The following is a 72,089-nucleotide window of genomic DNA, read 5'->3' as shown; positions in this document are numbered from 1 at the left end:
TTTAAAAGGGTTATTATTATAAATTCTTAAATAGTTACATTTTAAACCTTGAACTTTAATTGATTAGTTTTTGCAACAATTATTTTATTTAAAGATCTTCAAGACAACCTTTCTAAATCTAAGACTTTCTTTTATTTAGGCTTCATACGTTAAACTCGTCGTTCCGGCAAATATCCAAATAATCAATCTTTCAAGTTTATTACTTGAACGTGAGTAACTTCATACCTCGTTTTCTATCTTTTATTTTGGTGGTGACATTTCAACTTATCTAAACTAAATGTTTTATACTTTGGTCTTAAACCATAAACGTTGTTGTATACCTTACTTGAATAATTGCTCGATTTGGTGTTCTATGCTTATTTGACTATGTGTTTATCGCTTTTGGATGGTGGAACTATAAATCCTAGACCATTTGGCAACCCCTCATGGCAAGGTGTCGTTAACGTAATGCAATTAACGATAACTATAAAATCCTAAACTATTTGGCAACCCCTTATAGTTGGGTGTCGCTAACTTGTTAGCGATAACTATTTATCCAAGTTTATAGCTTTTATTTATGGTTTTTGTATACTAGTTTTGTGGCTTTTCATACTATATATCTATTTTTCAAACTTATGAATTGCTCACCAACCTTTGTGTTGATAAACTATATTTTATGAAATGTTACAGGTTTGCATCTAGGTTAATTATGGAGTTCGGTGAAGAAAACGTCACAAATACCGTTAAGATATTAGCAAAAATGAACAATATTTGATTTGCTATATTTTGTTATATTTTGTTGTATTTGAGTTATGAATATTTGGTTATGTGACATTTTTGATGTTGTAAAATGAAATGAGTTTGTTAAATATTGTCGCTTTAAATAGTGTCATGCGCTTATGAGCAATCGCTGCACCCCGGCATGTTCCGCCGCCTTTGGTCAGGGTGTGACATCATCTCTTCTGTATGATATAATATCAAAGTTACACCATGGCCCCCTCCTACTTAAAGAATATGGCATTTGAGAGGAAAGTTAAATAATTTAACGGACCGGGATAACGGGAAGGAAATTAAAGGGTGTTACATGAAACCAATAATAATACGTATAACAAAAAATATTATGATGAAAAAACAATATTAAATTTTCTTATTGTAATATTTTTAAAATAATCCAAACATTTTTTTACATATTTCAAACCTAATTGAATCCTTGTATACAAGTTACTCAATTGGGTAGGCGTTTTATCGAAGTAAAGGTTATTTCGGGTACAAACATCGGTCATCGCACTTACTTAACTCGTAGTACACTAACTCCTTCAGATAAGAAATTGCCAATCAAGTTGAAACGAACACAATTTCCTGTTGCGGTTTGTTTTGCAATGACAATTAACAAAAGTCAAGGCCAGTCACTAGCAAGATTTGGAATATATCTTCGACATCCGGTGTTTACACATGGTCAGTTATATGTGGCTTTATCTCGAGTGAAGAGTAGAGCCGGAGTTAAAATGTTTATCTAGATAAGGAGGGTAAAGTTACAAATAAAACTACAAATGTGGTTTATAAAGAACTGTTTAGTAATATATGAAGTTGTTATTTTTAATCTATTGAATGATTGTAAAATTCCTTTTATTTTCCTTTGAAAGTTATGTTTAATAAAGTTTTAATTTTATTACCGACGTTCTTAACAATTGTATATTCTACTATCGTCGCCATATGTATGTATGAATTGTGTTTTTCACTTTCATATTATCGATTGATGTTACAAATTTAATTGTTTCCACCCGTGGCGCCCACGGGTCAATAACCTAGTACATCAATATAAAAAATACATCTTATGAAATTAGATAATATCAGTGGGACTATAACCTGAAATAATAAAATCAAATATTAATATTGATATTATGGATTATTTTAATTATAATTAATAACCGAAAAATTTTAAAAGTGTTACCGGAAAAACGAAATTCTGAGAATGACCATGGTTTCTCGGATTTTTTCGTAGAATTTAAATTGAAATTAGGCTGTATGACTTGTGACATTCACCTGAAATTATAAAGTAGAATATCAATGTTTCTGTTATGGAACATTTGATATTTAATTTATAACCGAAAAATTTAAATGTCTTACCGGAAAATATGAAATAATGATAATAACCATGACATCTTCGTTTTTTATTAAGATACTAAAATCAAATTTTCCATAAATCAATCGGGTAAATTACCTGAAATAATAAAGTTTTGTTATAACATTGATATTATGGAATATTAGAATTATAATTAATAACCGGATAATTTAAATGTGTCTTACCGGAAAAACGAAATAATGATACTGAATATGGATTGAAGCTGATATATATTTAGAACTTAGAAGAAAAAAATGTATAACAAAAAAACAGGAAAAATATTAAACTTCAAATAAATATAAAACACCCGTTGTTATAGGTATAACACATAAACGGAAAACTTACCGGAATAACGTAAATACGTAGAAATATTAGCTTCATCGCCGTTTTTGATTTACAACCTAAACCGATTTTAAAAAAACCAGTTAACAATGAAAATAAAGATAAAAATGTTAGATCTACAATAACCAGAAGAAAATATGATGTTGCCGGAAAAAGATATAACCTTACTGGAAAATCATATAACATTGTTGGTGTGACATTCGTGACAAAACGAGGTATACTATATTCATTACATAACAAGTAAACGATAAATCGGTTAATTCGTAGTGCTTAAACGAGTAACCGACCGATACTAATTATGACCCGTATACATACTGAGGGGTCATATACGAGTTATATATATGTTATAGAGGCTAACATATTGATATTTAGGCTCCAGTACGTTTAAAACTCTTTAAACGAAAAAGGTTTCGTTTATCGATACGCTATAAGCTTAAACACAATCGTTAATATCAAAACGAGCATTGTAGCATCCGTTAAGCCGAAAAAGATTTATAAAACACTTATATGACATGTTCTAAGCAATCCGTGAAAATATTTTGGACTTTTACAACGAGTCAGTACGTTTTTCTTATTTTACAAAACTAGGCTGAAAAACACTCGTTTTCGCGCTGGTTTTCGCACTCGAACTAGTTTTCTTGCGAAAAACAGAACCCGAACTAAATTTTGGACCGACTTTTACGTGTGGCACGAAAACCGAGGCACCATTGGGCCAAAAAGAGGCCCAATGGGCCCTTGTTAATTGCGGCCGCTAGAAGGGGAAATTGGCCCCCTTTGTATAACTTGTTATATAAGCTAGAAATTAAAGTTATAAACTATACCAAACACATCCAAGAACCCTCTTACCTGTGTTCTTCAAGTTCCAGCCAAGGTTTGAGGTAAATCATTCAATTTTCATTGATTTCATTCTTGATTAACATAGTTTAAACATGAAAAATTAATCCTTGATTAGTTTTAAACATGTTTAACCATCCAAAAACCCTAAAAATCAAGTAAAACCATGTTTTGATGTTAAACATGTTTACAAACCAGGAACATATACTTTTTTGGTCAAAAACGCGGATTAGAACATGAATACAACGTTTTTACGGTTAAAAAGTTCGGTTTGAACCCAAAACCGAAACCCTAATTATCAAGCCTGTCACATGGATGATTTATGCATGGTTTGATGTTATATGATATGTTAATACACTGAGTTTGCAACCCGAGACCCGGAGAGTCGTTTAAGCTAGCAAAACTCATCGAAAACCGACAAGGTAAACCCATAACACTCGTTTAGGGGCTGTTTAGTATTATGTTGTGACGTGCTTGGTGTTAGCTTGTGAAAACTTTCAGGGACATTAAGTATCATATAAATGAGTCCCTGTTCAAATTTGGTAATTTCTCGATAAACAGAGTATATTTGGTGAATTTATTTCTGTTTATGAGCGTTTATTTGGGAAAATAGCTAAACATATTGAAAAATTATGAAACTTGGTTTTGGAGTTTAATATGTTATGGTAAGATCACTGGTAAATTTTGGGGATCATTGAAAATTCCTAAGTATGGTTTGTGCAATTATGGTTTAACCGAATTTTAACAGCCGAAAAACGCACAAAAAGGCATTTTTTCAAAAGAGTTAGGTTCTGGAGATTTTTCAGGGGCTATTTAATAACATTGAGGCCATTTGTAAAAATTATCGGATTTTTCGGAGGTCGTTTGATATAAACAGGCCATTTATTACACGATTTTAACCTATTAAATGAATTTTTATAAATAAATAATTAATCATAAAATTTCTGAAAATATTTTTAAAATATTCTCCATGTCTTAATGTATTTATACAAAAAATTACATAATTTATATATAAGTACATATGTAGTTATGATTAATCAAAGATTTAAATTATAATTGTTTTAACGAAACCGGCAGTTTTGTGTTTAACGGACTGACTGGTATGTCAAAATGTCAAAAGTGGTCAAATATCATATTTTTGAAGGATATTGATAAAAACGAACTTTTTACGAGAATTCCGGACAATTCGGGTGGATTGTGCGCGTTTTGTATAATCAAACCCGTGTGAAAACGGAAACGAACCCTGCGATCAAACCAGATACCGAAACCTTAAAATTCTTTCATAAATCAAATCATTTTATCAATCAATATATATACTTAAGTTTATGTGATCTTACCTAATCCCGAAACGTATAAACAATCAACTTGGCTAGGCTCGGGAAACGGTGAAACTGAGCCAAATCCAGTTTTTAACATTTCATAGTATACAACGTCACAATCTAAGACTATGGTCATGTTCTGGGCCTAACAGCTATACCCAGATTATCTATACAGCCCGAATTAGCTTGAACACTGTACTAGTATTAACGATACGATACCGTTTATAGGAATCAGGCTATAAGCGAGGCACCTGACTAGTGATACATAATTTCTGTGCGAACTACGATAAGGTGAGTTTCACGACCCCCACTTTCTAAACTGTTTTACGAACTTTTGGGGGTGAAAATCATGTTTACATATACTTATATACTTGAAAACGTTTGATGATGTGGATTATCTAAGTACTAACACTTGACAAGTCCCCACAAACACAAGTGATTAACTTCGTGCCGGTGACGTGTGGATAGTACTATCGGTTTGACAAACCCAACTGACAGAGCAGGTGGGGTATGCCCGAACATATGTAAACCCAGTTGCACATTGTCATTATCTTTTTACATACTACTATGTGGTGTTAGACATAGTACATACTTGGGGCAAAGTGGCTGTTAAATGCCAACGGAAGTGCATGGGCAGTGGAGGCCATGCGTTATAGCTCGTTGCGGTTTCACTTGTGGCTTAGTATAATACATCATACACATACATATATACATACACATTGTAAACTTTACGAACTCGTGTACTGATTTCGTTGATACTCGTGAAACTTGAAACTCACCAACTAGACGTAGTTGACCCGTTTTAACATGCTTTTCAGGTAAAGCAGAAAGTGGAATGATTTGCTTACGTGCTTGGTGTTAGAAGAAGAGTTGAATAGCTGTGAATAGACGCAGATATATAATATTAAATAAAAAGCTCGTAAACCGGTTATGTGATTCTCATCTAGTTTGTAAACATGGTACCAACCCATGTAATATGATGTAAATTAGTTGTTGAATTTCTTTATAAACAATGTTGTTGATACCAGTGTTATCTGTTACATTCCCGTATTATGCTCTTCCGCAACTACCTAGCGGGGTGTGACAGTTGGCCATTAAAGTATAATATATAACCTTACCGGAAAATGATTAATCTCGATCAACATTACTGGAATATAGAAGATGGTGGAGCTAGTAAGTCAAGAGAGAGAGAGAGAGAGAGAGAGAGAGAGATTAAAATGATTAAAATGATTATGGTGAAAAATTGTAAGGTTTAAATAGTGTGCGAGATGACACGTGGCAGAATATTAGAGCTCATGAGAATGGAAACATGCTGACTGGATTGCATATGTGGACAACCTAGAAGAAGGCCATGTGTCCACATTGTATTGCTTTAATAGTATTTAAAGATAGTTTGTCTCATTTTGATCTTTATTTTCAAAGTTTGAGCTCAACTTGTGAGTTGTTTTTCAAGCTTGGTTCGGCTCGGTTACTATTTATTAATTACTTCTTATGTGTTGCTAGTTATTTTTATATTAAACTTTCAGTTATAAATTATATATATGCAATATATAATACATAACTAAAGGGCAAATTAAGACGCTAAATATCACGTGTTATTCAGTTTTTCTTAATATATTCACAATTTTTACCCTTTAACTTTGACTACCTTATGAGAATTTTAAATATTTATACAAATCCCCCCCCTCCCCCAAAATATCTTTAACCCTCAACTTGAAAATTCTATTTATGTTTCATTTTTTTTTTATATTTTTAATATATAAAAAAAGCAATGAGCTCATTTTTGTCGACGTTTTGATATAAAAAACTTTCAAAACCGAAGTGTTTTTTAAAGCGTACAAAGTCAACGAATCATTGTAAAAATTATAACTCTTGATGCATGCTTTAAAGTAGTTTATAGGGGCATAGTGGTCTTTTGTGTCACACCCCAACCTACGACGGAAATGTCAGGGCGTGAACTGATTGCCCACAACTCTCAAGGTACTATTATGCAATATTGAAAATTTCAATATCTATTTATTAAATTCAAATAAAACAAATATTCCATACAATATCCAAACAAAAACAAATAGTGCAAAAACCATAAATGATTGTCTCATTTAATTTCTCTAACATTATTCCTTAAGTGATCTTCCAAGCTTGAACTAACTTCACACCATACGATAAACTGCATATGCGTTGAAAATAAATTAGATTTGTCAACACGAGGTTGAGTGAGCAACACGCAGTTTAATGTACATATAATATATAAAATATAAGTATTGTAACAAGTCAAATGAGATAAGCAATTTAACCAATGAACAAAGATAAATGAGATGTCGAAAAGTACGAAGTTATTACGACTGCCGTATGATCATACTATTCTGAGATTATGTTGGACCTCTCCGAATGCGATTCACATTAAGCATGTAAGCACGTAACAAGTATGGCACAAAATTGTTAACACAAATTACAATAGTTGCAGTTTGAGTATATATATAAATAAGAAATAATATGTTGACGCATATGTCCCCAAAACATTGAAAGCGATAAAATAGGGGAATGTGGTACTCACCTCAATAGACGAACAATGGTGAATTAGAATATTAAGAATAACAATCGAGGATCACGCGCTGACGATAAAGCCTATAAAGGAAAAGGGAAATACGGACACGCTAAGTTAATGTACAAGATAGATTATGAGAGCTCGATAATTATATTAATTATTAAGTTAATATTATACCCTTTTTAATCATAATTAATATAATTATATATAAAGATATTATATGTAAAATTATTATATATAAAGTACATTATAATATTTTTTTCATATATAAAAGTAAAATACATCTTAAAACATTGATAGGTTTATAAATTATATAAATATACTTATATAAAATTTGCTTGTTATATATATTTATATATGTTTACGAATACATACGGACTAAGGACGCGAGAAAACAAGTTGTATTGTCGGTTTTCTATAAAATAATTTATTTAATAATAATTATTATTATTAATATTAATGTTATATTTAATAAAATACATTTAAAAAATAATGTTATCAAATTTTAACAAAAAAAAATGGGGTGGCACGGGATCAAACCCGCGACCTGCCATCTCTAACCCAAAGTCTTAACCAGCCGGGCTAACCAGTACATGCAACATAAACCAGAACCCAAAAATTATAACACAGAAACAGATTAAACAAGGTTTGATCATGAATCCTAATAGATTCAACTGATATAATCCGTTGATGTTAAACGAATTAACCATAGGGCTTTTGTTTAGTACGTGATCGCGAACCGAATACACTATCAATTTACCTCTTTAACGATCTGTAATAGGTTAATTAATGAAGAACAAAGCCGGCGATGAGGAGGTCAAGAACAGGGATCAAATGAACATCAAACCGAGTCGGGTAAAATATGAATTCAAAAACCCGAGTTGCTACATTTTGACACAATCAAATACACAGTTATGTGGTCATATATATTAGTAAATAGTTATAATCAATCCCTCTAAATCTCATAGTTTTATCAGTTTTACAAATTGCATATTAATAAACTGTTTTTACCTATTTTAAATATTAATTTAAAAGATACTAAGTCAATTAAATTAATAAACCCTTCTTACTAAAATTTTATAATCCAAGTTTTAAATAAATAACTACCGTGTGAAGGGTACAAACTATGTTACATTTAACTTTTATTTGAAAACTATGTTTAAGTTAAAGAATACATTATAGAAACCAATATTTTGGGCCAAGTAACTTAATAAATTTATAAGTTTTAATAATAAAAATAAATATTAACTGTTAATTGTTATTTGACCATCTAAATCAACGTGGGGTATATTGTTTTTAGGTGGAAGCAATGTTGCAAAAGTCGCTATGCGCTTCCAGGACGGTCGACTAGGGAGTTGCGAGTACTCGGTCTAGGTGGGGTGTACTCCCCGAGTACTCAGACATGGTATTTTATAAATAAATTCATTTTTCAGAGATTATATATACGTCAAATATCAATAGTTTACTAAATATTCTACAAAATACAAACGAAAAATACAAAAAACAATCGATAACACGTACATATTAGTTCAAGAACATGTCTTAGTTGATGAAAGACGTACCTAAATCGAACTTAAATAAGAGGTTTGCGAGTTTAGAACTTCGAATTGGATGATAACAATTATGGTTGCGAGTTTAGAACAGAAATTAGGTTGCGTCTTAGCGTGATAAGAAAAGAAACAGTGGTGGGCTTTTAGAGAAATTGAGGTTTTTTAATAAAAGTCAAAATTTTGTTAAGACCGAGTTAGACCGCCTAGGCTGAGTAGAGTCGCCTAGGTCGGAGTTGGACCGCCTAAAACCGAGTTTAACCGCCTAGGGCCGATTCATAGTTTTTTGACCTTGGGGATGAAAAGCGTTGCAGTGCCAAGGAGCGCCTAGGCATCGAGTACTCGGCCAATATTGGGTGGGAGTGATGCTTCAATGCAGGGATGATGTCCGTACCATACATGTACCCGTACTTGTACCCATACCTAAAATTAGTAAATCTGGGTACCGGTACAGTACATATACCCAGTTTATGGTGCGGGTACGGGTACATGTACTTTCGGTTACGGCACTCGTTTTAGTACCACTTTATTATTTTTTTAAGAAATCTACACTAAACTTGGTATCGGTGTCGTACAATACTAACAAAAACTACAAATGAAATAAACCATAATATAAAATCCATTTATAATCAAGTAATGAATTCCAAAACATACAAAGTCCTCTCAAAATTTTTTTATCAAAATGTTTAAAACAAAATGATCTTATGTAAAAAAAATTAACTTGTGACAACCCTAATTTAACTAGATTAATTAATAAAAGTAATTAAAAATAATAATACTATTGTTACCATATATGCCGAAAATTAATAAATTATTCTATATATGTTTCTTTTAAAAGTAAACCATATTTAAACCTAAATCTCATTTAACTCATTTTATTATTCAAAACTATAGTAGCTAAAGATTTATTAAACAAACTTATCTCAAATTTCTAAATTCAAATATCAATTCCTAACACCTACAAATCCGTTGACAATTAATTTTGAATTGTTAATAAACACAAAATCCTACAACTTGTTATACAAGTTTATAACAAGTTTATCTAAGTCTTGTTATTCCTATCTTAATATGTTTGGCCCTGAAGAGGTAGGTCCCAGCAGAGCCCAGTTTGACCCGCAAGACTCACCTCAAGGAGGGACGTCTGCGCAGTTGAACCCGCAAGACTCACCTTCAACAGGGACGTCTGCGCAAAGGCTAAACTCGCAAGACTCACCTTGAAGAGAGACGTCTGCGCAGAAACCAACTGGATCCGCAGGACCCACCATGCTCAGAGACGTGACGTCCTTACGCGCAGTACGCAAGCTGTTCCCGCAGGAAAAGCCTCCCAATGGTCGACGTACTCCGCCTGTTCCCGCAGCAACGGATACTAGCCATCAGGGAAGGCTACCCGCGCAGCAAGGCTACACGCACAAGGCACTTAACTCTTAAATAATTCAGTAATGTCACCTGAAGAAGGAGTGAGCAAGCCGGGAATACTCCCGCCCAAAGCCGGGAAAACTCCCGCCCAAATGAGCCAGTCCGTACGCTACTGGAGGATCTTTTGTACTGTACCTGACGAGGTATGGACAAAAGATCTGACCAAAGCTGCGACAGCTCACTGACAACAGTACAACGAGCAGCATGCTCTATTACTTAATGTCACTATCAGCCGCTGCCTACTCACCAACCTGTCGTAGCACGTGCATAGCCTGCAGTTGGTGGAAAAGGAATAGTACACAGCCGGCCTGGTCACTATCAGCCGCTGCCTACCCACCAACCACTAGCATGGCATGTGCGTAGCCCACAGTTGGCAGAACAAGAATACTATTCAGCCGGCGGTACCTTCTTGGAAACCTACCTTCGGCTATAAATACTCCAACACCTTGGAATGGTATGGACATTATCTGATATCTCCATATATTATTTTATCTTCTCTAGCAATCTCTTAATATACACTTATATTCAAGAGCAATCTAGTCTGATTCTCACGCCGGAGGGTGGTCACAAATAGGTACCCCCCCCCTTCTCAGTGACGAGCTCACGGTGTCTGTTTTGCAGGTCATCAGAAGAACCATCTTTGCCGGACCTAACCCCTCGTGGGAAACATCTATTTAACCCCCAGATTATCCGTAATCTGCCCGAGGTCAATTAGTGTTTATTCATTGGCGCCATCCGTGCATAAAAGCTAGAACTAATTTTCAGTTTTTTCAAACTTCTGGAAAGATGGTTAAGGTTACTTCGTTGCCAAAGCCAGCGAGTGACGAAGAAATCCCGGTAACCACAACCCCAGCCACTGGGGGGAACACCGGCGAATACACAATATTTACGAACACTACCCCGGTTACCCAAGCCGGGGCAAGTGCAGTAAATTTTACGAACACTACCCCGGTTACCCAAGCCGGGGCAAGTACAGTAAACAATCATCCCCTGGGATTCATTGATGCCCAGTTGGAGAGACAACAGACGAAGCTCCCCTGCCTCAATCAAGTCAAAGCGTGGGCCGAAGCACGTCAGAAGGAATTCCAAGCTGAGTTGGATGAACGCTTACGTTCACTCCAACAGGCTGACGAATTCGGAAGCACTCGACAACAGCTCAACATGAGCAATGAGTGCGAGTACTTGGACGATGATTCGGAGGAATCCGACACCGACGCAAACCCTCGCCATAGGGCGAAAGGGAAGCGTAAGGAAACGGACTTCCAACCGAGAAGGAATTTTGGAGAAACCTTCAAACCAAAAAACGCGGGTGGAAACCCACGTGACTTCTCAAAAACCTTCAGACCAACCGCTGCAAATGCGGGAACCTCCAAGTTTGCAAGGGACATTGCGGAAGCAATCGCCCCAAGAAGTGCCAAACAGATGTCCAACATCGGCACTTATGATGGTATATCCGACCCAGACGATCATTTGAACAGATTCATAGCGGGGGCAACCGTCAGCAACTGGATGGAACCCACGTGGTGTTATATGTTCCAGATGACGCTGGTTGGAGCAGCCAGAGCGTGGTTCGACCGTCTACCGGTCCACCACATCTACGATTGGGCAGACTTCCAACAGAAGTTCAGCCAACACTTCAGTCAACAAAGAAAGTACACTGAAGAGCAATGGACAATCCTCAACTGCATCCGAGAGGAAGATGAGTCTTTACTAGACTTCATCACGCGCTTCAATTCAAAGAAGCTAAGTCTGGGCAGTATTAGCGAAGATCTTGTTCGCGCTGCTTTCATCCAGGGCGCGAAAGACCCAGAGCTCATCCGCACCTTAACGGGTAAAGATGGCATGTCATCCACATGGGATGCCATCATGACAGCAGCTAAACGCTTCGCGGAAACGGAAAAGCAACTGGGTAGAGATCTTCCCCAAAGCACAAACCTCTACACCCAGAAAACAAGAGAAAATAACGTCCTTACCGCCCGACTAAACAAAAAGAGGAAGCTAGGTATTTGGCAGTCAAGGGTAAACTTCGACACCTCATCCGGCTCGCACCCTCGGTTAGGCGGAAAGGACAACAGGCAGTCGTCGAACCGGAACCCCCGGTGGACGCCGCTCACCAAAAGCGTCACCGAGATTTTCGACACCGGGAGGCTCCCATGGCCAAAGGCTCCAATAATCCGAGAGCGTCACAACGCTGATCAGAGCAAATTCTGTGACTTCCACAGGACAAAAGGCCACACCACCGACGAATGCATAGACTTGAAGGACATCATCGAGACATTCGTCAGAAATGGAGAACTCGCACACCTCGTGGCGTAAAGGATGCTGAGCAGGCCAACGCGTGTAGAACCCCAGTTGGGAAAAACACGAAACTGCAGCTTCAATGTTGGAGACTACATACTGCGTAAACAACGAGATTCCGAACCAAGTGCATATCGGCTCGATGGCACTCCCATCCAAACAACATGGAAGGGAGCTCAATTACACAGTCTGCATGTGGATCAATTCCAAACTTGTAAAAGAAAAGGCCCAGAGCCACTTCTAATGGAAATGATTCTCCTTATCACATTGACACTGATAATCTTACATTTATACTTATGAACTTTCCACACTGATATGCCGGTCTTCACCGCATACATAAGTGGGGAAGTAAGTCGTTGCGTGTGGAAGGCGGCAAAACCCGCATAAACACAAAAAACGGCCAGCCTTCACGCAGGTCAGTTATAGGTAAAGTTGGGTCATCCCACTAAATGAAAGTGCCGGTCCTACCCGCACAAATCATGATAGAGGAAACCGAACTAACCTATTGACAACCGCGCCTCGAACGGTTAATTTATTCAAAACACTGATATGCCGGTCTTCACCGCATACATAAGTGGGGAAGGAAGTCGTTGCGTGTGGAAGGCGGCAAAACCCGCATAAACACAAAAAACGGCCAACCTTCACGCAGGTCAGTTATAGGTAAAGTTGGGTCATCCCACTAAATGAAAGTGCCGGTCCTACCCGCACAAATCATGATAGAGGAAACCGAACTAACCTATTGACAACCGCACATCAAACGGTTAACTTATTCAAAACACTGATGTGCCGGTATTCACCGCATAAATAAGTGTGAAGACATCGTTGCGTGTGGACGGCGGCAAAACCCGCATAAACACAAAAAACGGCAAGAATTTCTAAGGAAAAGATGAGGAAACCTTCACGCAGGTCAGTCATAAGTAAAGTTTGGTCATCCTACTAAATGAAAGTGACGGTCCTACCCGCACAATCATGATAGAGGAAACTGAACATTAACCTATTGACAACCGCGCGTCGAAAGGTTAACTTATTCAGAACACTTAGAAATTCTAAAGGAAAAAATGAGGAAAACCTCCACGCAGGTCAGATATAGGTAAAGTTTAGCCATCCTACTAAGTGAAAGTGACGGTCTTACCCGCACAATCACGAAATAGGAAGCAAAACTTTAACCTATTATCTGCCACGTTGAAAGGTTAACTTATCCAAAGTACTTAAGAAATTGCTAAGTCAAACTAAAGTATGCACAAGCGAATCATATATTGTTTATGCGGCAAAACAAGTGCCAAATTAAACTATAATATGCATGAGCAAGTCGTATAACGTTTACAAAGCAAGAGTGACGGTCCTACCCGCACAAAAGATTTATATTCCATAAAATTCAAGTATTACAAGAACGGCCGGGTATCTACCCGCCTACAAGAGTGTAAATCTTTACAAAAACATAAACCTATCCTAACAGTGGGAAGGGATCTAAAAGATCAAGCTTCAGGGCCACTCCCTCCAAACCCACTTGTACCCGCACCATTAGTTGGCTGTGGCGGTTCAAGGAAGGTCTTGAGAATGGTTAGCCCATCATCAGCAGCAGCAACTTCGTTCACCTTCTCCACCACCGGGTGCGGGAAGGCGGCATACTGGTTCACTGCTTGGTCATATACAGCTTCAGTATCCACATCATATAAAGGGAAGTTGGAAGGCGGGATGCCCTTCTCAACGAACCCTAGACCAAGCAGGAAGCCAGCCTTTTCCCCATCCTCATGAGAAGCGTTGAGGGCTGTGCTCATGGCATCGTCGTATGATGTGTCCGTGAAGACCCGATGCACAACCTACAAAACAAAAATACAAGTGTCAAAACCTTTTCTAAGTATCAAGAAAAGCGTAAAGACATTATGAAGCTATGCATACCTGCACAACGCTTCTCGTTGAAGCCATTCCTTGGTAACCAGAGCCTCCTGGAGGGCGGCTTGAGCTTGGTTACGGGCGCGTTCGGCTTCACTTTTGTTAAGGTTAGCAAGCAACACTTCCTTAGCAGCAGCCTCTTCAACGCCCTTTAGCTTACGCTCAGTATGGTCAAGCATACCCTTCTGGTCCAAGATCTCTTGAAGCTTCTTGGCGTCTTCCATGGCCAAGGCATCATGAGCCTGCTAGAGCCTCTCTAGTTTGGCTTTGAGCTCCTCATTCTCGGCACGCAGAGGCTCCGAAACAGCTTCAGCCTTGGTGGCCCTCTCGGTTGCGTTCCGCGCAGTTTCCTTAGCCAACCGAAGCTGTTCGTTAACAGCTTGGGTTGCCTTGGAACGGGCCTCGAGACGGGCCTGAACTTCAACCTCAAGGGCCTTGAAGGCCTTCTCCTTCTCCGCAGCAACGGCGGAGAGTCTCCTGTTCTCCTCCCGGATAGCCCGCGCCTGAGCTACTTCTTGGATACGAGCCGCCTTTAACTTGTCGTTTTCACGACAAAGCAGCTCGACGCGCGGCTGCATCCGGGCAAGGAGAATTCGAAGCTCGTTTGTCAGCCTACCCTCCTGGTAGCTCGACATAGCTTCCCCCAGCGCCCCACTTGGAGCGGCGTGGCGCGTTCACTCGACGCAGTCCACAGCCGTCCGAAGGGTTGTTCCTCGGCTGATGTTCCAACGTTGAACATACACTTCATTGGAATCCGACACTGTAAAAACAAAAAGCAGTAAGGAAAAGATGATAAAAAAAAGAGAGAGAATAGGCCAAAATAACCCTACGCACCTGTAGGGTCGACAACAGGACGGTAGCCGCCGAACCCATCACCCGATGTTGGTGCAAGATGTCAGTAGTTCAGTGTCAAGTGTCTGTAATCGTGTTAGTTAGATTTATATTTTGTATGTAAGCGAAGTTGCTAACAAGTTCGCTGATATGGGCGAACTTGTTAGACAAGCGAAGTTAGGGACAACTTCGCCTGAACATGCCAGGCGAAGTTGTCGTGTCTATATAAGCTGTTAAGGTTATGGATTAAAAAAAAACTAACGAATTCAGTTCATTATTCAGAGAACGAGTTAGAGAGAGTCTGTATTTGGTGATCTTTGTGTCACGTGTTTACGGTTGCAATATAACGTGTTTGTGTTTATTGTAACGTGTTTAATCGTTTTGTCTTCTACACTCGTAACGTCTTACGTAGGGATTCCGAACCTACGTAGAACGCGATATCTCGTGTAGATCCGGCTGGGAACCTACAATTGGTATCAGAGCTTTTTGCTCGTGATTGTGGTTAGGGATTATCACGCGGGTGTAGAAATCGTTCCGTTCGACTATTCGCGGGACGAGTTTACTGTGTTTTTGTGTCCTACTCACCTCCTGAAATCATAAACAACCCTTTACACCGTTACAAACCTCGCAAAATCCAGAAATCAAACCTGCAAAAACCATCGTGTTCATCAGGCGAAGTTGCCGTCACTGTTAGTAGGGTTTCAGCGAAGATATAAGGTTAAGCGAAGTTATCCACAACTTCGCCTACCTTCTCAAGTTCGCTTATCACAAACGAAGTTACCCACAACTTCGCCTATCTCACAAGTTCGCTTACCTTAAGCGAAGTTATTCACAACTTCGCCAAATCAGGCGAATTTAAGAAAGTGAGCGAAGTTCAGAATCAGCGAAGTTCAGACTTAAGCGAAGTTATCCACAACTTCGCCTACAGTACTGTTAAGAAGAAAATTTTTATTTTTCGGGATTCTTTGTGTTTCGTAAAAGATGACTTCAATAAACATTACGGAACTGGTAAAGATGGAAGTGGAAGCGGGTTCGGCTACTAAGGCCCCAAAGATGCTGAAAGGAACCGACTTCGTGGCATGGAAGGATCGGTTTGAACAATATGCCAAGTACCAAGATGCTAAAATGTGGGTGTGTATACAAGATGGCTACATTCCACCAACTGCTGAATATGAGGGTCGTGATCAGATTAAGAAATACAGCAAGATGGAAGAAGAAGAGAAGAAAATGTATGAGGCCGAAAGCAAAGCTCATGCAGCAATTACAATGGCTCTTCCACAAGAGATTCTGCACACTTTCAGAAAGTACAAAACTGCCAGAGAGCTTTGGGAAGCGCTTGAAAACCGTTTTGAGGGTAATGTGGGAATCCGTGCTTCAAAGATTAAACTACTTAAAACCCAGTTCTCGGTCTTCAAGTATCTGAAGAATGAATCACTTGATGATATCATCACTAGATATTATCATCTGATGACAGAACTTAGCAATTATTCTATTACTTACAAAGAATATGAGATTGTTGAAAAGCTTCTTGATGCTCTCCCACCGAAATGGGAGATGTACACCGTGTTGATGAGAGAAGACAAAGACTTTGCCGACTATGATTTGGAAACGGCAGTAAACAAGCTACGAACTTTTGAACTAAACATGGTTCGAAAAGAGACATCTACTGATCAGATTCAAGATCCAGGAATGTATGGTGCAAAGGTCAACTCAAGTTCAAGTTCGAAGTCTGATTCGTCTGCTTACTACTCAAAGGGAGAGTCGGGCGCTAACTCAACACATGACGGTCATGTATCTCTCAACATGAATGGTGATGTGTGCTTTGTAGCTGGTGGATCTATTGCTTCTAGCCCTCAAACAACCAAGAGTAGTTTTTCCCCAGGTGTTTCAAACAACAACTACTCGAAGATGCACATGAGTGTTAAATCTGCTGAACAGCAGTTTGCTCTCTACGCATCTTTCATTGCTTCGTATGAAAATTACATCAAGGGTAAAATTGTTGATCCAGCAACTTTGGATGAAGATTATGATCAGATCGATGCTGATGATCTGGAAGAGATGGATCTGCAGTGGCAGATGGCGATGATTGTGAGAAGGGTTAAGCGGTTTATGAAGAAGACTGGTAGGAAGTTTGTTGGTGAGAGACCAGGGTTTGACAAGTCGAAGGTTAGGTGTTACAACTGCCAACAGAATGGCCATTTTGCAAAGGAGTGCACAAATGAACGTGTAGAGCGCAGTCAAAATAGGTCTACACAACAGAGTGGGGGTGTCATTGATAATAGAGCCATGATATCCAGACAAAATGGAGAGTACAACTGGAATCTGCATGCTGAAGAAGTGTTCGAACAGGCCAATTTGGCAAACATCGAGACTGCAGATAGTGAGAAAGTGACTGGCGAAAATGAAGCTTACATGGCAGAAGCTCAAAATGAAGCTAACATGGCAGATGTGAAAGACCAGCTCTCCGAGGTAAGTACCAAAATTCATTGTACTAAATGTGAAAATCTGTCTGAACAACTGAAAACTATAAATGATCAGTTTGTTAGTTTGGATGCTGAATTTAAAACGTTAAAAGAAGATCATCATTTCACTAAAGCTAGAGAAAACAGTTATAAAGTAAAAATAAAAGCTAGTGAAAAAGATATTAGAAGTCTGAAAGCAAATTTAGCTGAAAAAATACAAGTTATTGATCTTAGCTATGAAGTCTTAGAAGAGAAAACCAAACTAATAGCTGAAAGGGATAAACAGATAGCTGATCACCAGGTGAAAGTGGTGGAATTGAATAGGAAACTTGAGAAATTTAGAAATTCCTCCGCTATACTTGATCACCTCGTTAGTGATCAAGGTTCCCCAGTTAAAAGGGGAGGAATTGGTTATCATGAAGTTCCACCACCTTACAATCATAATTACACTTATGATCCTAGTAATCAGAAATCTGTCGATGTTGATTTTGGTCAGACAGTTCCGGTTAAGGTTACTATTAAAGAACCAGAAGTTAGTAAAGGCGAAACAAGTAAGCCTGTTTCGAGTGTGAAAATTTTTGTGCCTAGTCCTGTCTCATCTAACTCGGACAAGTCTTCCGAGTCGAGTGAGACAAAACAAGAGGCAGTGTTACCAAAAAGTGGGGAGAAACATAAAACAACTGAAAAGAAATCTCCACTAAACCCGTATGTCCCACCTTATGTGAGACAAACGGGCAGTAATACAGCCTCAACATCTAAAACAACTATGGAAAAGAAAGTTGAACACAGGAGTTGTTTCAGATGTAATCAATTAGGACACCTAATTGCTGATTGCCCTCTGAAGCAGAAATTCAGAGGTGTGAGGCCTTCAAAATCTGAGAAAAGAAACAGTAATCAATATAATAGAAAAAATGAAAACCCATCAAAATTCAGAAATTGGTCTAATTCAGGTTTTCAAAGAAATAGATCTCAGTTTTTTACTGCTAACAACCAAACCATAAGTAATAATTCATTTAATTCACGACGGTTTGGATGGCCTCATAGTCAATCTCCAAGAAGGTATCCGCTCAGGACTTATAGAAATTATTCTGATGCTAACTTTGGACAGCCAAGGTACGGGATGTATCGACCCAAGACCAAGAGGTCTTGGGTCCCCAGATTTTAACCCTCTGCTTTAATCGTGCAGGAACAGTTGAACAGGGCTGCAAACAATCTATGGGTTGTGGATAGCGGCTGTTCCCGGCACATGACGGGTAACAAGAATTTGTTACACGAATGGAAACCTGTTCAAGGAGGAAGAGTGAGTTTCGCAGGAGAGAGCGGTGGAAGGATCACAGGAATTGGGACTGTGACGAATGGAAAGATGACTTTAGAGAAAGTGAACTTTGTTGAAGAATTGAAGCAAAATCTGCTGAGTGTTTCGCAGATCTGTGACAAGGATTACACCATGCATTTTACCAAGAATGAGGCGATTGTGTTGCATCCTGGTTTTAAGATACCCGAGGATTGGATTGTTATGAGGGCTCCAAGAGAGAAGAATACGTATATCATGGACATGAGGTCGACTGAAATGGACACAGAAGAATCGTGTCTTTTGTCAAAAGCGACTGAATCGGAGTCCGAATTATGGCATAGGAGAATGGGGCATATTCATCTTCGGAAGATGAACTACATTGTCAATAATGGGTTGGTGTTGGGTGTTCCCTTGAAGAATTTCAACTTCGAAGACCAATGCTTATCATGCAAGAAGGGAAAACAACACAAGAAATCCCATCACACCAAGAAGATTAATTCTATAGTCAGTTCCCTAGAACTACTTCACATGGATCTCTTCGGTCCAGTGAATGTAAAAAGTCTAGGAGGAACATCTTACTGCTTGGTGATCACTGATGATTTCTCTCGATATTCCTGGGTATATTTCCTGAAGTCAAAGGATGAAACTGTTCAGATGGTAAAGAATTTGATTACCAAGGTTGAGAATATCATGGGAAAAAGGGTTAAGTACATCAGAAGTGACAATGGGACTGAGTTCAAGAACTATGAGATGGAGATCTTCTGCTTACAGAAGGGGATTGAACACCAGTACAGCGCTCCGTATACACCGCAACAAAATGGAGTGGCTGAGAGGAAGAACAGAACTTTAATTGAAGGAGCAGAACCATGCTGGCTGATTCGAAACTTCCCGTTGTGTTCTGGGCTGAAGCAGTTGCAACAGCCTGTTATATCCTTAATAGAGTGTTAACTGTTAAAAGATTAAATTAAACCTGTTATGAACATATGCATGGGAGAAAGCCCAACTTGAGTGGTCTTGAACCATTCGGGTCACCGTGTTCGATATTAAAGACCAATTCTAAATTTGGTGAAGTAGCTGACGAAGGAATCTTAGTCGGATACGTTGTTGGGACTCCCAACAGACGGGTCTTTAATACATCGACCAGCAAGGTTGAGGTGGTGTGTAACACTGATATCACAAGTTACAAATCACCAAAACCAAGCACGGGACCCGCCGCGGTTTTCGACTATGATAGACTTTTTAAATCTTTTAACATGCCTTATTTGGATTTTGCAGAAGTTGAGGAAAGAATTGCTACGAAGATGATATGCGATGAGGAAGACACTTTGGTACAACGACCACAGTATGATGAATGTCAGCCTTCCTCGTCAAATGCTGTCAATACCCCTGCTGCCTCTACTGAAGAGGAATTCATCAATCCGTTTCACTCTCAATATCAATCACCCATTGATGAGCTATCTTCGAACTTGGAAGATAATCTGAATGTCAGTTCGGTTCCGACTACGAGAATTCACAAAAATCATCCTCTGGAAAATGTGATAAGTGATCTGTCCGATGGTGTACAAACAAGACAAAGCTTGAATGAGCACACCTGTGTTTACACAAGCATTAAAGAATCAGGCATAATCAACGAATGCTTGTACACCTGCTTTATCAGCCAGATTGAACCAAAGAACTATCAAATGGCTCTCAAGGACAGCTCGTGGGTTGAAGCCATGCAAGAAGAATTAGCCCAGTTTAAGAAGATGGAGGTATGGAACTTGGTTGCAAAACCAAGAAATGTGCATGCGATTGGCACAAAATGGGTCTTCAAATGCAAGAGAGATGAGAAAGGGATTGTTATCAGGAACAAGGCGAGGCTGGTTGTTAAAGGCTTTAATCAGCAAGAGGGGATTGATTACAATGAGGTGTTTGCTCCTGTGGCAAGATTGGAAGCCATTCGGCTGTTTTTGGCATTTGCTGCTCATAAGGAGATGAAGGTTTTTCAGTTAGATGTGAAGAGTGCGTTCCTAAATGGTAAAGTCGATGAGGTTGTGTACGTTGATCAACCTCCGGGTTTTCCTGACCCTGACTTTCCCGATCACGTGTACAAGCTAAGTAAAGCGCTGTATGGACTACATCGGGCACCTCGAGCCTGGTACTCAACGTTATCCGACTACTTGCTTGAGAATGAGTTTGAAAGAGGTAAGATTGATAGCACATTGTTCTTCAAGAGAAAAGAGAGCGACTTTCTACTGGTGCAAGTCTACGTAACATTATCTTTGTTGCATCAAAGGAAGCCATGTGTCAGGAGTTTGAGGCCGTCATGAAGAAGAGATTTGAAATGAGTGCTATGGGTGAACTAACTTTCTTTTTAGGACTGCAGGTTGATCAGAAGAAAGATGGTATGTTCATTCATCAGACGAAGTATGTCCATGATGTTCTCAAACGTTTCAAGATGGAGGACAGCACTCCATACGATACTCCAGTCTGCGTCAACCACAAATTAGGGGCTGAGTCAGACAACGATGCAGACGTGGACCCAACCCAATATCGGGCTATAATAGGTTCTTTAATGTACTTAACTGCTTCTAGGCCTGATATAATGTTTGCTGTTTGTCTTTGTGCTCGCTTTCAGGCAAACCCAAAGGAATCTCACTTGAAGGGTGCGAAGAGAATATTGAGGTATCTCAAAGGCAAACCTAAGCTGGGGTTGTGGTACACAAAAGGAGGAGACTTGGATTTGGTCGCCTACACAGATTCTGATTATGGAGGGTGCAATCAGAGTCGGAAGTCTACAACTGGTGGATGTATGTTTCTTGGTGGCAGACTAGTGTCCTGGCAATGCAAGAAGCAGACCTCAGTCGCAATTTCAACCTATGAAGCAGAATACATGGCAGCATCCAACTGCTGCTCCCAGGTTCTTTGGATTCAACAACAGTTGCGCGATTATGGTCTGAATTTTACTCTTACTCCTATTTGCATTGATAACACTGCTGCTATCTCAGTAACTAACAATCCCGTTAAGCACAGTAAAACTAAACACATTGACATACGTCATCATTTTATACGGGATTGTGCTGAGAAGAAACTGATTGAGCTTGAAAAGGTTGATACGCTAGATAATTTCGCTGACTTGTTTACGAAAGCGTTTGACAAAACTAGATTTCAAAACCTTGTTGAGCTGAATGGGATGATCAATCCCGAGTAACCATGCTTTATGTTTTTGTTTTTTTTAAAAAGAAAAAAAAAACGTCACTATCGCTTAGAATTATGTCGGCTGCCTCAGTTTGAAGGACATATCTTCGGATATGTTTGGTCCTCATTTCTACTTGTTGAATATAAGGATAGCCATTAACCAGATGACTGAAAGTGACCGGGGCGGTTTATGATGTGTTTTTATTCTTTCGCTGAAAATTAGTCCATCATACTTAGTTAGAAGAACACATACTTGTATGTGGTCGGTCCAGCTGATCCATTGGATCTTCGGGATAGCCGTTTACCTGAAAACTTCAATTTGATCGGGGCGATTGAAGTTAAAAATTTTTCCGGGAGATGAAATTATTTTTCAAGTCTACTACTTCGTAAGAAGTACCTTTGCTATGTTTAACAGAAAATTGATCCAACCTTGGAAAGTGATAGATATACTGATTCTGTGTTCTTAACTAGTGAAGTTATTAGGCCTAAAAGACTTTAGAACATTCATTGTATGTCATGGTAGCTTTTTATGGTGCGTAAAAGTAGAAGTGATACTAACTAAATCTACTCGATGTTACGTGGAAACTCCTTAAGAGTTTTGCATGTCTTCATATATATCTTTCCGTATGATAGGCAGAAAAGCTATTACCCAGTCATACACGAGCCCGTGAGTGTTCTGATTCCCGTGATTATAGCGTGTCAAGACACTTCAGTGATCCAGATTCGGGACTAGCAGTTGTTTACCACTTTGAAGTTTAAAAAAAAATGTGAGTTATTGAGACATTCTAGAGTACTTACTAGTTAATCAAGATGCAACAAAGAGTACGGGAAGAAGAGACTAGAGATCGAAGAGTACTTATTAGTTAATCAGACACTACGGGTCGAGGTCAACTCGGGGTGACTTGGGGAAAGCCAAATACGCTTTGAGAATAGATAGGAGGCATCATAATCTCTGAGTTGTTGCCCACTTAAGTTTTGAGCTTAATTGAACCTAACCCGTATCACAGAAACAATGAAAACCATTCTAAGTCATTTACCTGCTTACAACCTGTTTCTTTATGTCATAATACAGCTAAACACGGATCTGTGTGACAGTCACGTAATAAGTATGATTCCTGTTCGGATATTTTCTAAAACATGGAAGTCCCTGTCGAGACTGAAATTTGATCCCGTGTACTTTAATTTTTCAAATTTTCGTTACTTTTGTAGTTGTTTGATTTTATACCTGGTTACTTGGTCTTGATCGTATCATTTATCTCTTTAAAGGATGTTTTTAAACTTAATTGCAAATTGTTCAAAGTATGGGGTTGTTTTGAAAAATTTTAATATCAGCGAAATTGTGTATAACTTCGCCTGCAATAGGCGAAGTTATCCATAACTTCGCCGGTACATCTGTGATCCTATATAAAGAAGTTTTTAGGTCAAACCTGTTCATTATTTCAAAACCTCAGCGAACTTATTCTTTCCTGTCAACCGGCGAACTTATCGTATTATCGTTCGATTCAATCTGTGTTCATTCTTTCTCGATTTCATTGTCGATTAAAGGTCTGTAGGGTTTATAGTTTCATATAATCATTGTTTTTGAGGTTAATCATCGGTCGTTTCGACTCGATTATCGACCTCGTCTTTCGAACCTTAACACCCGATTTTCAAACTTACTTTCACGTGATAGTAAACATATTAATCGTCCAAATCGACTTAAAAACTTGTGTTAACTGGCCGAAATCTTCAAAATTGTCCAAATCGATTCGATTGAACAGCCTTAACTGTCGCCGTTTCATATTCGGCGAAGTTATAGTTTAGGTGAAGTTATCCGTAACTTCGCCTGAGGTTTAACTTCGCCTGATAATAGTTTTTGAAACAGTTTATGAGGCGATGTTGTGGTTAGGCGAAGTTCTCATTAACTTCGCCTGGACCTTTTAACTTGACAGTTAACAGACGAAGTTCAAGTTGAAGCGAAGTTGTTTCCCAACTTCGCCCCACCTTTAACTTCGCCTGTACAGAATAAATCACAACTTCGCTCATGGTAACAGGCGAACTTGTGATTTGCTTTGACGTTTATATAACTTAGCATGTTTGTTGCAGATATGGCTGCTGTAGCTGGAGCAGGTGGTGCAGGCGGTGATGACGGAGGTGATAACCAAAGACAGTTCTTTCCGGGTCACAACATGTATATAACATTAGACCCGGAGGCGAGCGGAGTTGATGATTTCCGCGAAATCATCACGTTTCTGTTACGCTCGCGTATATTCCACGCGATCACTACAACACTGCCGATATCCTTGCCCAACATTGAGGATTTTTGGCAGACCATGGAATATGACTGTAGAGTCGAGCCCCCGGTGATGCGCGCAACAGTCAACAATCAGATTGTTCAGTTCTCTTCTGAACAAATCCGGGCAGCTTTACGGTTTGGAAATGAGACAAGGGATGACCCAACAGAGTTTGCGGCTCCTTTCCGTGATGGAGCGTTTTTGAGGATGGGATACTCTGGTCCCTTGGGGGATACGCAGAGAAGGAAAGGTTTTTGCTTGACCAGTGGCGCTTTCTCATGCATGTCATGATAGTATGCATGTCAGGGAGAAAGGCTGGAACTGATGGCATGGGCACGACCATGCAGTCGGCGATGACTGCTCTGACTTACAACAAGCGATACAGCTTTAGTCAGATGGTCTTCTATGAGATTGATCGTCAGAGAAGGGCGATGGCGCGTGAGAGATTCATCATGTATCCAAGATTCCTACAAATGATCTTGAATCATGTTGCTCCAACGCTACCTCAGCGCCGTCCGATCAGATACGTTGAAAGTGTGAATAAACGGATCTTCGCCCAATGTAGATCTTCGAGTGCGAGGAGCAAACCTGAGCTCCGTTCTCGCCATACTCCACTGTTTGGGTACTTAATCAACCCAGAGTATGTGCCTGCTCGTGGGGACGAGTTTCGGGAACCGGCACCACAACAGGCAGGAGCACCTCAAGTTATACCTGCTGCACCTGTTGTGTCACCGGAGGAAAACGTGGACCTTGATGCTGAGTTTGGAGGTTAAGGCTACTTTGATATGGAACGGGTGGACCCTGGAGAGTATGTGCAAGTCTCGGTTGAGAGGGTGTCGACTGTGAATGTACTAGGACAGCTGCTACGGTGGTTGGTTCTGATGAGGCAAGAAGAATTATGGTAACTCGAGAAAGACTACATGGGAAGAGAAAGAGAACTGATGATGACAGCGAGTCAGACTATGAGGAAGAGGTACAACAGTTAATACGCAGATCAAGAAGGGAATGGATAGGTGCAGGTTCTGGAGCTGGTGAGGCTCGAGGGTGGTACGTTTCACCCCACCCGCACTATCCAGTATGACAATGGTTCCCTCAACATTACAGGTTACAAAGCCAAGCGCTACGGATGTTCCCGTGGTGGCTACTTCATCTACATTTGGCCTCCCACCCACTACTTTCCAACTATCGGCTCCTGAGATTGTCCCGTTGCCGCCTCCAACTCTTACTCCAACGGAGGTCGTGGCACGCTTTATTGAGTCGACTGTTGTGGCCACTGCAGGGTTATCGGTGACAATACCACCTGCGGTTATGTCTATTTCTACTTCTGAGGTCCCGGTGACATCGGAAATCCCTCCTCAGTACACTCAAGATATATCACATATGAGGTTCGATTTCAATGCAACCTTATCAGACTCTGAACGAATAGCATCACTTGAACGGGTCGTGGCAGAACAATCAAGGATAAATCTTATCCAGACCCAGGCTATTCAACGCCTAGTTGCAGAGAATCAGATGCAGTCGTCCCTGCTGGTAGAACATGGAAAAATCATAGATGCTCTGAAGGAGTTCTTGGCATCTCAGGGGGAGACGAGCTGTAAAGGCGATGAGTTGAGGACCAAGAGACGAAATGATAGAGACGATGATCCCAATGCGTCGAAAGATGCAGGTGGTGAGTTTCCAAGAACTGATTAAGCTCTTGGAACTTCCACAACTCAGGGGGAGTCGACAACTGCAGCTGGTGATGATGATGTGGTGGTAGTGGACGTAGAGGAGATGGATGATGAGTTGGTTGGTGATGATGATGTACTACCGAGTGATGAGATAGAGAAGATTGGTGAAGAGATAGTTATTGATAATGAGATTGAAGAGGGAGAGATAGTAGAGGAGAATGTGGAGCATGAGATACCAGAAGTAGATAAGGCAGATATGAATCAACAGATTGGAAGTGATGAGACGGAATGGGAAGAGCAGCCTAGATGGAAAGAAGGCTACGCTCAGTGGTTCGTCAAAACGAAGAAACCGGCGGTCCCTACTATGTTTAAGAAGACTTACAACATTAGAGGCTATGCTGAATCGAGAAAAGGGATTATTTGCTGGATATACGATGAGCAGTTGAGGCTCTTTGTTATTAAGAGGTATGATGGTGTTCAGTACTTCAAAAGACTTTTAAGATCGTTGAATACAATGCCAGAATGTGAAGTGAAAGACTTAGCCAGATTGGGATTGATAAACCGAAGTGATGATAATATGGCTAGAGTTATTGGGAAGATTGTTTGGAAGGAAAGTATAAAAGAGAAGAAGTTTGAGCTGTTGAAACCACAAAAGGGAAAACTTATCGAAGACAAAGATCGTGGATTGAGAGCAGATGGTAAACCTTGGATGATTATGAAGTATAAGCCGATCTGGTGCCTTAAAGAAGTGCCGATGAAACAGATGCCCAAGGATGTGCTCAAAGATCTAAAGTGGTGGTATGTTGATTGTGAAACAGCTGAAGCAGTGATGGAAGACGAAGATGAACAAGAGCTGCTAAGAGTTTATGATCCGATGCATCTAGTGAACTTGTCGCAAGCTGATCTGCAGGTGCTGAATGAGAAGAAAATCTTTTATATTCCTGCTTGGAAAGACGAAGCGAAGAAATATCAAAGAATTGTATCAGTTTGTGTACGCGAAGGAGTTCATGCTTGAAGATGAAGATGCAAGGTCGTTGAAGATTACAAGACACGTGTTTGAAGATAAAGAGTTGAAGCTACTGCCAAGGGGGAGTCTGTTGGTGCAAGATGTCAGTAGTTCAGTGTCAAGTGTCTGTAATCGTGTTAGTTAGATTTATGTTTTGTATGTAAGCGAAGTTGCTAACAAGTTCGCTGATATGGGCGAACTTGTTAAACAAGCGAAGTTAGGGACAACTTCGCCTGAACATGCCAGGCGAAGTTGTCGTGTCTATATAAGCTGTTTAGGTTACGGATTAAAAAAAACTAACGAATTCAGTTCATTACTCAGAAAACGAGTTAGAGAGAGTCTGTATTTGGTGATCTTTGTGTCACGTGTTTACGGTTACAATATAACGTGTTTGTGTTTATTGTAACGTGTTTAATCGTTTTGTCTTCTACGCTCGTAACGTCTTACGTAGGGATTCCGCACCTACGTAGAACGCGATATCTCGTGTAGATCCGGCTGGGAACCTACACCCGAACCTAACGGATATCCATCCAAGAGGTCAGGCAGATGGGAAGGAGGCAGAGATTGGCTAGAAGCCCCAAACATACCTGCTGAACCGGCCGGGGGCGAGGTAGTCGCCGGCGCCGGAGGCACGGTCGAAGCCGCTGCGGTAGAGACCATCGGGGGTGAACTCACTGGAGGTGAACTCACAACCGTGGCCGCCGCTGCGGAAGAACCCGCAGAAAATATCACCGCCGGCTCAGTGAAGGATTCCGTGAAGATCGCACTGACAGCCGGCGGGGATGATGTTACAGTTGGAACAGTTGCCTCAACGGGATGAGCAACTGAACCAACACTTGAAACAGGCGCAGCCGCCTGGGTCATCGCCTCGGGTAGGTTGACCAAACCTACCGTCATGGGTCCAGAGGTGCTCCTCCCCGCACCACTTTGGAATGCAGTTGCATCCACGCCTGCATGAAGATAAGATAGTTAAATATAATGGCGGAAGGATATGCAGTTAAAGTTAAAGTTTACACTTACGAGTCCTCTTGAGCTTGAAGGTGCGAATAGGCGGGGACGAACCCGATGGAGCCGGCCTCTTCACGCCGGTCACCGTCGTACTAGGCTGCCCGGAGGTGACAGCTGTCTCAACCTCCGGAACAGTGGTCTCATCACCACCAGGGTTCCCCGCCACCTCTTCACTCTCGGTCTCTGACTCTGACCGATTCCCCTGATCGACAGTGGAGGCAACCTTCGCCTTACCCTTCCCGCCAACAGCCTTCTTCTTCCGCGTGAAGAAAGGACCATCTGCAGATTCCTCATCAGAAGATGATAAAATTAGAGGAATTCCAGCAGAGGTTTGAGCATTGACAGGGCGAGGGTTAAATAACTCCTTACCTGGCCGCGTGGCGCTCATGATCGGGTGGCCCGGCGGGTAGACCTCCACAAACCGATCCGCCGTTTGCTCCAAGATGGGAAACTCGTTCTCATCAAGAGCACGGGTACCCATCCGAGCGGGACCACCAGCTTCCCGCGGATGCAGGAGCGATTGTAGGTCGTTTCCCTCTGAAAACAAAAGAAAAACTGTTAGAAGAAAACTTTAAGTCAGCAAAGAAGATGAAGCATACCGTAAGGGATAGAGTTCAAACCGTATTCAAGGACGATGGGAACCTGTGGCGCCTCCGCCCCAGCATCCTTCCACACCCGGCTCGTACCGAGCATCACCAACCCGGACTCCGCAAAGCGGTAAACCGGAGACTGGACCCGGGAAATCTTGGAGAACCATTCCGCCTCCTGGTAGTTGGAGGCGTGAAGGTTCGGGAGAGCTCTCCCGTTCTTGAACGTCATCGCTATGGGGACGACGCGAGCGGAGATGTAAAAGAACTCCCGCTTCCAAGACCGAAGACTGCGCTCGGTAGCGCAGATCTTTAAACCTTTGATCCAAGTGACCAAGGTATACCACCCCTGGATGCACCTCCAGGAATAGAAGGTCATCAGGCGGTCAACATGGGGCTCCACGCCCAGAATGAGGCACACCCATTCAAAATGGCGAATCTTGGCGATCGCCATTGGGTGTACCTCCGTCAGATGTACACCGTGTCTCTCCAAAACACGGTACACAAACTTCGTCAATGGGAACCTGAGATTCCCATAAACGAAGAATGCGGCATACACCCCTATCTTGCCCTTGGGGGTATCGTACACCGTCTGATGAGGCTTAGGAAACTCAGGCTCGAAAGGCTCGAGCATGAACTTCCTAACAATGTACTGGTACAGGTCGACGGTAAGAGCACACTGGCACCCACGCGCCTGAAAAAGCGTCTGGAATGACCATATACTGTCACGTCGCCATAACTTCCTGCACGTCCTGACACTGTCAGAAGAAACCGTCGGACGACGTTTCAACAGTTTGGACTGTTCTTATCCTTTTCACCAACTTTTCGAATTTCAAAAAGATTCAAAAAGATTCAAAAGTAAGCGGGCCTATACCCCTTACCTTGGCAACCAAGTAACTATAAGACAGGTGCGAGTACAGTGTTAAGGCAAAACCCTTCACATACTTAGCACCTGCAGGGAATTGAAGCCAAAAATACCTCGGCAACCAAGTAACTATAAGACGGGTGCGGGTACAGTGTCAAGGCAAAACCCTTCACATACTTAGCACCCGCAGGGAATTGAAGCCAGGAATACCTTGGAAGTAAAGTAACTATAAGACGAGTGCGGGTATAGTGTCAAGGCGAAACCCTTCACATACTTAGCACTCCGCAGGGAATTGAAACCAAGAAGGATCTTCTGGGCCGTGCTTGCGGAAACGGGAATAACATCCCCGCATAGCGGGAACGTCGAGAACTAGATTGTTTGAAGCTCCAAGATGGAATTGGTTGTTTAAACATAATTGATCACTATGTTCAAAACTACCAAAACCTCATGGAGAATCTACACAAGTGGAACTCAACGCTCCTGACTTGCGAGGAGGTTACAGACCTACCCGCATCATACCCAAAGATCAAGCAGAAAAGTCGGGAATTTCTGCACGTGACATTAGGACTTCCGCGGGAAGAATCCCCATGGAAAACCTTAAAACTAAACCCTTTTCAAAACCCTTTGCTTAAGTCCAAAAGTTCACCTCACTTATTAACAATTCATGAGAAGAACATTGGACTGGGGGGACTTGAAGAGGTAGGTCCCAGCAGAGCCCAGTTGGACCCGCAAGACTCACCTCAAGGAGGGACGTCTGCGCAGTTGAACCCGCAAGACTCACCTTCAACAGGGACGTCTGCGCAAAGGCTAAACTCGCAAAACTCACCTTGAAGAGAGACGTATGCGCAGAAACCAACTGGATCCGCAGGACCCACCATGCTCAGAGACGTGACGTCCTTACGCGCAGTACGCAAGCTGTTCCCGCAGGAAAAGCCTCCCAATGGTCGACGTACTCCGCCTGTTCCCGCAGCAACGGATACTAGCCATCAGGGAAGGCTACCCGCGCAGCAAGGCTACACGCACAAGACACTTAACTCTTAAATAATTCAGTAATGTCACCTGAAGAAGGAGTGAGCAAGCCGGGAATACTCCCGCCCAAAGCCGGGAAAACTCCCGCCCAAATGAGCCAGTCCGTACGCTACTGGAGGATCTTTTGTACTGTACCTGACGAGGTATGGACAAAAGATCTGACCAAAGCTGCGACAGCTCACTGACAACAGTACAACGAGCAGCATGCTCTATTACTTAATGTCACTATCAGCCGCTGCCTACTCACCAACCTGTCGTAGCACGTGCATAGCCTGCAGTTGGTGGAAAAGGAATAGTACACAGCCGGCCTGGTCACTATCAGCCGCTGCCTACCCACCAACCACTAGCATGGCATGTGCGTAGCCCACAGTTGGCAGAACAGGAATACTATTCAGCCGGCTGTACCTTCTTGGAAACCTACCTTCGGCTATAAATACTCCAACACCTTGGAATGGTATGGACATTATCTGATATCTCCATATATTATCTTATCTTCTCTAGCAATCTCTTAATATACACTTATATTCAAGAGCAATCTAGTCTGATTCTCACGCCGGAGGGTGGTCACAAGGAGGTACCCCCCCCCCCTTCTCAGTGACGAGCTCACGGTGTCTGTTTTGCAGGTCATCAGAAGAACCATCTTTGCCGGACCTAACCCCTCGTGGGAAACATCTATTTAACCCCCAGATTATCCGTAATCTGCCCGGGGTCAATTAGTGTTTCTTCATGCCCTACCTTATTTCCTGGGATATATTCACGTAAATTCCAACCTTCGTTCTCCCAAATACTAACCTTTCACACACAATCTCCTCCATCGATCTCCAAGCCTAGAGAACAAGAACAATAACTAATTAAGGTATCAACAAAACTCTTTGTTTATTCATTTGATTCTCCAACTCAGATCATTAAACCTAATAACACATGCTATTAAGATTGATCATCAAAAACGTCCAAAAAGGTGTTCAAGGAGTCTAGGGGCAGCAAAGCATCATATCATCACCATCAAAATTTAAAACAACAAAGCTTGTCTTGGTATGAGATCTTAAACTTTGTTTCTCGTTTCCAGATCTTGTACACAAACCTAAAAGCTAAAACCCTTAAATAATAACTATTAGTTTGTTAAAACATGAACCTAAACTGAATTGGTCATGTGCATGATAATAGGAACCGAAAGATCCATTAAAACTCGTTTAAACACGCAAACTGTTGAGAACAATTTGCAAACAGATTCGAAACCTAAGTTTCATGGTAAACTCTCTCTTTTTTGTTTTTCTGATGCACTTAATTAAATGTTTCTAGTTTAGGGTTTAGTCTAAATGGCTTCGGGTCAGTTTTGAGTCACACAACAAGATTCAAGCCGGGTTGACTCGTTTATTTTTATAACTTTTTTTTAAATGTGCTTTATGTCTAAATTCAAAGGAGGAAAGAGCATAAGGCCATAGTTTTAACGTAGTTGTTTTACATATGTATGTATCGATCAATATGCAAAATATCAGGTTAAAAGGTCGTGTTGTGTTTGGTTAATATGTCTACCATGACAGGGTTCATGTCAAATTTTAAAGTTTGTGGGGGGTTCAACCCCAACTGGCCTGCATGCAAACATGCCTTTAACATTTGTCTTCCTAGTTTGTCAATTCGTGTTTACTCTTTGTTTGTGACACATATATATGTGTATGTGTATATGATATGTATGCATATGTGACATGTATGTGTATTATGTTAATTAATGTAACTTGTTATTCCATTTTGTGGTTGTGTTAAATAATTTAGTAATAAATTTGTACAGACACTTGAAATGCTAGAGAAGAAAGAAAATGTACTTAGGAAAAAAGCGACTGCCGAGGTTGAAAAGGCCAAGGAATTCACTAAAGCACATAATAAACGCGGTATATATAATACAATTATTCAGCTACAATACAATGTTTAAATCATTTGAATTTGTTAACTATACTGATATAAAATATGGGTACTCATTTATTCAGCCGCAATACAATGTTTAAAGCGGAAAAGACTTTATGAACAGCAAATTGAACAGCTTGGCAATTTTCAATTGCGCGTATTCATGATCAGGTGTGTTTAAAATAAAAATTGTTAGTTATATGCTTTATTTAGACAAACTTTAATCTTACTAATCTATGTATATGTGTCCAAGATGATAACGCTTGAAGGTGCAAAAGCCACCACAGAGACGGTGGATGCCTTGAGAGCTGGAGCTAAAACAATGAAGGAAATGCAAAAGGCGGTGTAAGTTTTTAGTTTTGTTGTTAACTTGATATTTATATAAGTATTTTACGAGTTTAATATGTCATTGAGATACAGGAATATTGATGATGTGGACAAGACAATGGATGAGATAAATGAGCAAACGGAGAACATAAAACAGATTCAAGAAGCATTATCTGCACCTATTGGCGCAGCGGCTGATTTTGATGAGGCATGAATTTTTTAAATTTATTTTAATTAATAAAATCTGATGAGCTGAGGTGGAATTTATTAATTGTGAAAGTGTGAAAATGCAGGATGAGTTGGAGGCTGAACTTGAAGAGTTAGAAGGAGCTGAGCTGGAAGAACAGCTTCTGCAGCCTGCTACAACTGCACCGGTGCATGTGTCAGCTTTCAAACAACAAAGACGTCCAGATGACGAAGATGATGAAGATGAGCTGGCTGCATTGCAGGCTGACATGGCACTTTAAAGGTCGGTTTCTCGTTTTAAATCAACTTTTTTTCCTTTCATTTCGTGGAAGATGACGAAGATGATGAGATGATCAACTTTTTTTTCCTTTCATTTGTGATGCTATTTTCTTTGTCGACAAATATAGTCAATGTCATAACTTATACATTAATATATAATTTTTTGATACATCATGAGAATAAAAGTAGTTTTTCTTCTTATTGTTTAAAACTGATGATGTTTGTTGTCCACTGCAGCTTCAACTCCCACTTGGAAGAAATTGTAAAGACTGGATTCCAAAAACTGTCGGTGTCATAAATCATTCATATCAACACGTATTGTTTGTGTGATAACATTATTTTCGAAGTTTATCTTATTTGGAACGGAAAATAATACTTTTCCCAGTTTATCGGGTTACTAAATTCTGTCATATTTTTGGTAGTTCTTTATACACTTCTCCCATCTCTTATTACCCTATCAATCCTTCCGTTACCAAGTATTTTAGGTCCATCGATTCTTTATGTTGCATTTCCATATTCGGCATTTATCTTTGTATCTATCTTCAGGTATACCCTTCCTTACAATTAACTTATTCAAAGAAAATTATTATGTAGTCTGGATGTTGTTGTAACATAGGGTTATCATTGAGAATTTTGTTACCACGATGAACGCAGATTAGGAAGATTAATGAATTGTGTAGATTAATTACAAAATGTGCATCGCGTGTTAGTGTAGTCAAGCTATCACATATTGTGATGCCAGTTTTGATAATTAAAAAGCAGATTTAGGTCTCAGTCGAGATCGTCGTTGTTTCTCAATTAACACAACAAATTGAACTGGAGTTGGCTATAAGCATACCCTTGTATGCTGAACATACCCTAGTGAGTAAAGTAGGCAGTGTGACTAATTTAGTATTTGAAGAGGTTAAATCAAGTAACAATAATAGGATGGCATATATGTTTAGCACAACTCATTAGCTCCATACTTAGAATAAGAGCCCACGCTTTGCGATGATGCATTTATTACCTGGTATAGTTGAATAAGTTAAACCAGATTTCAAATCAGGTCGTATAAACTTTATTCGAATTCAGTTGTTAATATCATGTAAATGATAAATGCATCTGAAATACATTACAAAACATACGCAAATCAAGAATAAGGGTATCTCTATTCTTACTTCAAGATATGCATGATTAACTTATGAACTTCGAGAATAGCTAAAGTAACTGAAAACACATACAAAACAGTTTATAAAACAAGGTCCTATCATCTACACCCTGGCATGTGTTGCACAAGCAATCGAATGAAAATAACCAGCAACTGCTGCTGCTAAAAATTGTGCAGCTAAGCAGGAAGACCTCTGAGTGTAATAAGATTATCATTAGCCTTTTGTTCTATTTCTGGTCGATCTTGACCAACAGTTTCCATGTTTGACCTGTTGTTTTCTTCTGTTTTGGTACCGGCTTCACTAGTAATTAATGATCGGTTATATCCATCAGAAAGGAGTGGACCTTATGGAACTCCAGCTGGTGCTGACGGGCCGGGTTGACCATAATCATTTTTGTTTTTCTTTCCCGTTTTGACTCAACTAAGAACCATCAACTTCTTTCAGGTCATATTTTTCATCATCATTGTTTGCATTCTTTGAGTTATAAGATTGGGGATTTTCAAGTTCGGGATTTTCGGTTTCAAATTCGGGGTATCTGGTTCGGATTTTTCAGGCTCGTGTTTGTTGGCAACTTCTGTTTCTTCTTGCTTTTCATTTTCTTTATCAAGTTTTCCAATGGTACAAGGTGCAGCTAAGACAACTTCTATGTAAGAAAAGTGTTTTCCTACTTCAACGCTTATCGAATTAAAACATGAGAACACTTTAAGGCTTGATCATGTGATGTGGGGCTAAACGTATTTGACTTCGGATTAGGGTTTTGACTCAGGATTGGTCGGTTTTGGACCGAAGCTTTGACCTTTAACAAACATCTTTGCAGCAACAGGTGGCCGTCTGGTGGAAGTAACAGATTTGACTTTAATAGGCTCTCTTTTATAATCTTCTTTCTCCATCTTAAGGATGTGCTAAACTTCAAGTGTAACACCTTTTATATTCAGCTTCAACATTCTCACGCTAACAACAATTTAAAAGATTCAACAACATTTGTACCGCTAGAATGTTAATAGTGAAGACCAAAGTACAATATATATTATTCATTTATTTGTTAAACATGGCACTCAGTATTAACAATACTGCAATAAGGAATGCAGAAGCAGAACTTTAAGCGGGTTTCACATGTACTTCCTTATCATCTATGCAAAGCAATTTTATACACCTGAAGGTTAAATAATTGAAACAAAGACACAAAGCTATATAAAAACTGTTATTTTTTTTATCTGAATAAACGTTTTAAGTATAAACATGAGCATAACCAGCCACTAACCATTATTAAATGTGACCACACAAGTAATCATATTATGGCTTTGGGTTTACTAAGGGTTTTGTCTTGGCTTCTGATATGTCCTCAATCCCACCTCCATCATAGACCCACGTTTTATTTAGCTTGCATGTATGTTTTGTTAATTGCATTTAGTACCCACTTTAGTAGTTATTTATTAATGCATGTAGTGGGTAGTTAATTACAATTCCACTATGCCATGTTTCCTTTTATTGTTGCATTGTGAGCATATATAAGGCCTCTTTGTTATATTAAATGTAAGAAGAATATTAAGAAGAAAATTGTCTAGTTCCTTATCTTATTTTTTGGAGTCTAACCCGCTCAAAGGGTCTATCACTTGGGGGATTAGCCATCTCGAATCGGCTTCTATCAATGATGCTTTCATTCCCGAACCAAATTCCTCCACCTACTTCAAGGCCTCACCGTACTCCGCTTAAAGAAACCATAGTCGCCTTTGCCAATGCCGTCTCCGAACAAGCGGTTGCGATGAAGGAGTACTCTTCCGCCTTGGATACCTTCGTCACCGCCTTTGCCGATGCCCAAGCCGCTCAACTTGAGCAAACCAACCTCTTATTGTCATTCGCCAAATCACTCCTCAATACCCTTGCTAAGCCGGAACCTTCACTTGAATCGTTTACACCACCACAACAAGCACTGCCGCCTTCAAAGCTGGAAATACAAACCACCCCAAAAAAGCACCACAAACAAGCAACACCACTCAAAACCTTAGAACCAAAAGCCTTACCCTACGTATTCTCTCATAGCAACCATAAACAGCCCTCAAAACCAAACTTGAGCATACCAATACTCACCATCACAAACACCCACACATCGTCCAAGTTTCAGCATACAATAAAGAGAAACCAAAGGAAACCGGAACACGTGAATGGCAACCCGTTAACGTTGCCCCGTATGTGGTTGTCCGACTCGAATGGCAACCACCGTGGCGCCCCATTTACACTAAACATAGCGCTACCGAAAGACGCAAGTGGCGGCTGCCATGGATCGAGGATTCCGTCCTTGAGGACAAGGACGTTTTTAGAGCGGGAGTATTGATATGTCCTCAATCCCACCTCCATCATAGACCCACGTTTTATTTAGCTTGCATGCATGTTTTGTTAATTGCATTTAGTACCCACTTTAGTAGTTATTTATTAATGTATGTAGTGGGTAGTTAATTACAATTCCACTATGCCATGTTTCCTTTTATTGTTGCATTGTGAGCATATATAAGGCCTCTTTGTTATATTAAATGTAAGAAGAATATTAAGAAGAAAAATGTCTAGTTTCTTATATTATTTCTTTGGAGTCTAACCCGCTCAAAGGGTCTATCACTTGAGAGATTAGCCATCTCGAATCGCTTCTATCAGCTTCCGATGAAACCCGATAGCGCGTTTAACTTAATGGATCGTGCTCATGCCAACCCAACAGGTTCACGGGTTGACCCTGGTAACATTTGACCTTTGAATCACCTCATATATGTCCCTGTTTTACTAAGAAAAAAAATTAGTAAATGACAAGAAAAAATATAGATAAAACTAAAATAAAACCATCAAAAACAGCATTAAAGTTAAAAACACCTAAATTTATACTCAATAAATATCAAGCTAAAAGTTAATCCTAATTCTTAATTTATTTAAGGTAAAAATAATCAAATGTGAGCAATAATCACATAAAAGCATAAAATCTCAACCAGATGAATAAAGATAACTTATGTACCTCGTGTGGTGCTTCAATGTCTCAGTCCAAACAGGGCTCCTTCAAGAAGCGTTCTGCCTCACAGTGCACCCTGAGATTTGGCTATTATATCAAATTCATTTACATCGCGCTTGATGCAACCATGTACGATGTTACATGGTGTTTTATACTTGTTTTGTACATGCAACACCTATTACATGCATACAAATCTAGTCCTAAGCATCCATAATTAGACATAAAAGTCTGGTATCGGTTATCTTGTACAAAAGCAACTAGTAAATGGTCAACATGCACAGATAAAATGAGTACCTATTCTCTTTCTTGTAATCCCAAGCTCTGTGCATAGGCTTTCCAAATCCCGACCTATCATGATCCAACTGACTTTAGTGGTGGATCCAAGAAATTTTCTTACAGGGGTCGGAAATTTTGTGAGTCGGTTGTCTATAGTTAAATATTAATTTTTTTGGTACCTTTGGGTCAGATCAGATCGAGTCGGGTCACATAAAGAAAAAAATAAAAAAAAGATTAAATTATAAATACAAAACATAATTACAATAATCACGAGGCGTATAGAGGCAACAAGGCCTCGAGCCGATGCGCCAAAATGCACCAATTTATGTATGCCATAAAATATGAATAATTTCATATATTTTTTATATATAAAAAGAATGACGAAGCCAGAAACTTTTAACTTGATTAATATGTGTGTATATGTGTAATATTTATATAAAATAAAAGGATAAAATAACAAAATAAACTAAATGACAGTTAGTTTTTTTAAAGACAAATAAAAACAACATGTATGACTCATGATACTAAATTACTTAAATTACTTGAGGGTTATTTAAATTATTAATGTTCTATAGAAAAAAACAAAAAGTAAATGTGGGAATTATGCATTCAGGTACTAAAGGCCACATCTCACTGCAACTCCTTATCGAAAATTTTTCCTGTAACATTTCTTCTTTTTACATTCTTTTTTTTTTCTCATTCATTTCACAGTATTTCACAGGTGTCGGTGTCAAAATTTTACAGGAGTCGATCGGGATTTTCTCATACATGTAACACTAATAAATTTTTTTTACAGGGGCCAGCCGACCCCGTGGTGAAGCCGTAGGTCCGCCAATGACTGACTTACCAATAACCTGCCATATATACAACAAAAATAGAAAAGGTAACATTTCAATAAACGTTTGTAGCATAAGTATTGTATAATAAAAAAATCACGTAACAGGATTAACAACAAAGCATTTATTCGCGAAATCTGAAACAACATATCACCACCTTTTGGTTGGCGTTTCCTTAATAATAAGGTTATATAGTTGCTGAACGTGTTAGCCGACACAAATTAACTATTACCCCTCTTAGATATAATTCAAAAGGCTTGATTGCAGTTTTTATTCTTGTGATGGAACCCAAAACACAACTTTCAATCATTTGGTGGTTTTTTTTTGCAATTATTGTCCCAGTGGTGGTCTTTTTTTTGCAATTAGGTCCTCCATCAAGTGAAGCCGTTAAAAAAATGCGCAGTTACTAAAGTACCCCTGTTCACTGAAATTAAAACCTACCCACGTCATCATTTGTTGGCCTTTACCTCAAAATATTGTTCGTCTTCTTCTTCTTCGATGACTCAATCATCTTCTTCGTCGTCCCAATCTTACTCCAGGTATGACGTGTTGGATGTCATCTGCTCATGTGGTGATGCTACATGCTATCGATTTTCGAAGACTGAAGCTAACTCATGTCGTTGGTTCTTCTATTGTGTAAGTGTTGCAATAAACAAAAATTGGTGGAATAATTATTGTTAAGGATGCAATTTAGTTCGATTTGGTTATTTTTGTCAATTAGATTAATTTGTTTATGTCACACCCCGACCAAAGGCGGCGGAACATGCCGGGGTGCAACGAATTGCCTAAGAACACAAGACACTATTAAAGTGACAATATTTAATCAACTTATTTAAATTTATAAAATCATAAAGAGTCACATAACTTGTTCATATAATAATCGAATTTTATCATAGCAAATAATATATTGTTCGTTTTGCTAATATCCTAATAGTCTTGATAACGTTTTTCGTCAAGTCCTCGAGTCAACCAAAAGTCAAACCTGTAACATTGCATAAAATAGAATTTTGTCAACACAAAGGTTGGTGAGCAATTTCATAATTTTGAACGATAAGTATATGATAGGAAAATTCCACAACTTGTATACAAAACAATAAATAATAGCAACAATTTAGATAATGAAATCGTTAATACGAATGCATTAACGACACCTTTCTATAAGGGGATGCCAAATAAACTCGGATTTTATGAAATTGTTAATAAGAATACATTAACGACACCTTTCTATAAGGGGATACCAAATAGACTCGGATTTATGTGAAATCGCTAATAAGAATACATTAACGACACCTTTCTATAAGGGGATGCCAAATATACTCGGATTTATGAATCAACCAACCAAAAGCGGTAAACACATTAGCAATTAAGCGTGTACACATATAACACAAAATCGAGCATTTATTTAAGTAAAGTATACAATAAAGTTTGTGGTTTAAGACTCAAGTATAAAATATTTAATTTGAATAGGTATGCAATATCACCCCTAAAACGAAAGATGGAAAAAATGGGGGGGGGGGGGGGATGAAAGTACTCACGTTCAAGTAATAAACTTGATTGGTAAATGACGAGTAACCGGAATGATGAGGTTTAACGAGCAAAGCCTAGATGAAAGAAAGTCTTCTGTTAGAAAGGTTGTCTAGGAAGTCTTTAAATAAAGTAAATGATAGGAAATGTAAACAATTTAAAATCTGAGGTTTAAAATGTAAATATTTAAGAAATATAATAATAGTTCTCTAAAAATATAAGTTTGCTCGAAACCGGGTTAAAGTATCTAGCCCTTAATTTTACTTAACCTATGTTAAGTAATAAGATGGGTAAAAATGCAAGAATGCAAATCCCTTTATATTATAGATACTAAAACGGGTTTTAACGAGTGTTCGAGTTGTTGGTTCGGGTCTTGGTAATTGGTCAAACCCAAAGTCAACTTTCCAAATTAATGAATGTTATGAGATAATTCAATAAAATTTAAGTAGACTTAACCAAGTATGTAGTTCTATTGCTTTAGAAGTAACAACGTCCGTTAAGCGAGTGTTCGGTTTCGTTGGTCCAAACTTTGTTATAAGATCAAGTTGGATTCAACATTCCAAGTACTTTAAGAAAATAATTACAATCAGTTTATAAAATATTTTTAAAGAAATATACAAGTCTTGATAGCTAGAAACTCACTTGTGTGTCTTAAGCGAGTGAAATCGGTTTAGTTCGGTTGGGTTCAATTTTTATCTTGGAATAAGGTCAAGAATGGTTACCGCATGGCCAAACATCAAAGATCTTGTATAATAATTTTTAAAAGATGATACTTAAGTTTTACAACCAAAAAAGTTAACAATAAAGTCTTTAAACGAAAGTTCGGTTTTCGGTTCGGATCTTGTTTCGGGTTAAAACCGAGGTTAGATTCTACAAAACCATAACCATGGAACTCAACAAATATGAAATACAAACTAAAATGAGCAGAAGTTAAGCATGGTTAGTAAGCATAAACAAGTTATATTATTATATATATCAAGGACCACGTGAGTTCTTCATGAAGCCTTGCCTTACGAGGCCCGACACCCCACTGACGGAGACCAGAGAAGTGACCACCAAAGGTAATAATGGGTGTATATTATATATATGTTGTATAACAAGCTTCAAGTGTTAACAAGTTAATTAAAATGAAAGACTATGGTCAATTTGACTTTGGAAAGTTGATGGTCGGTTAATTTGTATATGTTTTAGTTCGTTTATTATTTAGTTTTAACTGTTTATTTTAGAACTATCGATACTTCATATGTGTTTAATTGGATTTCAGGTCATAGGCGTTAAAGTACTCAGTATGGACCTGTTGTGACACGGAATGAAGACCCGGGATGTCCAGCACGCAAAACGAGAAAAAGAATGATGATTGTTGTAACTGGGTCCCATCGCGGTACGCAATGGGCCTGCTGAAGAACCCATCGCGTACCGCGATGGGTAGTAAATTAAGAGTTGACTTGTGGTCAATCGCGGTACGCGATGGGCCATAGAAAACCCCGTCGCGTACCGCGACGGGTGTGCAGACGGGATTTTCAGTTTATAACTTGTTTTTCATCAAGAAAAAACCCTAACTCCGTTTTGACAAACCATAGGCGATTCCAGCAGCTCCAAGAGGCGATTTCCACTATCCTAGCTCGTGTCAAGACCATATCTATGATCCATATATGTTGGAATTGATCTGCCCAAGACACATATTAGAGTTGATGTGGCTAGTACGTATTGATCCAAGTCGGGTCATATCCAATAACAAGCTAGACAAACACCGAGAATATTTGTTTATGTATGATATGATCATAAGTAAATGAATATTGACACTTGAGTTATTTGGAAAAAGGTTTTCTAAATAAAAATGTACTTGTGTAATAAACAAATCATATTGATGATTTATGTTTTATGAGAGAACATTACATGTTGTTAATTAAGTTGGTTAAATAACAATATGTGAATAATGGTTACTAAGCATGTCATCCAACATGTAATAAGTTTTGTTATATCTTATAAATATATATATGGATATATATTTGTGTTATAAAACAAAATTAATAATATTAATAATGTAAAGGAATCTCTTGCACTTGATATTATTTTATTATTAAAGTTGAGGTAGTGGAGACATGCAATGGATATCATTGGTGGAGAGAAAGATGCTTTTGAATAAAACCAAGTCTTTCTCTTTCCTTCTTTCATATAACATAATTAATTATACACAAGTAACAAAGGTTTCTCTCTTCTCTTTTCCTCTTGGATTTTCGGCCAAGGAAGAAAGGCAAGGAAGAAAGGGTTATCAAGTGTTCAAATCCTAGCTAGAAGTGGTGTCTTGTTGGAGCTTGGGGTATACTAGCTTGAGGAGCTTCCATATTCAAGTTCTTGCCTTTCAATCATCATCCTTTTCACACTTCTTTGGTTACTTGAAAGGTAGTTTAACATGCATGAACTTATAGTGACATGCATGTGTTTGATAGTGTGTAATTCGTATTTGGATCCGGGTTTGGGTTTTGCATGTATTGAATTGGTTCTATACATTAAAACTAACAAGATTTAAAACTTATATCCGCTGCGTTTTTGGTAAAATTAGGGTTTTATCACTTTGATAATCTTGTTAAAACCCAACAATATCATCCGTATCGAAGATTTGATGATGTCTCGGCTCGACTAATCTCTTAAAATCGCACCCGGGATGTATAGTTTGTAACCTTTTATAGTTTTTCTCATGTGATTAAGAACACTTGTGTATTGATATTGATGATTGATATATGATTATTGATGTTTAGTATTTATGTGTGTTCGGTCGGTTTAGGTTTACGTTGGTCTGAATGATCTGTTACCAGTTGCTAGATAATTAGTCATATAATTGTTTGGTTAGATTGAATACGATAAAACGTATAATTACCCTTAACTGAGTCACACTGGCAAGGACTGTTTGATAACCAGTGCCGTGTGTAAAGTAATTGTTGACGTCTAAGGTTTTGTCTGGTTGATCAGTTTTCAGTTAATCGTTAATAATAAATCTGTTAGGTTGCATGAGATACTGTTTGGTTGCTTACTTGAATTCCCGTGTGTGGTTTGCTTTGTTAACTGCTTAATACTTGTTTACTTGTTCGTTGCTTAGTTCTCTTAATTTAAACTATTGATTGTGTGATCAGCACTAAAACCGTTTACTTCATAATATTAAATCTGTTACACGAATTGCATTGACCACATACTCCTTGTGATACGATACCCTACTTGCTCTATCTATTTAGAATAATTAGGTTTTTGATTGACTCAAACGATGGTCATCAAAAGGGTTTTTTCTTAAAGAAAAACAAGTTATAAACTCAAAATCCCGTCTGCACACCCTATGGCCCATCGCGTACCGCGATTGACCACAAGTCAACTCTTAATTTACTACCCATCGCGGTACGTGATGGGTTCTTCAGCAGGCCCATCGCGTACCGCGATGGGACCCAGTTACAGCAATCATCATTCTTTTCCTCGTTTTACGTGCTGGACATCCCGGGTCTTCATTCCGTGTCACAACAGGTCCATACTGAGTACTTTAACGCCTATGACCTGAAATCCAATTAAACACGTATGAAGATCGATAGTTCTAAAATAAACAGTTAAAACTAAATAATAAACGCACTAAAACATATACAAATTAACCAACCATCACATCCCCACACTTATCTTTTGCTTGCCCTCAAGCAAAACTCTAAAGCAAACATCGACCTCCATCATAGGTATGTAGATTTTCGACATTAATACTAGTAAGGTTTAAGATCATACCCAGTTTTCCAGACTGACACTATTTTTAGATTGACATCTCACAAATACGGTTAAATGCTATAATAAAAACAATAGAGCCGCCCAGACAGGTGTACTTTATTTCCGGTTAAGGCACACATGCTCATACCACTCGTAATATAATATCTCTCCTCTCGGTTTAATATCTGGACTAGCAAAAGATGTGCCAGTATCGCTCAACTGTCAATATCACTCATAAATACATATTAATCCACCAAGCTGCTTTGGCATAAATGCAAATCAAGAGGTCTTAAAAAGGTTTGTAACGGGCCAGGTGTAAGGGTATGGAAGGGAAATATTTAAGTAGCTCAAACGATCCGACCCGGCTTATTACAAAACATCTAAATAAACGAAACTACTGTACAACTAACAGACTGATTATATACATCTAAATAAGCAAACTAACAATATACAGAACATCTAAATAAGCAAACTACAATGAACTGATTTCACACTTTTTTTTGGTACTAAAACGAACTTCAACGAACAATAGAATACATAACTGAATATAAACAGACATCTTTTTGTCTTTTTCTCAATTTTTTTTTGGTTTTTAAGCATAATAACGTGATGCTTAACAATGAGATAAATACAAATACAAAACAAAAGCAAATACAATTACAGATACAAATAAACCTAGTAAGCCGGATCGTCTCGTAACATAATGTCAGGGTTGAACAAACGAAAAATAAGTCCAAGAAATGTTTTCTATGGGACCCAACCCCCCGCCCCTCACATTAACCTCACCTCATATGTGTAATAATGAGGCCCCAACCCCCCAGTACCCACACTCGCACTCATCCAGACGAGGCTTAACCTAGTTGCCTCTATCACTTTTGCATTTTGCCAACTGTGATCCCGTAATCCATGAACATCAGTGTAAGCACTCAAATGACATGTGTGTACTATATCTTATATGTGTATTATATATATTTGGGTCAACTCACACACGTACCGGAGGAATAGGGTTGACGATATAAACATGTGTACATGTCCCCATGACTCGTTATTCCCGCCTAAACGACCCCATTTCAACTTCTCGTTATAAAAGCATTTGTGAGTAAGACTAATGAGACGCTGAAAAACTAACCATGACCAGAAACCTATGACTTGGCATTAATGGCAATAATTAACAGTTAACAACTTTGGTTTCTGAACACTCTTCGAGGTACTATCGGGCTAAAATTTGTCAAATTTCTCCCATCCCCACACTTGAGGTTTGCATTGTCCTCAATGTTACAATACTTAACATTTTCCTCAAAGTTAAAAATGATAGAACGATTAATGAACATTTGAGGGACGGGGTTAAAATTGACTTTTTGACTATTAAGCAATTTAAAATTTTCGGGGCTCATGTGAGGCGGTTCTACTAACAATTATACAATTACACTTTTAACGTTTAAGACAATTAAAACATAATAAATTATGAAAATGAAATCACCTGATATCAACGTGACTGGAGAAGGACCAGTCGGCTCGTGAACTCTCATTTCATCCAATTACCAAACTGACAATCGAACCTGCAAAATCTCGAGATGTGTAGAAGCAAGCTTCTCACAAGTGTAAGACATAGGTCTTTTAAGAGTTTCGAAAATGAATAATTGTTAATTTTATTAAAACAATTACCAAGCCAAATTAATTCGTTTCATAATGAATTCTGTTAAATTAGTTAAAAACGTTAAAAGACCTAACTCACTTTCGTAGGAATCACGATTGCATTTGGCGTATGCAACAAGCCCTGTAAACCCCCCGGTAGCCCGGGAGGACGAGTGGGGTCTCGTGAGGGTTTATAGTGAACTATACCCACAAAGTTCGATTACAACAAAATATACAAGTAAAATCAAACACAACAGCAATCAAAAGATATATAAACATATAAGCCCAACCAGTTACCCAAACATGATTCCCCAAAATATAATATAATATAATATAATATAATACAGACCATGATACTAATAAAAACAAAATAAAGTGAAAATGGGTAACAAAAAAAAACTGTGCTGGCGGATCATCATCTGCGTCGTCCTACGGCTCCACTGGCGGGTCCACCGCAATGATCAACGACTGTGGGAGCGGTACCTGCGAAGAAACAAACAATAATCGAAATTAGTCGTCATGGCGGGCCAGGTGGGCCCGCGTCTCCTCCCGCTGTGCCAGAATGGTCTCTAAAATCTGCTGCTGCTGCTGATAAATCATATCCAATGTGACTGGCTGCTGCGGCTGTGAAGATGATGATGCAGATGCCTATCTCAACGGATGTTGCTGCTGAGGTCGCTCAATGTGTGGAGTCGGACGACACTAGCGGCGTGTCGGAATACCCCTCTGAAGCGAAACAGCAGCCTCTAATCCCTCAGGTGGTGGTGCCTGTGGACCCCGTCGAACCGGGACTAAAGCTACTGGATCATGCTCGTCAATGATCCCGGCCCAACGTGCCTCCTGTAGTCCGAAAACGCCTATATCTAGCCCCCACGTAAAGTATCTCGTCGGATAACGCACAAATACCCCAAGTCGCTCAGCGATCCTCGTAATATAAGGCCCCAAAGGTAAGCGTGCCGAGGATCCCTGAAGTCTGCTACCCCAAGCGAATGACGTGAGCAGGAGCATCGCCACATTGGCCGGGCACTGGCCAATAATAGAATATAAACACAGCAAATCTAAGTTGCTGCACTTCTCGTGGCCCGCATGTCGGCCGACGAGAGTACAAGCAACGATCCTGTGAATGTAGCGATGGACAGGGTCCCGAATAGACGACTCCACAATAGAACTGGAGTGGGCCCCGTCGGCGATCTCCACCCAATACTGGCCGAGTTGGGCCTCCGTGAGCCAGTTCTCACGGGGGTCCTGAGCATGTATCGTGTAACCACGTATGCTCTGGAGGAAGGCAGGCGCCTGAACCTCGTCGGCCGTATAAAATCCAGTGGCCACGGCGAAGTCTGGGACGGACATCTCGTACAGCTGTCGTCCCAGCGAAAATGATACTGCGCGTGGCTCACTGAACTCCGTGGGCGTGAAGTCAAATGTCGAATAAAACTCACGTGTGAGCTCGACATACGGAATCGAGTCACACGCAAGCGCATCTGCCCACGGAGCAGTCAATAAATCATGTACCTGGTCGTAAATCCCCAACTGACGCAGCAATGTCCAATCAAATGAACGGTGGTGAAGAAGCTGCATCTGTCGGATCCGCTGTAGTCTCGTATACTCGTCTGTAGTCATGTAAAATCGGAGAACCTGATGCGGAATGCGTGCATCCCCCATAATGTTTGCTGGCTCAATGCCCTCTACAATCTGCACCTCGTCACTATCGTAGCGGATGACACGAGGGTCAGCCCCCCGCCTCTTGCGGCGTGTGCGCGAGGACTCTGGTGCATCAGCCATATCTGCAAACTCAAGCAAACAAGTTGGATATGCTAATATGGCGACGACCGTATAGCATTTTGGTCGCGGTCGTCCCATATAATAAAATAATATTAAAATATTAATAAAAAAAATTAAAATAAAAATAAATAAAGACGAAAAATTCGGGGACACCCTATGCGTACTTCTATAAACCAGATTAACCATTAAAACTGTCAAGGTATCCCCGAGACTCGATTAACAAAACACAAACAAACGCGAAACGACACGACTCGATTAACTACACACAACCAAACAAAACAAAGACAAACTGACATACTTAACACAAACTGACTAATTGTCTCGAAAAACGTGCAAAGCAAACACAAATATGTCGAGTTGCCAAGAACATGAAGAACAACCTTTAATCTTAAGAATTTTGAGAAAGAATATGAAGTATGAGCAGGGATTAATGGAGAAGAGGGTCTTGCATATATAGGGTAAGATTGAAAGGGTTATGCATGAGGTCTAATGTATAAAAAATCATTTTGGATAATAGGATGTAAAACACAAACAACAAACAACATGTTGCTGATCTGACGGGCCTCGCCCTACGCGACCAGCCTCCCTGCCCTGACCGCGCGGCGCGGCTTGGTCCGGGGTGGTGTGGGTTGGTCCAGCTTGTCTTGCGTGGTTCGTTTTGCGTCCCGAAAGTTCGTCTTCGATGTAATTTGAGCGTTTTTAAGGCGTTTTCGAATCAGTAAAAGGGGTTTTCAAATTGAACAAGCGGGAATGATTTAGTAACATAAAATTCAATATTTTATATATTTGAAATGTTCGGGATATAAATTAGGTCGGTTTACAACATAAAAACAAATACAAGATAACCCGAAATTGACGAATGTCTCGTTTAAGTCTTTGTTTAATGTGGTGAGAATGTTCTATAATCTGATTTAAGTTTTTCATTCTCCATATTAGAATATAGAAGGGGAGTTGTGGTTGGATTAGGTGTGCCGATACCTCAAATTGCCCTAGATGTGAAAGTAATTACTTCTTTGACTAGGACAATCAACAAGAAAAAAGAATTTGCCAAAAAGAAAAGCTTATGAAGCCACTAAATTAAAGGGGGGAGAGAGAGTGCACAGATTTAGGTTCATTCTTCGTACCTGGTCCAGCCTCACAACCCTTCGCGAGTTAGTAAGAAGTCTGTCTTGTTTGATAAGATGGAATTTGGCACAGAAAAGAGAGTGCTCGCCTGACCAAGAAAGACTGCAATTACCTAGATATTTGTTCCTCCCCTTCTTCGTCTTTAAGGAGAACCGTTTGACGGTTGGGAAGAGAGAGAGCGAGAGAGTGCGCATATATAGATTCATTCTTCGTACTTGGTCCAGCCGCACAACCCTTCGTGGGTTGCTAAGAATTCAGTCTTGTTGGGTAAGACGAAATTTGACAATGAATAAAGAGTGCTCGCCCCCTATCAACAAAGACCGCAATTACATAAATAACGGCTCCTCCTCCCCTTCTTCGTCTTCAAGGAGAACCGTTTTTACGGCTAGCGGGGGAGAGAGAGAGCGTAAATATGGATTCATTCTTCATACATGGTCCAACCTCACAACCCTTCGTAGGTTGGTAAGAATACATTCTTGTTTGGTAAGACGAAATTTGACAACGAAAAGAAAGTGCTCGCCCCAGGCAACAAATACCGTAATTACCTAGATAATTTATCCTCCCATTCTCCGTCTTTAAGTCAAATTGTTTGGTGGCTGGTGAGAGAGATGGATAGAGAGCAGATATAGATTATGCTTGGTAAGACGAAATTTGAAAAAGAAAAGAGAGTGAGTGCTCCCCTCAGCCAACAAAGATCGTAATTACCTAGATAACTGCTCCTCCTCTTCTCCGTCTTTAAGGCGAACCGTTTAACGGCTAGATACATATATATATAGGATTGGGATTATGAGAACTATTTTGAAATTGAGAACTTTGATAACCATTTTGGACCACAAAAAACCCAAAAATAAAAAAAATCATAGAACAAAAAAAAACGCAAATATAAAAAGGTAAAAAACCAAGGTTCTTATTTATTATCCCGGTTTAATAGAAAAAAAAACGTTTCGGTTTAACTAAATTATACATATATGTATTATATTTTCATATAACATACATGTTTTTTTACACACATATGTACAATGTAAGGTAAATGATGATAATATGCATATGTCTACATTGTGTAACTAGAGATTAAATGAAATTATACATATGTGTAGAACATGAATTTTTTTTATTGAAACTAGAATGAAATATAAAAATTTGATTTTTTTTACTTTTTTAAAATTTTTGTTTTATAATTTTTTTAAATATTTTTAATATAGGGGTTTTTTTAATGATCTAAAATAGTTCTCAAAATTCTCAATTTTCAAAGGGTTTTCTTAAGATCCTTACCATATATATATATATATATATATATATATATATATATATATATATATATATATATTAATTAACCAAACTGAAACTACACATTTTAAAACTTAAGATTCGCTGGGAGTGATATTGCAGTGAGCGTTCGGGTTCAAAAGAGGCATTAAGGTACATCTTTAAACCATTCTTGTCCATAATTCCAAACATCTCCACTGCATTTTCGGTTCAGATACGGTGGGAACAAAAAAGTTTATAAGCATGGATTGAAGTCTATTATTGAAGTTTGTGTTTTATGTTTTAATTAATATTGTGATATTCTATTGGTTATTCCTCTTCTTTTCTTCGCCGTGAAACAAAGTGTTTCACGGCGAAGAAAAGAAGAGGAATAACCAATAGAATATCACAATATTAATTAAAACATAAAACACAAACTTCAATAATAGACTTCAATCCATGCTTATAAACAAAAGTTAGTAGGTCCAAATATAAACGTAAGCATTACACCAAAGCATAAGCATTGATAAACAAAAGAAGTAATAATAATTCCCAAAGGTAAACACAAATTAATTCTCATAAACTTTAATTTGAACCGAGTCTTTCTCTTCCGAAACCAAGAAGGACGTCTTCAAATTTTTATCATTCTTCAATATCAGCTCATTACCCTTGTCATCAACATGGGTGATCCTAAATTTCCGACCCACAATTTCGTATTCAAGAGCAACTCTTTTCACCAAGTTTGCATACGAAAGTTCACTTTCCTTTAACGGGACCACAACAAGTTAACCTTCAAATTCAGCATAAAACCTTTTAAGAGGTTTATCAGTTGGTGGTTCAATGGATTGAGCAACAACAAGGATCTTCTCCTCTGTCTTTAGAGCATTCTCATCCAACACCTCATATTATGTGGAGATGTGTTTTTATAATTTAAAGAGTGATTAAAGGTGTTATGAGTGAAGAATATTTATATTTTAGAAAACGTAGTGATTTTTCTGTATATTTGTAAAACTATTGTTCACCCCTATAATTTTTTAATATATTTTGAAAGTGGTTGTAAGTGATTGAAAAAGAAATGGTAATGATAAATTATTTAATTAAAAAAGAGAAAGAAAATGTAGTGTGTTCTAGTGTAATTTTAGATTTAGAGATATGATGTTAGATGAGAATGCTCTTAGTCTTTTAGCTACAACAAAGTAAGCAATCATTAATACATACACTTTATGTAAACTAGTAATAAAAACAAGGCCAAGGTGGGGAAACGAGGTGTTTTCCGTTTAAACATTATTAAAAATATTTTTTTAAATATTATAGCCTGTAAAAAAATTATATTTTAAAACATTATTTAAAATATTTTTAAAACATTAAAAATATTTTAAAAGGGGGAAACAAAGTGTTTTCCATCTAAAATAGGTGCGTTAGGCTGCCTTGACTAGGGAGTAAACGAGCTGACCCGAACGTCATGTAACGTGGTGCTATAAGGTTTGTATGCAAAAAAACTCTATGTGGGCATTAAATGTTATGCTGCCTTTGGTAAAAAGAGATTAAACATGAACTTGCCCTTCGGTAATTCTTAACAAAAACAAACATCATAAAATAGTGACAGCCGTCTATGTTGCTTATAAGGTGGAAAACCAATTAAACCCCAACAATTATACGGTCAAACGATGATGTTTCATTAATCACTATGAAAATAATTGTTTTTGGCATATTTTACTTCTCTTGCTTAGATTTTAGTAAAATATACCCAAGCCGTATGCTTTGGAAGAAGCTTGTACAGTTTGGGAAGGGGTTTTGATTGATAAAAAAGAAGAATCTATTTCAACCGATATGCCCTTAGGCACGGCCATACATAACATAGAAATCACAACTATTATGAACTTTAACAGACAGTTTATGCATATATATTAGTAAACTAGCAAATCTTAACATTGTTTGGAGGGGAAGAATTGGAACCCGAAGCCAAAGAGGTTTTAGAACCCGAAGCCTAACGGGTTTGGAACCCGAAGCCAAACGGGGTTTGGAACCCGAAGGTAGGAGGATTTTGGAAGACCCGTAATTCTTCGTATTCCAATTTTTGGTCAATTTTTGTAACACACTGTCGGAGGTAACAGGCTTCCAAGAAAATCTTTGCTTTACATTCAGTAATCTCTTGTTCAACACCTTGAGTTTTCAACATCTTGAGTTTTCAACGTATATTCCCTCTCTGTAACCATAACCAAATATACATAAATTATTATTAATTCAATAAAGAAATTAAACTGACATAACAACAAAAGACATTGATCTTATTATTACCTCCGACAAAATATGCAACATCGTAAATAGGTTGCCCGTAATTCTCAATAAGTTTAGCGACAAGTTCAGCGTCTATCACATACACCCACGGTTGTTGCTCACCGGCGGCTGGGAATGGGGAGTCGTGAAGCACAATAAGATTAGTGGCAACTTCCAAATTCACCACCAGTTGTTGCTCAGTTTGGTTGTTACTCGCTGGCGGCTGGGGATGGGGGCGTTCATTGTTTGGTTGGATAGGGTTTCAGTAGTGTTATGTTAAGAGTTGTGTCTACAAAATAATATTTTAGGGTTTTTTATTATCCTCTCAAAACCTATTAGGGTTTTGTTAGGCCCAATAACTTAAGCCCAACATATTGAGCCCCCGGCTTGCTTGTTTTGCGCATATATATATATATATATATATGGTCGGCTCTTGGGAAGTAAAATTGTACTAATTTTGTTATTATTTTTCTAATTTCGTCAAAATAATGTTAAAAGTGGCGGATGGTTAATCATACGTTATGTGGTGACGTTGACAACCGAAACACAAAGGTGCATGCACAAATAAGCCGGTGTCCCGATGGTTAAGTGCTATGGCTTGATGCAAAACTATTATCGAGCCGAAGATATCACCCGAAGCAGCCTCTCTGTTAAGAATAAAACAACCTACATAGAAAATGAATATTCGCAATTTGAGAATTATGATCGAAGGCTCAAATTGAGAACATACTTGAGCTTTATTACCATGAACAAGAATAAACTTGACAACTATCAAGTAAACGTGATATTATGATAGCAATTGTATTTTGGTTTGTAGTGTATGTGTATCATTAATATAGTTGCTTTTTATTGGGTATATAACACTCATACAAAACCACACCAGTGTTTTGTTTTTACTTATGATAGCTTGATTAACCAACATCAAGTAAAGGTTAATTTCTTTTAATACTTATGTTTTACTGTGCGTTTGTCTCACGTGCTTTTTATCCATGAATGATTAGATAGCCTCTTTTGCTAACATTGCTGTTACCACACATCTACCATTGGCCATGTATTTTTAGTTTTTTACCAAACATAATCATTCTGTGCTGATTTTATAAGTCCCATAAACAGGGTGCAAAAGTATTTTTAGTTGTACTACTTTAGGCTGCTTGAGTTCTAAACTTTTAATGATTGAACTTAAATATCTTATAATTATAAATATATTTTCCATATGAAGTATAGACGCATGCTGCATATCTGTATTTGAATGCAGCCAACAGACTTGGAAAAACCTGATTATCTATTACAATAGTTATTACATGTTAGCTTTGAAAATGGTTGTTTTTCACTGACTTGTGAAAATCCATTCCAACCAAATTAATATTGATTGGTGTTTGTCTATAAGTGCTTATTTCAACGTTTGGATTTGTTTTCCGTGGCAGGTTAAAAAGCTTCTTGATGAGGGAATGGATGCAAATGTGGCAGCACTGGGTCCAAAATCTCACGGGCTCACCCCTCTCCATCTTGCTGCAAAGGGTGGTCACGTAAAGGTTATGGATGGACTACTTGAACGTGGTGCCAATATCGACGCTTGCACTAAAGGCGCATGTGACTGTAAGTAACAATGTCCCTAGTTTACTCACCCTTCTAGCATTCTTGCTGTTGGGGTTTCAACGGTGGTTTGGAAGAAAACGGTTAAACAAAATCTAACCCGTTTTAAGTCTAATGTATTCGTTTAAGTAAACATTAACCAAATTATTATTTATATATAAACGAACCAAAAACGCAGCGGATAAAAGCGAGTAAAAACGAACCCGAAAACCCAAAACTAGTAACCGGTTACAACTATTACGAGTACGATTAATAAATCAAACAACCATAGATAATAGTTTAGTTTTATACCTCGGGAAGAACACTGAGGGATAACGAATCGAGCTAGGTAAACGACACAATCAATAACCGACAATGGTTCCGGCAATCAGTGCAGCTCCTGACGGCGGCACCGGTGGCTAGCAGCGGCGGTACGGCGTCGGTGAAGGTGACTAAAGCGGAACAGCAATGGTGGCGGCGTTCGGTGGTGAAGGAACAACAGCGAACAGCAGCAGCAAGGTATTCCGGCGGCTGCAGTTGGGCGGCGACAACTAAAATTCGGTGACCGGATATACGGTAGCGGCGCCGGAAAAAGGGAAACGGCAGCTAATGAAGGTGGTCGGCAAACAACGGCAGTGCAAGAGGCAGTGGCAGTAGTTGTCGAGCAATAGTGGTTAGCCGGAGAGGTCAGTTGGCCGGAATCGAGCTCGCCGGAAAACGGCGCCGGAGGTGGCGGTTGGTAGAAAAGGTGATTAGGGTTTTGGATGGATCCTAAAAAAACTATATTATTATATTATATATAGATGGTAACTTAGGGTTTAATTCAAATTAAATCCCCAATCACAATTCTATCTATGTTAATTAATTGTATCGGGCCTAGTTAACAAGGAAGTTAGCATTAGGTTCGTTATCCTCGGTGTAACTCATATCGGGTCACAATCAGGTTGGCCCGCGTTGACTTGAACCAAACCGACCATATTTTCCAACACTTGCATCAAATATCATTTGCTGATGTTACAAGACGTAACAATTTCAATTCATTTGTAGGTAAATGGGTTGACATAGTATTCCCTTAAAACGGTTTTGTAGGAAAGAAAATAGGTTTTTAATGACTTATTTATAATAATATTGTTTTGTTTTTTTAAAACGCAGGGACTCCACTTCACACTGCTGCAATAGAAAGAAACAGGAGAGCAATAAGGTTTTTAGTTGAAAACGGAGCGCTCTTGCCAGATAATATCGAGGATACAAGGTTTAATCCACCGGTTCATTATTGTCCTGGTCTTGAATGGGCGTATGAGGAGATGAAACGTGTTCAGCAAGAAAGTAGCTCATCATCGGGTGAAAGCTCCTACAGTTCTTAGAACTATCTAAAACACGCATCTGCTGCGTTGTTTGTATGCTTTGCAAATTATGAGCTATTTGCCATTTGCCAATTTTATGCACAAGAAGTTGGTTTCTTTCTAATCAAGGATTTGCAATTGTTTGCTGGTTTTCTGCATGACATTCTTGACTTTGTTTATAAACAATGCATATTGTTAAACATTTGGTGAAACCAGGTTATGTTTTATGCCTTTCATTTTATTAAACTGTGACAATCCGCCGTCACCGAACCCTAAATTTTCAAAACCTAGGCATGACAAAACTTGATAAAATCTATTCTTGCATGGATATATCCAAACACACATGCTTTAGATCATATAGGATTGTGTCAATAATCTGGAGTTTATATTATGCAAGAGATTAAGTCAAAATGTGTAGAAAAAACTTGTTTAAATAGCTAAAAGTGAAAAGGTAACTACAACATCACTCTCACGTATGTATGAGGGTTTTTATTTACTTTTTCCTAAAAATCGCGTGACGGTAAACTCAATTACTTTTTAATCTTTCTTTTTTATTTTTTAAAATGAATTGCGAGTTAGATGGTTTGATTGGTTAGACTAGTGTCGGGCATCACACCTAAGCCCTTGGCGCACGTTAAACCCTGGTGGGCAAGCCCCTTTGTGATTTACGTGTTCCGATGATTAATGCCCATGCCTAGTGATGTGGCAAGGAGCGCTAATCGACTACAAACTGTCTAAGAGCAAAGAACAGAACCTGTTCAAGAGATTAACATGCATCAACAACTAGATTGTTGATTGCAGTTTTTTATTATATTGTCTATGAAAAATAAGTATGAATAACAATGTCTAAAAACCGAATTTGATCACATTAACAAGGCTTAGACCAACATATAATATGTTAAACATCTTCCCTTACAAAAAATGATTTTTGACGTGATGAAGAATACTCTGTTAGTCTATACATTTAAAAAATCTGAAGGAAGAAGTTATAAGTTATAATCTTGTGTAACTAATAGTTGACTGGGAGAGTCAAAGAGTGGTTTATATATGATAATAAAAATAATAATAAGGGTTTAAAGCAAGACAAAATTGGGGGTTTTGAAATTTGCTTTATTCTTCTTCGATCTCACCGTATTCTTCGATTGTTAAGGTATATGTTTATTGTTAGTAAGTATTCCCTTCATCTCCTTTCTTGCAGTTGAACCATGAATTCTTGTCTTCATATACATACCTTGTAACCAAAATCATAAGTAGTAAATTTATCAACTGTTAATGATGATTATTCATAATCGGTAATTGTAGTAGGCTCAACATAACATAATTATTATTAGATAACCTTAGTTGTTTTCTTTTGGGTGAGTATTAAAATTAAATAAAATTTGTTAATGCATATGGTTAGTTATTATTATTATTATTATTTCTTGATAAAATCATATTACATTAAGCAATTCTTTGCTTGTTGGTTTTTATTTAATTCAACTTATATGCTATGCTATTCATTATTTCAGGTGCTATGACTTCTAGTAAAGTTGGAACCAGCAGTAGTTTCTCAGGGAAACGTCCAACTGCACCCGCCTCCTCTTCCGTCCCCAGACTCAAGTACGGACCAAATGCCACAATCTTTCTTTCCTCAGGCATACCGGATGTTGACGGTAATCAATCCCCTAACATAACACCCTTTTGTCTATATGTTAAAATAATGATAATAACCCTAATCTAGGTAGAAGTGATTTCCTGATGGGTGGGTTGACTTCCATAATACAATTTTCTCTAATTTTCGTTGTTTTGTAATATCTTTAGAAATCTTAGGCGGAGGTTTCCATATAGCAAGTCTGGTGATGATCATGGAAGACACTGAATGCTTTTATTAAGGACTTTTATGCCTCAGGGGTTAATTCACAACCAACCCGTACTTTATGCAAGCCCGTCTAAAAGCCCACGGGCTTTTCTTGGAACCTTGCCCGCTACATTAGTCTCCAAAGATGACAAATCTCACAAAAGTGATGCAGAGCAGGTACTAGATAACTAATCCCTTTTCTTCTTATTATTAAACTATTATTGCATTATAACAGTTAATTATTGTATGAATTTGTACAAGGATTTAAGGATTGCTTGGCAATACAAGAGATATCTTGGGGAAAATAAACCGCTTGTTGAGGAGCAAGGTAATTTTGAATCTTCTTTTTCATTGGTGGAGAAATTTATGTGTCGGGTGATGGGCCATAATGGGTACGTTTTTTAGTGATGGTTAGAATAGGGTGGATCCACTGGGTTGGTTGAAAGTTATATCACTTTGGTTCAATAATAATATATCTTTTATGAGTAATTAGCGTGTCAGTTTGTTCCGAACTGAAAAACCGATTTTGAGTCATTTATAAGAAATTAGTAAACGGTGTAGCCCAAAATTTGTAGTTACAAATGTGAAATAATTGATGAATCGCTAATTAACAAAAAGGTTTAGGCCCAAATTTGTTATATTGAGACTCTTTTTCAGTCAAAAATTTGCAAGCTCAAATGGTACAACTGAAAAAACCGAAATAGAATCCATTGTGAAAACCGAAAACCCAAAAAACTGAACTTGAACGGTCTTCATAAAACCGTTTTTTTTGTTTTCTGGTTAGTTTCAGCCTAAAACTGATACGCACCCTAGTGCCAAATGATTTTGGAGGTTTCATGCATAAAAAGATAACTTTGGGCAACTTGACCTTTTTTTATAAGTTATTTCTTTTATACTCCCTCCATCCCATTATAAGTGTCCACATTTCCTTTTTTATTTGTCCCATTACAAGTGTCCACTTTTAAAATTTAGTAGTAAATTTTCAAGTTTACCCTTAAACACACTCAACTAACATTAATAAACAATATTGATGGACCCACTTTTCAAGGGCATTATTGTCATTTGATAAGAAAAAAAAGTAATCATTCAACCCACCTTAAACTTTGTGTTTTTCAAACTTGGACACTTACAATGGGATGGAGGGAGTACCATTTAGAGAATAAAATATATAATAAGTATATGAGTCAACTTACAACTATATACTATGCGGGTACTGTACCTAAGTAAATTATAATGTGTAAAATCATTTACGATGTATCTTTGTCTTGTGATGCAAATGGGAAAGTAGAATATTGCAACGATTTTGACCTTCGGAAGCCCATAGAAAAGCATTTGATAGCGGGAAACCGTGTAGAGTGTGTTAGCCTTTTGGATTGTTCAAGCCTCGCTGGCATCCGTGATTCTTGTTCAAAGTTTTTATCTCAACTTCCAAGGTATTCACTTTTACTCTTATTATTATTAAAATTCAACATACATTAATTTTATAAAATGATTTTGATCAGGTATGATGGAGATATTACAAGTGCTGGACGAATTGCCATCCAATCATTCTGTGCTTCACAATGTGAATACTGAGTACTATGACAAGGTAAGCAATCACATATTCTGTTAATTTTCATTTAAAACATATTTACATTTTTGTTGTAATATTATAGGAATGGGATATGCTTTCGTTCATCAGATCAATAAAAAGCATGGTGCGGTCTTCAAATGCGGTAGCGTTTATAACGTTTCCAGCTTCTCTTTTATCACCGTCAGTGTCAAAAAGATTGCAACATATGGCTGATACCTTGTTATCTGTTAAAGCAATTCCAGGTAATTATTGTTACTTTCATTTAATTAATGATTATGTTGTTAACCGTTTTCTTTAATATATATATAAATTAAACTTAAACAGATGAGGACAAGGAGCTTGCTACACTTCTAACCGGTTACCAAGACATGCTTGGGCTTTTAAGTATACATAAGGTTGCATGTTTTAACACACAGGTACGATATTCATGTTTTCTGAAGGGTATTTTGGTCATAGTTATTTTAGGCGATAGTAATAGTTCTGCTGGTAATAACTGAGGTTGATAGGGAAATTAGTGAACTCTTGTTACAGATAGACAAAATTTTAGGCTTTCGTTAGACGGAAAAGACTATTTTACCATTGATCGTATTAGTTGTTTATTATCTCCCCTTAACATGTGGGCACAAGTAATTCTGTAAATATGCTTTCAGTTAGTTATAAACAAATACTACTTTTACAAAGTTTTTTTATTTAAGCTAGTAATTAGGTTCATGTACAAGCAAACAGGCTCTAGCTTAAAATAACTAATGAGAAAGTTGAATCAGTTTGTAACTGCTTGTGTCAGAAAAATAAAAAATAAATGGTAAATTTAGTGTATATCTTATGTGGAAATTTGTGTGTAATTACTTGTATTTAAGTCATGAGGGCTAAATCCGTCAGTTTGTGTGTAATTACTTGTACCATCATAGTAATATTGTAATTCGTCAAGGGTGAAACTGTCAAATTATGTGTAATCACTTGTATCTGTCGTAGTATTATTGTAAGTCATCAAGAGTAAAACTGTCAATTGTGTGTAATTACTTGTACCCGTCGTAGTAATATTGTAAGCTATCATAGGTAAAACTGTCGATTTGTGTGTAATAACTTGTAACTGTCGTAGTAATTGCAATTCATCAAGGTAAAGTTGTCAATTTTTTTGTGTAAATAATAATTTCTATCACAGTAACATTGCAAGATATGAGCTGCAATTTAAGTAATCACTTGAATTCGTCATAATAATATTGTAATTCATCAAGGGTAAAACTGTCAATTTAAATTATCTGAAATGTACCAACAATATATCAACAATACATGGTAAAATAGTGGGTTTGGAAGGTGAGGTATTGGGTCAAAAATGATGATTTTGAATAAAACGACGTTTTATATACCCTAGTACTGTGAGGCGGATAACGTGACAAAAATAAAGCGGTGTTTGGTTCATTAATTTTTTTTTAAAATTATAACCTGTGAAATGATTTGTCAAAAGAAGTTTAAAACTTTTATTGATAAATAGTCATGTTTGGTTTGTAAATTTAGTAAATGTGGTGGCAGCGGGCCGGTCTATCATTTACTAGTATAAGAGAACGATTAATGAGATTTTGACTAGTTGATTCTAAATTTACAAAACATTATTTGTTTGTTGGTCTAACATTGTATTATATATGATTTACGAGGTTCCAGTGATTCTAGATGTAACAACATACTCTATGAAGCTGCAAAAACGAAGATCATTGGTTCTTGAATGTCTAAACCAAGCGCCTGTTGACGGGTCAAGTGGAAGCTCTTATGGCACTTCCGGTGCTTGTTCTGGCACCGGGGCCCTTGATTTTTGATGCTAACTAGTTTCTGCTGTCGATTATGATTATCTGATTATTTAAGAGGTGAAATGGTTAGTTTAGGATTAGCGGTAACAAAACTGATTATCAGGAGTAGAAAATGACTATGTTACCGTTGCGATTATTGTACTTGATGTTATTGTGACAACTCTTTGCGTAACTTAATTTTAAAGTTAATACTTGAAATAAGTTTTAAGTTTCATAGATTTGAGTATCCAAGGCAATTAGAATGCGTAAAATGTGTTGGTTTTTAGGGCAAACACTTTTGTTGTTTATTTCTTGAATTTTAGTACCAGTAAAATGTGATTTCAAGAGCTATAATATAATTATTAATAGTGAAAGTTACCTTTTTAAAATAATTTTATAAAAACATAATTTAAATCAATATTAGATAGTAAATAAAATGTTTTTACGGTTCTACTTGTGTTTAAATTCGATGGAATGTTGTCTTGGTCATGTAATTTTAATTCACTACGTCGTTTGGTTAAACTAACTTTCATATTTTTTTTATATTTTGTATTGCCGTTAATTCAAACTCAAAATGCAAAAATTGTGTTGAAGCCAAATGGAGAAGATCAGCATTTAAATCGGTTGAAAGAAAAATAGAGTCCCTTACATGATTCACACTAATGTATGTGATTTAAATTTGGTTCTCAATAAAGGTGGCAATCAATACTTTATCACATTTATTGATGATAATACAAGATATTGCTATGTATATTTAAAAGTAAGGATGAAGTCATAAACAAGTTCGTTTGGTACAAAAATGAGGTTGAAAATCAACTAAACTAGAAAAATAAAAATTATGAGAAGCGACGGAGGAGGTGAATATGTTGCACCATTATCACATAATAATATTAAAAAGAAACAACGACCAAGAGATGACCACGCTTTAAACGAATTCTTTCTAAGAACAAATATATTGATAGGGTTTGGTATGTTATAGATTGAATTTAGAGAAGATAATAGGGATAAAAAGGAAGAACGATTATATTATTGAAAACATAAAGAAAGATTACAAGATATTCTCGGGCCTAGCCCTCTCTCACCACATATGTAGGAGCCATGGCAATCACATCTTAAACATAAACACACTCTCCTCTCCCTATTAGTTATTGATACCTATTTATAGTAATATAACTTGCACTTGACCCCCTTCTAAAATAGACAAATGACATTTAGACTAGAAACTAGGACATGATTCCTATCATATATAAACATAGGATTAATCGCCTTCACGACATATATATTGTAGAGGTAGGGTACTAAAGCCACCCTTAAACACATAATATACACTCCTGCCGGTTAAAAGGGTCAAGTGCCATGCCGAAGCCATGGCGCCTGAACGATGAACAACATGTCCTTATATAACAAACATTCTCTTACACATCGGGATGGAGCAAAAGGAAGGATATTCATCGTAAATGACGCCCAACCAATAAGGGATAAATAACACATAGTCAATAGTACTACATAGTACGATATGCCAACATCAAAGGGCCACGACGCCCACCAACTCCCTGTAACACACGTGTAGGGGATATGATTGGTAGAGAGCCTGACAAGGCAGTTGGCCATATCCTCTCTCTCCCATCTAACGGCTATAAATATCAACCTACCTCCAATTGGTAAAGGAGCTGGCATCCACTATTCTCAGCTCTCTATCTCATTACTTCTTACAAACAATATACTGATTCTCACGCCGGATGGTGGTTACGAGAGGATCCCCCCATTTCCTTCGTAAAGAGCTCACGATGTTTCGTTTTGTAGGCGTGCTACTCATTTTCGCCAAGGAGGAATATAACCCATCGTGGAAAATACTAGATCATCACCCTTAGACTAAGTAATTAGACCTAAATGGGGATTTCGTGTTTCTTCATATATTATGCTTGATAAGGTTGTATAATCCAACTGACCCGAGACTAAAGAACCACCAATAAAGACACAGGGCAAAATTTAACCTAACTTTACTCGTCCCAAACCGTTGTATGCCAAACAATGCGACGAGAATAATAACCAATACAGTCACTAAAGCACCTGTAAATCACAATATCTCAAGTTAAAAAGTCAATATATTTGACTTTTAAAAGGCAGCTATTACTAGTTGTTTACTTACCTGTACCAAATCCTTGGATTTTACCTTCCAGACCACTCACAACAGACATTACTGCAATGACAATGACTCTATCAGTAACATTGGCGTGTGTTTGGATAAAACCGAAATAACTAACTCATAACCGACATAACAAAACCCAACCCAAAACCGAGTGGTTTTATTTTTTTTCAAAAACCAAATTTACGGTTCGGTTTCGGTTTTACATGTACCAAAAAAACCGAATCATACTTTTTTAAAGCTGAAAAAATAAATGCGACTTTTGTTATCGAATTTATAGAATTATAATTTTTATTTTTTGAATGTGAAGTAATGTATAAAAGAAACATAAATGGTGCAATCCAAAAAATTCTCTCAAATGCAAAATAATCAATTAATCAATAATTAACACAAAAAAGGTCCGAATTCATTATCTTTGGGCCATTTTTTCCCCCAAAAGTTGCAAGCCCAAATGGGTAAACCAAAAAACCAGACCAAATCGAAACAAATTGTGAAATCGGAAAACTGACTATTGGTATATAATTAATGGATTGAGTTTTATTTTTGAATGTTAAGTAATTTATAAAAAGTAAATGGTGTAGCCCTAAATTTTCACTCAAGTATTTAATAATCATTTAGTAACTAATAACAAAAAAGAGACGCATATTCATTATCTTGGTCCATTTTTTTCGACCCAAAAATTGCAAGCCTAAATAGAAATACAAAAAAAAAAAAAAAAACCGGAACTGAACCCATTGTAAAAACCAAAAAGCAAACAGTTTTCAAAAATCCAATCACCAAATTTCCTGTTTCTCATTCGGTTTGAGCCCAAAACAATCCATGTACACTCCTATACTAAATAAGAAAAATCGGGTTACTTAACCACTTACCTGATATAGCATGGATCAGAATACCGTCTTCAATGATCATTGAAGTTCCCATTAAAACGAGTAACAAAAGAAGGGTTTTGTAAAAAGAATTGTGTTATTTCTTTAAATTTCAAGGCCCGTTCGAGTTCTGGAGTAGGTAATTTCAGCCTATAATGTTCATCAGCTTGTTGACGATTTGGTAAAAGATGGATTTTTGCATACCTACGTAATCATAAATACAATGCAAATTGTCCCACTTGCAAGATTAGATTATGTGTCAGAGAGATTTTTTTTTAAAAGATAAAACTAAGCTCTTACAAAGTCAACATAAATGTGTTGTTTTTGTTGTGAATTTATTTTGAAAATGTTTATGGAAGGGTTTGCTGGAAATTCATTGCATTCATTATGTTGGTCTTGAAAATATGAAGAATTTGAGTTTTCGTAAATTCAACCTGTGCATGTAGTAGCAAAAAGTTATAAACTTGTTTTAATGGTTAAATACAGTTCTTCCAAGTTCACTAATATACTTGTGAATGTCACTCACAAAAAGTTATAAACTTTTGACTTTTAATAGCTCTTCTAAGGTCATAACAAAATTTTGACTTGTCAATCACTACATAGAGAGATCCATATACCAGTCATGAGCGAGAGCGAGGCCTAGAGAGTAAAATATTATATATATATATATATATATATATATATATATATATATAACCCTCATGATTGCGGTGTGCGCATATAATGTATATATGTGTGAACCCTCGGGTGGGCAAAAGTGAAATTGCACTAATTATGACGTTTTTTTTTACTAATCTCATGAAAATAAAGTTAAAAGTGGCGGAATGTTAATCAGATATCATGTGGTGGCGTTGATAACCGAAAGATAATGGTACATGCACCAATCGGAGGTGTCTCGATGGTTGAGTGTTATGTGACTTATGTCAAAGGCTTGATGCAAAACTACTATCGAGCCGGGGTCTCACCGGAAGCAACCTCTCTATTCCTAAATTTCCTAAATGGTAGAGGTAAAGTTGTCTACATCTTACCCTCCTCAGACCTTACCATAGCTTTGCTATTGGTGAGATATACTGAGTACGATAATGATGATGATATATAAACGAAAGCTTTAAAATCTCTCTGGTTGCTCCCTACATTTTCTCAGACCAGATTGCATTATTTGTAACTAGAGGCATCTCATGCATTTTACTCGAATTTACGGGTATAGGTCTCACCAAACCCATATATTCCTTAAGCGGGTTATAACATCTCATCAAATTAAAAATTAATCTCACCAAATATTTGATATGAAAATCCTATAAAATAGGAATTTACTAAAAATTAACATCTTATTTCTTTTTAAAAAAGATATATATATATATATATATATTATTTATAATTAAAAACAATTTTATAGTAAAAACAATAAGCAGGTCATGGGTATCACCAAAGCCCAAATAGCTGTTAAATTGGGTTATAACATCTCATTTATTTGTGAAACTCTTTCATTACCGAATACTAAGCATATTATTAACTTCAGTACAATAAATAAAATTAAAATCCAAAAAATATATAAATATTATAAACGAATAATGTAATACAACCCCCATAATACTAAGGATAAAAGCTAGTGTATATATATATATACATATGATTGATTTCTTTTGAGAACCACTTTGAGTTTTAAGAACTCGAAAAAACTCAACGTAACAAAAAAAAAATTGAATTTTTTTACACATATGTAATATATAAGTATAAGTAACGTAAAAAAATTACAGTCGATTTTTACATACCGAGTCGACTTTTTACACATGTGTAACTAACATTTAAACTTGTGTAACCTTCAAAATCTTTATTCTCTCTTCTGATTCATTTTTTAATTACATTTAATCTCAGTCATATCTATACACATTTAATTAAATGTGTGGTCCATATTGAGTTCTTTAAGTTTTTACATCTCATCAAGTTCTCAAAATATTTTTCCCATATATATATATAGGATCAGGATCATGAGAGAACTTTTTTGAAATTAAGAACTATGAGAACCATTTTAGACCACAAAAAACCCAAAAATAAAAAAAATCATAAAATAAAAAAAACACAAAAATCAAAAAAGTAAAAAAGCCAAAAATTCTTATTTTATCATCCCGGTTTCATTAAAAAAAACTTGGTTTAACTAACTTATATACACATATGTATAATTTAAGATAAATGAAGTCATTCGTCTATTTTCAATATCTTCATTTGTGTTTTTTCCCATTTATCAATTTTATCATTTGTCACTGACTCTCTTCCAGATACGTGCTATTTGTGTCCTCATATGTTATTTCTCATTTTTCTTTCCTGGTGTCTTGGTGGCAACAAGACAAGTATTTATTTTATCCACTTCCTTTCGAGTCAAAACAAAAACAATATGTACTGCAGCATTGTTACACGATTAACAAAGTGATTATAAGTATATGTAGAATTAAAGAGTGATTATACATATATGTACAATATTTTATAAATATATGTATAATCTACGTACATGTGTTGTACATACAAGTTTTAAGTAGTAATGGTCTTAATATGAATAATTGAGGTATTTTCATCTTTGTACTTACATTTTCTGAGCCCGAGCTCGACTTGTTTAGGTTACACACAGCTCGAGCTCGGCTCGTGAGTAGATTTTCAAGCTCGAGCTCGGATCAGGCTCGGCTCGTTTACTATTTATCAATTTTATTTTGTATAATTATTATTATTTTAATATACTTTTTCTTTTACAATTTGATGTATAAAATAATATATATTCTTTAGTTATGTTTATTTATTTTTTATAATATTATAAAAATTAATTAATAATTATTAAATATATATTTTAAAAAATTATATATATGACATGCTCGTTTAGGCTCGCAAATCGGTTCAAGCTCGATATGTGAAGCTTGAGCTCGGGCTCGTTTATTAAACGAGCTTACTTTTAGGCTCGAGATTGGGCTCGTGCTCGATTGAGCTTTTTAACGAGCCGATCTCGAGTAGCTCGTGAGCAACTCGGCTCGTTTGCGTTTCTACTTAGTTCTCATTGTTATGCATTCCATTTAGGGGTGATAAAAAATAACGGCGACCGAAATTTAACCAAACCCGAGACCGATATGGTGCATAAAGTCGGTCCTCGGACCTGCACTTTGAACAACCGAATAACCAAAGAAGCTCGAAATTTAGATTTTTTGAAAACTCATACAAACATTTAGTCGAGCATCTGGTGTGGATGTATTAAACATAGTGAAGAAAAGGTTAAGATTGTTCATTTTAAGCCCGTAATCAAACAACATTCAATAAGATTATGGTATAAATTAAGCACACACACAATATCAAATTGATGTTAGCGATAACTAATTAAAGAATTATAGGTAGTTATACCTTGCATTAGGTAGATCTATTGCAAATTATATGGTTAACTTCAAATCAAATCTTTAACCTAAGTTCAACACATCGAATGAACAAACCATAACAACTCCAATTTGAAGGTTTAATTGTTCTCTGAATTGGATTTATGGCTCCGATCTTTCTCTAAATAGGATTATAAGCTCCAATCATTTTCTGAATAGGATATTTGTTGATCGTTATGCAATCGTTCTCAAAATCTGATTTGCAATTGTATCATTCTCTAAATCGATTTGAACTTTTGGTCATACTCTCTGAATTGGAATTGAGGATACGATATCGATCTTCCCTTTATTTTTGGATGTGGAAATTCCTTTTGTTCCCTTCAAATATAGATTTAAACCTCCCAATTTTAAAGAAAAATTAGAGGCTAAGAATGATTCTTATGGGTTCTCAATTCCTAAATGATTCTCACATGATCCCAATCATATATATATATATATATATAGGTTTAGGTTCATTTCAGAAGTATTTTTAGTACGAGAAGTGTAAAAAGAAATCTAAACCACTAAATTATTTGATCAATGGCTCAAAAGCCTAATGGCATTCTAGTAATTAATTAGAAGACCAAGGAGGTTAATAGAAAGGGATAAGGCTACTAACGGAATTTTATAATTAATCATACTTGCCGTGCAAAAACTAATTACTGATTTCTCTCCGAAAGTTTCTTAAATTATGTTCTTCTATTTTTTATATTCTTCTCATTGCCATAAGAAAAACAATCATGGCCCTAACATTATTTTCCAGACGCCACCATCAAAACCGTTTGCGTTCAACGCAATACTGTAGCCAACCCACCGGCTCCACAATGCCGTGTTCACCATCACAGTAGCCACCGCTCATCGGAGTTGAGACTAATGCCGCTGACAATGAAGAATATGGCTGAGCTTTAATCGTTGGTTGCCGCCTCTTTCATTTATTTCAGGACCAAAATCATGTGTTATTCAAGGTAACAACCGGATAATCTATTTTAGTTTATATTGATGTCTATAATTATCGTCAACATACGATTTATTATTTTGGATTTTGGGTAAAAAAGAACTATTGGATTGTTTGACTCGCAATGATGAGATGATAAAAAGTAGCTTATTAGCATTTATAAATTTAATAATATTATTTATGTCATAAATTAATATTTTAAATTAACCTTTTGAAAGTTTCGGTTGAGAATGTCCATTGCATTTAAGAAATTGTGTTCTAGATTAATGTTTTTGTTTTTTGTTTTTTTTATCTTACTGGTTATATATATTTTTGGATACATTTGCATCTAGGTAATTACATCTTAATATATTATTGTTAACAAACCGATGAGGACATAGGCATTTGGTAGGTTATGCTTTTGTTGATATTCAAATATAATATATGTAGGTTATATGCGTTTTCGTGTAGGTTATATATACTTGTTAATGCTAAACAAAATGCGTAGGTTATATTCTTTGTTGTTGATATTGAAAAACATATGTGTAGGTTATATGTATAATCGTGTACGTTGAAATACATGTGAAGGCTATATGTTTCGTGTACGTTGTATGTTTTTTATGCAAAAATACAAGTGTAGTTTATATGTGTTTGTGTAGATTGTGTATTTTAGTTAACATTGGGAGTGAAGGTTAAAATAAAAAAACTCAAATTCGTAAAAAGTATAGGAAAAGATCTTAGCCCTTAGAGTAAGATTAACACATAAGGGTAAGATTGTCTATATGTTTTTTTATTAATTTTGGAATTAATTTGAAATTTATTATAATTTTCTTCTCTCTCTAATTTCACAAACATCGTCTTTCTGGTTATAAGTATCATCTAACCATTTTCTCACAAACACCCAATAAATACACACACATATCCACCGCCCTCATCACAAAATACTTCAATGGCTGAAAAAAATCTATGTCCGCCTCCAGTCCCGTTGGCAGCCGCCGCTGCCCCATCTCAAACCCTACATTTCCGACCACCAAGGCTCAGATCTACAACCACTCTGTATCCTCCCTTTGTGTCTCTAAATCAGTAAAAAGGAAAGATCGATTTTTTTTGCGTCGGATCTGTGTTGTCGTGGGTCATGAAAACGACGATGTTTAGGAGTTGGGCTTGGTCTAATGAAAGCCATGATTAACTGATTGGGTGAAGATTTTGGCTTTGGGTGTTTGGAAGTGTGATTTAGTGTTTCCCCAGAAGAACAATGGCTGAAGATTTGCAGGTAATGGCATGATTTTCAAGTAGGTAGAAGAAATGGGTACTGGAGCATGAGTTATGTTTTTAGTCCAAGTAATTGGTAGGTGAATGTTTTCTCCCAAATTGAGATAGAATCCAAAACTAATGGATGTAATTCAATTAACAGGCAGGCGAGCATGTCTATTTTTTTCTTTTTTTATTTAAAGATTAATATAGTAAAGATTCTTCAAATTAGAGTGTGTTTAATTATGGTGTGTTTCTGCTATAGTGTGTTTTTGTTTTTAATGTTCTTGGTGTTGTGTTTTATAATTCAATAAAAATTTGGTGTTGTGTTTAAAACACATTGTAAAATAGATTATGATGTTCTTGGTGTTTTGTTTTAATTTTAGATTAAAATACGATAATCATAGATATAGTATAGCGTGTTTTTGTTCTTGATGTTCTTAGTGTTTTTTTTTGTAAATTTAGACTAAAATTGGGTGTTATGTTTTATAACACACTGTGAACCCAGATGGTTAAGATGTAGTGTGTTTTAGTTCATGTTAAAGCAATATTGTTGTGTTTTATGTATGTAGCGTGTTTTAGTACATCAATAATTATTAGAATTCTAATACCACATGGTGAAACCGGATGAATGATCAAGAAAAATGTTGTTGTTTTGGACCAACCTGCATAAAATAACACAATGAACTTGTAAAAATTTTGGATTTTTTGAATTGTTGATTTTATTTATCCTAAAAAATGCAATTATTAATTGTAAATTGATAGTTTCCAAAATTTAATATAACACAGTAGACAATAATGCCCTTAGAGTGTTATAAAATAAGTATAAAAATAGAACACATCTCGAAAAAACACTACAACGAATCTTAACCATTAGATCACACAATCCAACGCACCAGATCACTTCTTACACTTTTTAGACACACTCATCTTTTTACGATCGTTATGCAATCGTTCTCTAAATCTGATTTGCAATTGTATCATTCTCTAAATCATTTCAACTTTTGGTCATACTCTCTGAATTGGAATTGAGGATACGATATCGATCTTCCCTTTATTTTTGGATGTGGAAATTCCTTTTGTACCCTTCAAATATAGATTTAAATCTCCCAATTTTAAAGAAAAATTAGAGGCTAAGAATGATTCTCAAGGGTTCTCAATTTCTAAATGGTTCTCACATGATCCCAATCCTATATATATGTATATATATATATATATATAGGGGTGAGATCTAGTGAGAACTCCTTTTAAATAGAGAACTAGAGAACTAGTAAAGAATTATTTTTAACTATTTTAAAAAAAATATTTTGTGATTTCTTTTTCTTTCCTCCTTCTAATAAGATGATGTTGTTCCTAAAAAAAAACAACTTGTCGGTGTAGTACTGTAGTGCATATGTGCACTAATGCCTATTGCATATATACAATAATGTTTTATTGCATATAATACAACACAATTGCATTATCCAATACACACTATTGAATATATGCAAATACGACACTAATAATTGTATGCAAAACACATTATCGCATATATGTAATACAACACTAATGCGTATATGCACTATATCGATTTTTTTTAATTTTTGTATATAATATAACACTATTGCAAATATACAATACAACAACTATATATATGCTATTTAGCACTATTTAAAATATCAAAATGCACACTATTGCACATATGTATTATAAAAAAAGTCTGTGTATATGCACTACTCGTTAATTTTTTTTATTATTTTTTTTATTTTTATATTTTTTTGTGGTGAAAAATAACAACATATAAGAAGGATGAAAGAAAAAAAATTTAAATTTTTTTTAATTAAATTAAAAATACTTTATTATTAGTTCTCTAGTTCTCTCCATAAAATGGAGTTCTCTCATGATCCTCTCCCTATATATATATATATATATATATATATATAAAAAGGAAATTGCAAACAAACCTTCATAATCAACATTAATTGGTAAAGTGTTTAATCAAGATAATAAGAATTTAAAACACAAAGATAAAACCGTTCCTCGGTAATATATGTCAATTAAACCCGTGTTGTCAGAGACGTGCCGATATATGTCAAACTCGTGTGACAATGCTTTTTAGCAACTTAATTACAATACACATAGTAATTCATAAAGTCTTCCACATGTGTTCAACATATCATAAACATATGTACAAACAATATATAATAGCATCGAAAATTGTTTGATATTATTATAAATTGTTCGTACAAATGTGTGTAATTTGTTGATTATATTATAAACTTGTTTGTACATATGTGTATAACTTGTTATACATATACATACATGTATATAATATGCTAAATTAGGTTTAACTATAGATAATTTATATAGATTAAATTAAGCAATACCTTCAACAATTAGTTTCTCTTTTTCACCTTCCTTACTCTTTCTTTGAATCACTTTAGATGTCTTTTCCGTTTTTTTTCCAATCGGTTCTTCAAAATCATCAGTCTCTGCAATGCATAACAACAATACAGATTTTACATATAACAATTTTATATAAAACTAAAGCTAATTTAGCATACAATATATATATATACACATATATGTATAACATATCATACACATATGTACAAACAGTTTATAATAACATCAACAATTGTTTTGATATTATTATAAACTGTCTGTACATACGTGTATATAATTTTTAATCGTATTATAAACCTTTTTGTACATATACGTACATGTATATAATTTTGGTTTAACTATAGATAAATTATATAGATAAAAACGTAACCTACTGTTAGCACAAACAAGACCCACACATAACCTAACATTAAAGTATTATACAAATATGTACAACAGGAACTATTACCCCCCATACACATATATATGACATAGATAACTTTACCAAACAAAACATCGTTATACATATACATACAAAAAGTTTTTTATTTACCTTATGTCACACCCCGACCAAAGGCGGCGTTACATGCTGGGGTGCAACGTGATTGGACAAATACACAATACACTACTAAAGTGACAATATTTAATCAACTCATTTTATTTCATAAAATCAACAAACAACACATCTTGTTCATATAAAACAAAGCGAATACAAGTAAACAAATATATATTATTCGTTTTGCTAATATCCTAAAAGTCTTGATAACGTTTTTCGTCAAGTCTTCGAGTCAACAAAAGTCAAACCTGTAATATTGCATAAACTAAATTTTATCAACGCAAAGGTTGGTGAGCAATTTCATAGTTTTTGAACAATAAGTATATAATAAGAAATGCCACAATCTCGTATACGAATCAATAAATAAAAGCAATAACTTGGATAAATAGATATCGCTAAACACATTAGCGACACCTAGCTATAAGGGGATGCCAAATAGTCTAGGATTTTATAGTTATAATTAATAGAATTACGTTAACGACACCTTGCTATAAGGGGTTGCCAAATAGATTAGGATTTATAGTTCCACCAACCAAAAGCGATAAACACGTAGGAAAATAATCATGTAAGCATAGAACACCAAATAGAGCAATTATTTAAGTCAAATATACAATAAAGTTTGTGGTTTAAGACTCAAGTATAAAACATTTAGTTTGAATAAGTATGCAATATTACCCCAAAACGAAAATGGAAAACAGGGTATGAAAAGTACTCACATTC

General features: G+C 37.2%; 3 protein-coding genes and 1 pseudogene across 4 annotated transcripts; all 4 read left to right on the top strand.

Moving 5' to 3' along the window:
• The first annotated feature begins 32,031 nt into the window (after nucleotides 1-32,031).
• On the top strand, nucleotides 32,032-33,239 carry LOC143529629 (vacuolar protein sorting-associated protein 32 homolog 1-like; annotated as a pseudogene). The gene is made up of 6 exons (XR_013134698.1): nucleotides 32,032-32,058; nucleotides 32,284-32,383; nucleotides 32,480-32,567; nucleotides 32,650-32,741; nucleotides 32,817-32,931; nucleotides 33,017-33,239. The product of XR_013134698.1 is annotated as a vacuolar protein sorting-associated protein 32 homolog 1-like (transcript).
• A 19,777-nt stretch (nucleotides 33,240-53,016) lies between these two features.
• Nucleotides 53,017-54,804, top strand: LOC143529635 (phytochrome-interacting ankyrin-repeat protein 2-like). Its single transcript, XM_077025387.1, has 2 exons — nucleotides 53,017-53,356; nucleotides 54,485-54,804. The coding sequence occupies exons 1-2, from the start codon at nucleotides 53,209-53,211 to the stop codon at nucleotides 54,694-54,696; spliced, it is 360 nt and encodes a 119-aa protein (XP_076881502.1). The 5' UTR covers nucleotides 53,017-53,208; the 3' UTR covers nucleotides 54,697-54,804.
• A 1,750-nt stretch (nucleotides 54,805-56,554) lies between these two features.
• Nucleotides 56,555-58,087, top strand: LOC143529628 (elongator complex protein 4-like). The gene is made up of 4 exons (XM_077025380.1): nucleotides 56,555-56,689; nucleotides 56,774-56,840; nucleotides 57,801-57,945; nucleotides 58,015-58,087. Exons 1-4 carry the CDS (start codon nucleotides 56,555-56,557, stop codon nucleotides 58,085-58,087), a joined length of 420 nt encoding a protein of 139 aa, XP_076881495.1.
• An 8-nt stretch (nucleotides 58,088-58,095) lies between these two features.
• LOC143529634 (elongator complex protein 4-like) lies at nucleotides 58,096-60,101 on the top strand. Its single transcript, XM_077025386.1, has 3 exons — nucleotides 58,096-58,327; nucleotides 58,410-58,501; nucleotides 59,738-60,101. Exons 1-3 carry the CDS (start codon nucleotides 58,177-58,179, stop codon nucleotides 59,894-59,896), a joined length of 402 nt encoding a protein of 133 aa, XP_076881501.1. The 5' UTR covers nucleotides 58,096-58,176; the 3' UTR covers nucleotides 59,897-60,101.
• Nucleotides 60,102-72,089: the final 11,988 nt, after the last annotated feature.

The sequence above is a fragment of the Bidens hawaiensis genome, unplaced genomic scaffold, assembly GCF_021521415.1.
Source record: "Bidens hawaiensis isolate Kalapana, Puna unplaced genomic scaffold, B.hawaiensis_p1.1 tig00008633_1, whole genome shotgun sequence".
NCBI lineage: Eukaryota > Viridiplantae > Streptophyta > Magnoliopsida > Asterales > Asteraceae > Bidens > Bidens hawaiensis.
This window is presented reverse-complemented; position numbering and strand designations above follow the sequence as displayed.

Bases quoted from the DNA above. Each gene is read 5' to 3' on its own strand.
- LOC143529635 (XM_077025387.1), top strand. From the start codon at position 53,209: ATGGATGCAAATGTGGCAGCACTGGGTCCAAAATCTCACGGGCTCACC. The intron at 53,357-54,484 runs GTAAGTAACAAT...TTTAAAACGCAG, and splicing joins CACTAAAGGCGCATGTGACT to GGACTCCACTTCACACTGCT.
- LOC143529628 (XM_077025380.1), top strand. From the start codon at position 56,555: ATGCCTCAGGGGTTAATTCACAACCAACCCGTACTTTATGCAAGCCCG. The intron at 56,690-56,773 runs GTACTAGATAAC...AATTTGTACAAG, and splicing joins ACAAAAGTGATGCAGAGCAG to GATTTAAGGATTGCTTGGCA. The intron at 56,841-57,800 runs GTAATTTTGAAT...ATGGGAAAGTAG, and splicing joins ACCGCTTGTTGAGGAGCAAG to AATATTGCAACGATTTTGAC.
- LOC143529634 (XM_077025386.1), top strand. From the start codon at position 58,177: ATGCTTTCGTTCATCAGATCAATAAAAAGCATGGTGCGGTCTTCAAAT. The intron at 58,328-58,409 runs GTAATTATTGTT...AAACTTAAACAG, and splicing joins ATCTGTTAAAGCAATTCCAG to ATGAGGACAAGGAGCTTGCT. The intron at 58,502-59,737 runs GTACGATATTCA...ATGATTTACGAG, and splicing joins TTGCATGTTTTAACACACAG to GTTCCAGTGATTCTAGATGT.